Source organism: Oncorhynchus mykiss, chromosome 18 (genome assembly GCF_057628025.1).
Source record: "Oncorhynchus mykiss isolate SJ-2025 chromosome 18, ASM5762802v1, whole genome shotgun sequence".
Taxonomy (NCBI): domain Eukaryota; kingdom Metazoa; phylum Chordata; class Actinopteri; order Salmoniformes; family Salmonidae; genus Oncorhynchus; species Oncorhynchus mykiss.
The window spans coordinates 18,766,877-18,838,965 of record NC_143039.1 but is presented as its reverse complement, the minus strand read 5'-3'; the positions used below and the strand labels follow the sequence as shown (position 1 = coordinate 18,838,965).

At 45.0% G+C, this 72,089-nt stretch overlaps 2 protein-coding genes and 1 long non-coding RNA gene across 47 annotated transcripts in view; 2 read left to right on the top strand and 1 right to left on the bottom strand.

The window, feature by feature from the left end:
• Positions 1-7,840, top strand: part of LOC110495612 (melanophilin) — a 26,946-nt gene extending 19,106 nt beyond the window's left edge. For 2 of the 5 annotated variants that reach the window (XM_090207594.1, XM_090207595.1), the window contains exons 10-16: positions 1,761-1,847; positions 4,076-4,294; positions 5,763-5,939; positions 6,190-6,351; positions 6,601-6,654; positions 6,762-6,810; positions 6,906-7,840. In XM_090207594.1, the coding sequence (XP_090063720.1) occupies positions 1,761-1,847; positions 4,076-4,294; positions 5,763-5,939; positions 6,190-6,351; positions 6,601-6,654; positions 6,762-6,810; positions 6,906-6,952 (795 nt within the window). In that variant the 3' untranslated portion in view covers positions 6,953-7,840. Of the gene's footprint in view, positions 1-1,274; positions 1,392-1,760; positions 1,848-4,075; positions 4,295-5,762; positions 5,940-6,189; positions 6,352-6,600; positions 6,655-6,761; positions 6,811-6,905 lie in introns of those variants that run through there. The other 3 variants (XM_090207596.1, XM_090207597.1, XM_090207598.1) reach the window with 2 other exon arrangements.
• Positions 7,841-12,145: 4,305 nt separating this feature from the next.
• On the top strand, positions 12,146-65,651 carry LOC110517899 (leucine-rich repeat flightless-interacting protein 2). Of its 41 annotated transcripts, XM_090207567.1 has the most exons (20): positions 12,533-13,302; positions 34,102-34,188; positions 34,344-34,361; positions 34,694-34,741; positions 38,316-38,363; positions 40,187-40,237; positions 43,027-43,107; positions 44,632-44,676; positions 45,277-45,342; positions 47,919-47,996; positions 55,684-55,719; positions 55,835-55,960; positions 56,217-56,480; positions 56,753-56,845; positions 57,136-57,231; positions 57,397-57,535; positions 63,020-63,184; positions 63,341-63,420; positions 63,663-63,767; positions 63,948-65,651. In XM_090207567.1, the coding sequence occupies exons 1-20, from the start codon at positions 13,207-13,209 to the stop codon at positions 64,056-64,058; spliced, it is 1,833 nt and encodes a 610-aa protein (XP_090063693.1). In that variant the 5' UTR covers positions 12,533-13,206; the 3' UTR covers positions 64,059-65,651. The 41 variants fall into 41 exon arrangements, with proteins under 41 accessions (XP_090063698.1, XP_090063717.1, XP_090063709.1 ...); XM_090207568.1 differs by lacking the exon at positions 43,027-43,107; XM_090207569.1 differs by lacking the exon at positions 56,753-56,845.
• A 4,114-nt stretch (positions 65,652-69,765) lies between these two features.
• LOC110527285 (uncharacterized) lies at positions 69,766-70,167 on the bottom strand. Its single transcript, XR_005037371.2, has 2 exons — positions 70,059-70,167; positions 69,766-69,984 (listed from the first exon to the last, which is right to left on the bottom strand). It is a non-coding gene; the product is annotated as an uncharacterized LOC110527285 (long non-coding RNA).
• Between the last annotated feature and the right edge of the window lie 1,922 nt (positions 70,168-72,089).

Below are 72,089 nucleotides of genomic sequence, written 5' to 3'. Positions count from 1 at the left end.
GTTCTAAATTTTTTGAATGGGGCATGTTTATTTAAGATGGGGAGGAAGGAATTTTAAAGAATAACCAGGCATCCTCTACTGAAGGGATGAGGTCAATATCCTTCCAGGATACCCCGGCCAGGTCGATTAGAAAGGCATGCTTGCTGAAGTGTTTTAGGGAGCATTTGACAGTGATGAGTGAAGGTCGTTTGACCACTGACCCATTACGGATACAGGCAATGAGGCAGTGATCGCTGATATCCTGGTTGAAAAGAGCAGAGGTGTCTTTGGAGGGCAAGTTGGTTAGGATGATATCTATGAGGGTGCCCGTGTTTATGGCTTTGGGGTTGTACCTGGTAGGTTCATTGATCATTTGTGTGAGATTGATGGCAACAAGCTTAGATTGTAGGATGTGGAATAGGGAGTAATCAGCTGCTCTGCTCAGCCAATGATTAGAAGGTCTATTTTGATTGATTACTCCATGCAAGTCTGGTGTAATACAATATCCAACCTTGTGTCAGGTTTGCGTCTCGATTCATGCACAATGTACATTTTGTATTGGTCTCACCTCATTCCTCTCCTGTCATTTTGTATTGGTCTCACCTCATTCCTCTCCTGTCATTTTGTATTGGTCTCACCTCATTCCTCTCCTGTCATTTTGTATTGGTCTCACTTCACTTGGTCTCACCTCATTCCTCTCCTGTCATTTTGTATTGGTCTCACCTCATTCCTCTCCTGTCATTTTGTATTGGTCTCACCTCACTTGGTCTCACCTCACTCCTCTCCTGTAATTTTGTATTGGTCTCACCTCATTCCTCTCCTGTCATTTTGTATTGGTCTCACTTCACTTGGTCTCACCTCACTCCTCTCCTGTAATGTTGTATTGGTCTCACCTCACTCCTCTCCTGTAATTTTCACTTGGTCTCACCTCACTCCTCTCCTGTCATTTTGTATTGGTCTCACTTCACTTGGTCTCACCTCACTCCTCTCCTGTCATTTTGTATTGGTCTCACCTCACTTGGTCTCACCTCACTCCTCTCCTGTAATTTTGTATTGGTCTCACCTCACTTGGTCTCACCTCATTCCTCTCCTGTCATTTTGTATTGGTCTCACCTCATTCATCCCCTGTCATTTGTATTGGTCTCACCTCACTCCTCTCCTGTCATTTTGTATTGGTCTCACCTCACTCCTCTCCTGTCATTTGTATTGGTCTCACCTCACTCCTCTCCTGTCATTTCGTATTGGTCTCACCTCACTTGGTCTCACCTCACTCCTCTCCTGTCATTGTGATACAGGTCAATGCGCTAAACAAGCGTCACTTGGTCTCACTTCACTTGGTCTCACCTCACTCCTCTCCTGTAATTTTGTATTGGTCTCACCTCACTCCTCTCCTGTAATTTTGTATTGGTCTCACCTCATTCCTCTCCTGTCATTTTGTATTGGTCTCACTTCACTTGGTCTCACCTCACTCCTCTCCTGTCATTTTGTATTGGTCTCACCTCACTTGGTCTCACCTCACTCCTCTCCTGTAATTTTGTATTGGTCTCACCTCACTTGGTCTCACCTCATTCCTCTCCTGTCATTTTGTATTGGTCTCACCTCATTCATCCCCTGTCATTTGTATTGGTCTCACCTCACTCCTCTCCTGTCATTTTGTATTGGTCTCACCTCACTCCTCTCCTGTCATTTGTATTGGTCTCACCTCACTCCTCTCCTGTCATTTCGTATTGGTCTCACCTCACTTGGTCTCACCTCACTCCTCTCCTGTCATTGTGATACAGGTCAATGCGCTAAACAAGCGTATGTCAGCCATAGAGAGTCTCCTGAACCGGCTGGAGTCCAAGATGACTCTACCCCCCGACGATGAAGTAAGAAAGGGTTAAAAACCTTACTACTGCTCTCCTAACAGAGCTTCTTATTGGTCTCCTAACAGAGCTTCCTACTGCTCTCCTAACAGAGCATCCTACTGCTCTCCTAACATAGCTTCCTACTGCTCTCCTAACAGAGCTTCCTACTGCTCTCCTAACAGAGCTTCCTACTGCTCTCCTAACAGAGCTTCCTACTGCTCTCCTAACAGAGCTTCGTATTGCTCTCCTAACATAGCTTCTTATTGCTCTTCTAACAGAGCTCCTAACAGAGCTTCCTACTGCTCTCCTAACAGAGCTTCTTATTGCTCTCCTAACAGAGCATCCTACTGCTCTCCTAAAAGAGCTTCCTACTGCTCTCCTAACAGAGCTTCCTACTGCTCTCCTAACAGAGCTTCCTACTGCTCTCCTAACAGAGCTTCCTACTGCTCTCCTAACAGAGCTTCTTATTGCTCTCCTAACAGAGCTTCCTACTGCTCTCCTAACAGAGCTTCCTACTGCTCTCCTAACAGAGCTTCCTACTGCTCTCCTAACAGAGCTTCCTACTGCTCTCCTAACAGAGCTTCGTATTGCTCTCCTAACATAGCTTCTTATTGCTCTTCTAACAGAGCTTCTAACAGAGCTTCTTATTGCTCTTCTAACAGAGCTTCTTATTGCTCTCCTAACATAGCTTCTTATTGCTCTTCTAACAGAGCTCCTAACAGAGCTTATTATTGCTCTCCTAACAGAGCTTCTTATTGGTCTCCTAACAGAGCATCCTACTGCTCCCCTAACAGAGCTTCCTACTGCTCTCCTAACAGAGCATCCTACTGCTCCCCTAACAGAGCTTCCTACTGCTCTCCTAACAGAGCTTCCTACTGCTCTCCTAACAGAGCTTCCTATTGCTCTCCTAACAGAGCTTCTTATTGCTCTCCTAACAGAGCTTCTTATTGCTCTCCTAACATAGCTTCTTATTGCTCTCCTAACAGAGCTTCTTATTGCTCTCCTAACAGAGCTTCTTATTGCTCTCCTAACAGAGCTTCTTATTGCTCTCCTAACATAGCTTCTTATTGCTCTTCTAACAGAGCTCCTAACAGAGCTTATTATTGCTCTCCTAACAGAGCTTCTTATTGGTCTCCTAACAGAGCATCCTACTGCTCCCCTAACAGAGCTTCCTACTGCTCTCCTAACAGAGCATCCTACTGCTCCCCTAACAGAGCTTCCTACTGCTCTCCTAACAGAGCTTCCTACTGCTCTCCTAACAGAGCTTCTTATTGCTCTCCTAACAGAGCTTCTTATTGCTCTCCTAACAGAGCTTCTTATTGCTCTCCTAACAGAGCTTCTTATTGCTCTCCTAACAGAGCTTCTTATTGCTCTCCTAACAGAGCTTCTTATTGCTCTCCTAACAGAGCTTCTTATTGCTCTCCTAACAGAGCTTCCTACTGCTCTCCTAACAGAGCTTCTTATTGCTCTCCTAACAGAGCATCCTACTGCTCTCCTAACATAGCTTCTTATTGCTCTCCTAACAGAGCTTCTTATTGCTCTCCTAACAGAGCTTCTTATTGCTCTCCTAACATAGCTTCTTATTGCTCTCCTAACAGAGCTTCTTATTGCTCTCCTAACAGAGCTTCTTATTGCTCTCCTAACAGAGCTTCCTACTGCTCCCCTAACAGAGCTTCCTACTGCTCTCCTAACAGAGCATCCTACTGCTCTCCTAACAGAGAATCCTACTGCTCTCCTAACAGAGCATCCTACTGCTCTCCTAACAGAGCTTCCTACTGCTCTCCTAACAGAGCTTCCTACTGCTCTCCTAACAGAGCATCCTACTGCTCTCCTAACAGAGAATCCTACTGCTCTCCTAACAGAGCATCCTACTGCTCTCCTAACAGAGCATTATCTTTCTTGGAATAATCATATTAGAGAGAATCACAGCTGTTCATCAAAGGGTAACTTGTTAGCTAACTCTGGCCTTAACCTGTTGTTGCCCAACTTGAGTTGGGCTCGTTTCCATTACAACTCCTCCTTGTTGAATTTCTCCTTAAGACATAAGCAATTCAACTCCTAAACATTCAAGTCTTAAACTGACGAGAATCTAGATGGAACTGACCCCAACCCTGTTTCTGTCAACCTGGAATAAAGTCATGAAAACTGCCCAGAACAGAGTTCACTGGAGATGCACTGTTGAGGCTCGAGGTTCCACTAGCAGCAAAAAAGAAAAAAGTCTAGTAAGTCAATCCTGTTTCTATCCACAGGCGACGTCCCCGACCGCTGCACAGATAGAGGAGGAGAAGCTGAGGAGGAAGCTGAGCGAGCTGGCGGGGAACATCAGTGTTCCGTCCTCCGACGAGGAAGCAGGAGGGGGGAAGAAAACCCCTTTATTAAAGAGGGCCGCTGTGAAGAGTAACCTCCCAGTCCTCCCCCTAGAGCCCCTCAGTTCTTCCAGCGACGAGGGGCCCACCGAGGCTCAGCAGGTGAATTTTTGGGGGTCCTGTTACCCTGTTACATCTCAGACACACACCAAAAAGCTGTAGCGGAGGTGATAGGATCCAACCAATGATGTGTATAAACCCTGGATTGCTGATGCTATGTAATGGCCAATGAGATGTTTTGAAGCCACCTGCCTCCATATTGGTACTCTTCCATAGGAGAACTACATAGGAGAACTACATAGGAGAACTACATAGGAGAACTACATAGGAGAACTACATAGGAGAACCACATAGGAGAACCACATAGGAGAACCACATAGGAGAACCACATAGGAGAACCACATAGGAGAACCACATAGGAGAACCACATAGGAGAACTCTTCCATAGGAATGAATGGAATTCTACAGTATTTCAATAAAATGTTTCAAGAACAAAAGAACATGTATTTAGGTATTTATTTATTGTAGTGGGGACAGTATCATTAGTACAACAACAACAACACATATTTTAAGGAATATATTTTGTATTTTTATGTTCAGTTCACATAATATAAATGTGTTTTTGTTTTTTTGTATTTTTCTACCCCTTTTTCTCCCCAATTGGTGGTAAGTCTTGTCCCATCGTTGCACCTCCCCTACGGACTTGAGAGAGGTGAAGGTCGAGAGCCATGCGTCCTCCGAAACACGACCCTGCCAAGCTGCACTGCTTCTCTTGACACACTGCTCGCTTAACCCGCCACAATGAGTTACTAGATCGCAACGGGACAATGACGTCCCGGCCGGCCAAACCCTCCCCTAACCCGGACGACGCTGAGACAATTGTGCGCCACCTCATGGATCTCCCGGTCACGGCCGGCTGCAACACAGCCTGGGATTGATCCCGGGTCTGTAGTGATGCCTCCAGCATTGTGATGCAGTTCCTTAGACAGCTGCGACACTTGGGAGGCCCCACATAATGTCATTTAAACGTATGCATTAAAGTGTCTGTAATAGAATATACTTGTCAAAAACCAATGTAGACATTAATAAATGCAGGGGCAGTACCAAAATGTAGGCTTCAAAACAACACCCCCTGTCAGTCATCTAGGGTTTACATCATTGGCTCCAACCAGGGACCTCTCGCACGCAGAGTTAACATCTTAAAACAATCCCTAACACTCTTTCTAGCACTAATACTCACACTTGTCTTTTCTCACTCGCACTTCAGCACTTTGCTGATAGCTGCTTTACTGAGGAAAAGTTGGACTTACTATGACTGTGATATGTGGTTGCACCAACTGTCAGTCCCTCTGGATAAGAGTCTCTTGCTAAATGACGGCAATGTCAATGTAAATGTCTTCACCATTAGACCAAGACAAAATCCGTGTGGTCTCAGGGTGACATTTGGGCTAGCAAGTCTCAGGCAGGGCTACCTGATCACGAAAGTGTGATTCCAAATCACCTCCGCTACATATAGGAGACGTAGGTACTTTCCCAACGGCTAATTTCTGTTCCCTTACATGGCTTTCAGAGATCCACCGCGGCGGCCCTCTGTGACATCACCAAAGAGTTTCTCAGAACCATTAATGCCGCTGAAAGCGCGATGAACGAGTACTTCCCCTCAATAACGTCTAATGACAGCCCCATGATAACTGATGTGGCTGACGTAAGGAAAGCAGCTGAGTCTTACAGGGAACTTGAGGAAAATGTAAGATTCAAAATCACACTCCTCTTTTCCTCCCAAGCAATCCTAATCCAATCAAAATAGCTGTGTGTCAAGTGTAGGTCTGGAGCCTTTTGTTTAAAGCATGAAGAGACGTCTTGTGTTGTCTTAAAGCAGAGATTCGCTTTGTATTCCAAGCAGTCTAGTCTGGAAACTGTTAGCCTGCTAATGGTGTGTGGTTAGCAGCTCGTCTGTAAGGGTACATTTGTGGTGGTTGTCCTGTGCCCTGTTCCAGGTGTACATGACCTCAGGGAAGTCCTTTGATCTGGAGAAGAAGCTGAGGCATCTGGAGCAGAGTGCCAAGAACCGCTTCGGAGGGGCCACAGACTCGGAGCTGTCTGACCTGGAGGACGTGGTGGCTCTGACTGCACATCGGGTCCAGAGCACTGAGAGTGAGGTAGGTGACGAGGCTCTACTGCGGGTTCTACTGAGCAGGCTTTCTACTCAACAGGGATGTGCTGTATGGACTGAAAAGCACACTGTGAACTGTAGATTTCCAAGAACCATTGTGGCCTACAGAGACGCATGAAGAAATAACAATAAAACACAAGAGCTCGTTTAGTTGATTTATCTATTATTTTCAGATAACTTGTTTTCCTTCAGAAGGGGTATAATTTGTACTTTCTGTCTTTTCCTTCTCTCTTAGGTGTCTGATTTGGAGAACAAACTTGCTGCTCTAAGTGCCTCAGGGAAGAAAAAGGTGAGTATGTTGTGCAATTCAATAATTCTCTTCAGTCCCTCTTGGGCTTGCTTTGATGCTTATTGTTGTCGCATGCTGTTGTCTAAAACAACTATTCTATCTGACAGATATCAGGTTCACAGAACAGGAAAAGGTTTCCCCAAGACTTCCCCACAAGTAAGGCCCAAAGCATATTGTGATGCTCCTAATATGTTGTCTTTCAGTCCTGACCAACTGTGCTTATGACCATCTCCTCTTGTTTCCACCATCAGAACCCAGCAACGGCTCAGGATCCCTACGGAAATCCAATCACATGTAAAAGGACTGTACGACGAATAAGCCCAATGAAACTGTCTGTATTATCTTAGTTACTGAAATATACCTTCAACCTTATCTGTCACTGATCCACTGTGTATCTGATGTCAATCTCATATCCACATTGTTACAGTATGTTAATGGTATTTCCTCACCCACAATGCACAGCAGTTATGTGCTGTAAAAGCAGGCTACACCATTGCTATGTTCAATGCAAAAACAACCCTGGTTTACTGCCTGAAAGTCATACGCATTCTAAAGTATCCTCTCAGTCTCAATGTATCTGATGTCTAAACTCATGAAATGCTCTGATGTGATTGGTCAAAAGGGCAATTTGTGGGGAAAAAATATCAGAATTGGGCTTCCTGCTGCAAAACAGTCTAAGTTTCCTGATTTAAAAGATGAATCTGTGCCATATAGGCTACCAACATTCCAGCAGAGGCCAAATGTGACTTTCTGTGTTAAAATGGAGTTTGATTAGTGAACACTGGTAGTTTCTGTACACTATCATGACCTCGTCTAATAATGACCTTTTGGGTTGCATGGGATTCTGGGAAACAAGCAACACGACTTACTATCTTACATCACCAACTGTGTTACATTCCAATAACAGAGTGTCTGTTACATATTGTCTTAGTACATATCTTTCTGAAAAAGTGAAATGTTGTCTTGACACTGACCAGACAAATATGATATGAAATAACAAGTTATCAGGTCTGGATAATGATCTCTGTTTTCTCTCAATTCATATCAAAAAATATGTCTGAAACCGTTTTCAAGACAATTATAAATATTGCAGTAGGATGAATATATATATACTGTATCATTTGAAAAGCTGCAGTGCGTTGTGCTGTCACTGGGCTTCTGCATCTAATAAATTGTATCACATCAACTGTTGAGTGTTTGAGTGTTTCTATTCTGAGGGGATCTTAACATACACTACCGGTAAGAAGGCCCGCTCTGCCATGCCCATATTGGTATAGTGATTGCAGGCAGACACGTGCTGCCACCTAGTGACACAGCGTTTTCACATTCATACATGATTGCTTTTTAAACAAACAAAGATTTCGATTAGACTGTAATAACATATCAATGACACTAAAAACATAAATTAAACTGTAATACCATATCAATGCACTCCACACTGCCCTTTCCCACCTGGGCAATAGGAGAGAATGCTATTCATTGACTACAACTCAGCGTTCAACACCATAGTGCCCTCAAAGCTCATCACTAAGCTAAGGGCCCTTGGACTAAACACGCCCCCAGGTGGTAAGGGTAGGTAACAACACATCCGCCACGCTGATCCTCAACACGGGGTCCCCTCAGGGGTGCATGCTCAGTCCCCTCCTGTACTCCCTGTTCACTCATGACTGCACGGCCAGGCACGACTCCAACACCATCATTAAGTTTGCTGATGACACAACAGTGGTAGGCCTGATCAACGACAACGATGAGACAGCCTATAGGGAGGAGGTCAGAGACCTGGCAGTGTGGTACCAGGAAAACAACCTCTCCCTCAATGTGAGCAAGATAAAGGAGATGATTGTGGACTACAGGAAAAGAAGGACCGAGCACGCCCCCATTCTCATCGACGGGGCTGCAGTGGAGCAGGTTGAGAGCTTCAAGTTCCTTGGCGTCCACATCACCAACAAACTAACATGGTCCAAGCACACCAAGACAATCGTGAAGAGGACACGACAAAACCTATTCCCCCTCAGGAGACTGAAAAGATTTGGCATGGGTCCTACAGCTGCACCCTCGAGAGCATCCTGACTGGTTGCATCACTGCCTGGTATGGCAACTGCTCAGCCTCCGACCGCAAGGCACTACAGAGGGTAGTGCGTACGGCCCAGTACATCACTGGGACCAAGCTTCCTGCCATCCAGAACCTCCTCTCTATACCAGGCAATGTCAGAGGAAGGCCCTAAAAATGGTCAAAGACTCCAGCCACCCCAGTCATAGACTGTTCTCTCTGCTACCGCATGGCAAGCAGTACTGGAGCACAAAGTCTAGGTTCAAGAGGCTCCTAAGTAATTGCTACCCCAAAGCCATAAGACTCCTGAACAGCTAATCAAATGGCTACCCAGACTATTTACATTGCCCCCCCCCCCCTCCCCCAGAACGCTGCTGCTACTCTCTGTTATTATCTATGTATAGTCACCTTAATAACTCTACCGACATGTACATATTACCTCAATTACCTCGACACCGGTGCCCCGCACATTGACTCTGTACCGGTACCCCCTGTATATAGCTTCCACATTGACTCTGTACCGGTACCCCCTGTATATAGCCTCCACATTGACTGTGTACCGGTACCCCCTGTATTTAGCCTCCACATTGACTCTGTGCCGGTACCCCCTGTATATAGCCTCCACATTGACTGTGTACCGGTACCCCCTGTATATAGCCTCCACATTGACTCTGTACCGGTACCCCCTGTATATAGCCTCCACATTGACTCTGTACCGGTACCCCCTGTATATAGCCTCCACATTGACTCTGTACCGTAATACCCTGTATATAGCCTCCACGTTGACTCTGTGCCGTAATACCCTGTATATAGCCTCCACATTGACTCTGTACCGGTACCCCCTGTATATAGCCTCCACATTGACTCTGTACCGGTACCCCCTGTATAAAGCCTCCACATTGACTCTGTACCGGTACCCCCTGTATATAGCCTCCACATTGACTCTGTACCGGTACCCCCTGTATATAGCCTCCACATTGACTCTGTACCGGTACCCCCTGTATATAGCCTCCACATTGACTCTGTACCGGTACCCCCTGTATATAGCCTCCACATTGACTCTGTACCGGTACCACCTGTATATAGCCTCCACATTGACTGTGTACCGGTACCCCCTGTATATAGCCTCCACATTGACTGTGTACCGGTACCACCTGTATATAGCCTCCACATTGACTGTGTACCGGTACCACCTGTATATAGCCTCCACATTGACTGTGTACCGGTACCACCTGTATATAGCCTCCACATTGACTGTGTACCGGTACCACCTGTATATAGCCTCCACATTGACTCTGTACCGGTACCCCCTGTATACAGCCTCCACATTGACTCTGTACCGGTACCCCCTGTATATAGCCTCCACATTGACTGTGTGCCGGTACCCCCTGTATATAGCCTCCACATTGACTCTGTACCGGTACCCCCTGTATATAGCCTCCACATTGACTCTGTACCGGTACCCCCTGTATATAGCCTCCACATTGACTCTGTACCGGTACCCCCTGTATATAGCCTCCACATTGACTCTGTACCGGTACCCCCTGTATATAGCCTCCACATTGACTCTGTACCGATACCCCTTGTATATAGCCTCCACATTGACTCTGTACCGGTACCCCCTGTATATAGCCTCCACATTGACTCTGTGCCGGTACCCCCTGTATATAGCCTCCACATTGACTCTCTACCGGTACCACCTGTATATAGCCTCCCCATTGACTCTGTACCGGTACCCCCTGTATATAGCCTCCACATTGACTCTGTGCCGGTACCCCCTGTATATAGCCTCCACATTGACTCTGTACCGGTACCACCTGTATATAGCCTCCCCATTGACTGTGTGCCGGTACCCCCTGTATATAGCCTCCACATTGACTCTGTACTGGTACCCCCTGTATATAGCCTCCACATTGACTCTGTGCCGGTACCCCCTGTATATAGCCTCCACATTGACTCTGTACTGGTACCCCCTGTATATAGCCTCCCCATTGACTGTGTGCCGGTACCCCCTGTATATAGCCTCCACATTGACTGTGCACTGGTACCCCCTGTATATAGCCTCCACATTGACTGTGCACTGGTACCCCCTGTATATAGCCTCCACATTGACTCTGTACCGGTACCCCCTGTATATAGCCTCCACATTGACTGTGCACTGGTACCCCCTGTATATAGCCTCCACATTAACTGTGCACTGGTACCCCTGTATATAGCCTCCACATTGACTCTGTACTGGTACCCCCTGTATACAGCCCCACTATTGTTATTTCCTGCTGCTCTTTAATAATTTGTTATTTTTATCTCTTACCTTTTTTATAGGTATTTTCTTTAAAACTGCATTGTTGGTTAAGGGCTTGTAAGTAAGCATTTCACTGTAAGGTGTTGTATTTTCTTTAAAACTTCATTGTTGGTTAAGGGCTTGTAAGTAAGCACTTCCCTGTAAGGTACATTTCATTTGATTTGAATGACACTAGAAAACATCAATTCAACTGCAATAACATATGAATGACACTAAACAAACAATCGTTCAGGGCAAATCTGTTATCTGTCCCCACTACAGGTGTGGCAAGCCAGCAACATACCACCCTGCATCCCACTGCTGGCTTGCTTCTGAAGCTAAGCAGGGTTGGTCCTGGTCAGTTCCTGGATGGGAGACCAGATGGTGCTGGAAGTGGTGTTGGAGGGCCAGTAGGAGGCATTCTTTCTTCTGGTCCAAAAAAATATCCCAAATCCCCCCGCAGGAGACTGATTGGGGGTGCTGCCCTGTGTAGGGTGCTGTCTTTTGGATGGGACGTTAAACGGGTGTCCTGACTCTCTGAGGTCATTAAAGATCCCATGGCACTTATCGTGGGAGTGTTAACCCTGGTGTCCTGGTTAAATTCCCAAGCTGTCCCTCATACCATCACGGTCACTTAATCATCCCCAGCTTACAATTGGCTCATTCATCCCCCCCTCTCCCCTGTAACTATTCCCCAGGTCGTTTCTGTAAATGAGAACGTGTTCTCAGTCAATTTACCTGGTAATGAAAAGGTAGCCTAGTGGTTAGAGCATTAGGCCAGTAACTGAAAGGTTGCTAGATAAAAACCCTGAGCTGACCAGGTAAAATCTGTCGTGAACTGTTCCTAGGCTGTCATCGTAGTTAAATAAAATATAGGAAGTAATTTCCCCGCTATGTATTGGCACTGAGCTCTCAGGCCTTATCTTTCTCCACTAGAGGGAGTAATTTCCCACCAGTTCCTATGGATTGGCACTGAGCTCTCCGGCATAAACAGAAGGCGTTCATCTAGTTTACTGACTAGACATGAGGTCAGAGTTAACGTTACAGATTAAAATAGTCTGATATTATAATTTAGGCTTGAATCAGAAATGCATATAAACAAACTGTATGGCAATTCTCTGAATAGCTGTGTGTTCATCTTATTCGATGAACACACAGCTATTCAGAGAATTGCCATACAGTCCTATGCCACAATTTTGACATGGCAAGTGAGATTTATTTGGTTTAACTCAGTGCTGACCTTCCTTCTAAAATAACAGTAGGATAATAGCCTTTCTGTTCGCTTCGAGACTATTGGAGACGTCTAAAGACCGTGTCAACTGAACGGCCTGCTTCGTGCATTCCAGGGTAATTCCATTCGGGTCATTAGGCTACAGAATATTTGTTAAGGCATCACACCATTCTCAAGCTATACGATACATTCTGAACGAAAACACCACAAAGGATCTGCTTTGAATATTGTATGACCAGTAAAATTCGACTGTTTGGAGGACACCCATCCCGGCCATACTGCGGCCACTATCTATCTCCAGCAGGCTCGAGGCTCTGCCCCGGAACGTGTATTCATCCCGCTGTGGTTATCATCCGGGATTGCGCTGCAATAAAACTTTCGTCCATCTGCTTTGACATCTCGGCGACTCCCGCGTTCTCTGCTAAAGCAAAGAACGAGGACATTAATTCAATCGCTATTAGGTCTACCTACAGAACGATTATTTATCAGGCTCGCGTGGGTTCTTGTTTTGGTGTTCCATACCGAAACGTATCTAAATGATGACAATTGCCTAGGATTAGCTAGATGACAATTCGTTTTCCAATGTACCCAAAGAGGGAAGCCTGATGCTATGAGGGTGTTTTGACACATCAAAGTGACGCGTGTGATGTTAGTTGTTTATCAGCAACAGGATTCAAGGATATTCGTAATGCAGTTTGTTACGTTTGAAGGCGGTTACATTGAAACAATGTATCATAATGGCATCACGTCTCGTGCCTGGGAAGCGAATTGATGATGGATTGTTGTTACATTGTAGCTACCCGATTGTAAATAGTTGACTTCTTTTTTTGCGTGTTATTGGTGAGCTATTTTTCCATTACGTGGAGATGGTGATTATATTTTTCCAGCGTGCCCTTCATCGTCATCATTCGGCTCCTGTGTTCCATTTTTGAATTTCTTCGAAGCTGACACGTATGCTACAGTAAGGACTTTATCACAGAATACACAAACATGGGAACTCAGATTACTGGCACTGGAAGAAAAAGAATCCCCAACAGGGAGAGACTGACCGCAGAGGACGATGCCCTCAATCAAATCGCTCGAGAGGTAAGTTTTGGGATATGATTTTCCTTCTTATTTTGGGAGGCAATGCTCGTCATACTGCGCCAAACCTATTCCACGGAGTGCCTTCAATTTAAGCCTATTTTATACATATTATGCCAACATAAAGACACGAGCATGTCTATCATACTTCTAAAGTATAGCCTAGACCAGACGTTCCCAACCTGGGGTAGTAGGACCCCTGGGGGCCTATCCACAGGGGGTATTTAAGAAGACTCTTGAGACTATAACCTTACTGGTAAAATGCACACGAGGGGGTACTTCAGGGGTACTCCGGACAGAGCTAAATTTAGTTGGTGCTATAGTAACCGAAAAAGGTTGGGAACCACTAGCCTAGGCTACACTAGGACTATTCAAAAACCATGCATCAGTTGCTGCAGCCCCACACCCTCCTCAACTGACGAACACAGCGTGGTAATTATTATTCACTGGGGGTAATGGATGTGTATCGTGCTGCCTCTCCGATGCTGTATGCAAGGCATTCCCTGGACTAACAGACAAAGACGCATTATTTGTAAAAGGAACCACGGACATTGTTTGCTTGGCCTACATAAACTGGCATGTGGCTGGACAGTGGATCAAAGTGACACAATGAATGGGGGAATTGTTGAGGGGTAAATTGCTTGATAAAGACAACTGGGGATGACCTTCGTGGCAAGGACACGTTTACACGTTGAAATGGGTACCAACTGTAATGTTAGACTTCCTAGCTATTGATCCATGTCCTATTCATCTGTCATCTATCATCTATCACCTGTCATTTATCACCTATCACCTGTCATCTGTCACCTATCACATATCATCTATCACCTGTCATTTATCACCTATCACCTGTCATTTATCACCTATCACCTGTCATCTGTCACCTATCATCTATCACCTGTCATTTATCACCTATCACCTGTCATCTGTCACCTATCATCTATCACCTGTCATTTATCACCTATCACCTGTTACGGTGAGTGAATGAGGACCCAAAAGCGAACTAACTTAAACAGAGCTTCTTTAATAAACAAACATAGGTAGGCTCAGATAGACCGGCAGATTCCGACAGGACAGGACAAGGTTACAGCAAACATGACGATAGTCTGGCTCAGGCATGAAACACAACAAACAAGAATCCGACAAGGACAGGAACAAAAACAGAGAGAGATATAGGGACCTAATCAGAGGGAAAAAGGGAACAGGTGGGAAACGGGGTGAATGGGTAGTTAGGAGGAGACAAGGAACAGCTGGGGGAAAGCGGGGGAGAAAAGGTAACCTAACAAAGACCAGCAGAGGGAGACAGGGTGAAGGGAAAGGACAGAAACACACAACATGACAATACATGACAGTACCCCCCCACTCACCGAGCGCCTCCTGGCGCACTCGAGGAGGAAACCTGGCGGCAACGGAGGAAATCCTCGATCAGCGCACGGTCCAGCACGTCCCGAGAGGGAACCCAACTCCTCTCCTCAGGACCGTACCCCTCCCAATCAACGAGGTACTGGTGACCACGGCCCCGAGGACGCATGTCCAAAATCCTGCGGACCCTGTAGATGGGTGCGCCCTCGACAAGGATGGGGGGGGGGGGGGGGAAGACGAGCGGGGGCGCGAAGAACGGGCTTAATACAGGAGACATGGAAGACCGGGTGGACGCGACGAAGGTATCGCGGAAGAAGAAGTCGAACTGCGACAGGATTAATGACCCGAGAAATACGGAACGGACCAATGAACCGCGGGGTCAACTTGCGAGAAGCCGTCTTAAGGGGAAGGTTCTGAGTGGAGAGCCAAACTCTCTGACCGCGACAATATCTAGGACTCTTAGTTCTACGCTTATTAGCAGCCCTCACAGTCTGCGTCCTATAACGGCAAAGTGCAGACCTGACCCTCTTCCAGGTGCGCTCGCAACGTTGGACAAAAGCCTGAGCGGAGGGGACGCTGGACTCGGCGAACTGAGATGAGAACAGCGGAGGCTGGTACCCGAGGCTACTCTGAAAAGGAGATAGCCCGGTCGCAGACGAAGGAAGCGAGTTGTGGGCGTATTCTGCCCAGGGGAGCTGTTCTGACCAAGACGCAGGGTTGCGAAAAGAAAGACTGCGTAAGATGCGACCAATAGTCTGATTGGCCCGTTCTGCTTGACCGTTAGACTGGGGGTGAAAGCCGGAAGAGAGACTGACGGAAGCCCCAATCAAACGGCAAAACTCCCTCCAAAATTGAGACGTGAATTGCGGACCTCTGTCCGAAACGACGTCTGACGGAAGGCCATGAATTCTGAAAACATTCTCGATGATGATTTGTGCCGTCTCTTTAGCAGAAGGAAGCTTAGCAAGGGGAATGAAATGAGCCGCCTTAGAGAACCTATCGACAACCGTAAGAATAACAGTCTTCCCCGCTGACGAAGGCAGTCCGGTGACAAAATCTAAGGCGATGTGAGACCACGGTCGAGAGGGAATGGGAAGCGGCCTGAGACGGCCGGCAGGAGGGGAGTTACCGGACTTAGTCTGTGCGCAGACCGAACAAGCAGCCACGAAACGACGCGTGTCATGCTCCCGGGTGGGCCACCAAAAACGCTGGCGAATGGAAGCAAGCGTACCCCGAACGCCAGGGTGGCCGGCTAACTTGGCAGAGTGAGCCCACTGAAGAACGGCCAGACGAGTAGGAACGGGAACGAAAAGAAGGTTCCTAGGACAAGCGCGCGGCGACGGAGTGTGAGTGAGCGCTTGCTTTACCTGCCTCTCAATTCCCCAGACAGTCAACCCGACAACACGCCCCTCAGGGAGAATCCCCTCGGGGTCAGTGGAGGCTACTGAAGAACTGAAGAGACGAGATAAAGCATCAGGCTTGGTGTTCTTAGAGCCCGGACGATAAGAAATCACGAACTCGAAACGAGCGAAAAACAGCGCCCAACGCGCCTGACGCGCATTAAGTCGTTTGGCAGAACGGATGTACTCAAGGTTCCTATGGTCAGTCCAAACGACAAAAGGAACGGTCGCCCCCTCCAACCACTGTCGCCATTCGCCTAGGGCTAACCGGATGGCGAGCAGTTCGCGGTTTCCCACATCATAGTTACGTTCCGACGGGGACAGGCGATGAGAAAAATACGCGCATGGGTGGACCTTGTCGTCGGAGAGGGAGCGCTGAGAAAGGATGGCTCCCACGCCCACCTCTGACGCGTCAACCTCGACAACGAACTGTCTAGAGACGTCAGGTGTAACAAGGATAGGAGCGGATGTAAAACGATTCTTGAGGAGATCAAAAGCTCCCTGGGCGGAAACGGACCACTTAAAGCACGTCTTGACAGAAGTAAGGGCTGTGAGAGGAGCTGCCACCTGACCGAAATTACGGATGAAACGACGATAGAAGTTCGCGAAGCCGAGAAAGCGCTGCAGCTCGACGCGTGACTTAGGAGCGGGCCAATCAATGACAGCTTGGACCTTAGCGGGATCCATCTTAATGCCTTCAGCGGAAATAACAGAACCGAGAAATGTGACGGAGGAGGCATGAAAAGTGCACTTCTCAGCCTTCACAAAAAGACAATTCTCTAAAAGGCGCTGGAGGACACGTCGAACGTGCTGAAGATGAATCTGGAGTGACGGTGAAAAAATCAGGATATCGTCAAGGTAAACGAAAACAAAGATGTTCAGCATGTCTCTCAGGACATCATTGACTAATGCCTGAAAGACAGCTGGAGCGTTAGCGAGGCCGAAAGGAAGAACCCGGTATTCAAAGTGCCCTAACGGAGTGTTAAACGCCGTCTTCCACTCGTCCCCCTCCCTGATGCGCACGAGATGGTAAGCGTTACGAAGGTCCAACTTAGTGAAAAACCTGGCTCCCTGCAGGATCTCGAAGGCTGAAGACATAAGAGGAAGCGGATAACGATTCTTAACTGTTATGTCATTCAGCCCTCGATAATCTATGCAGGGGCGCAGAGACCCGTCCTTCTTCTTGACAAAAAAAAACCCCGCTCCGGCGGGAGAGGAGGAGGGGACTATGGTACCGGCGTCAAGAGCTACAGACAAATAATCCTCGAGAGCCTTACGTTCGGGAGCCGACAGAGAGTATAGTCTACCCCGGGGGGGAGTGGTTCCCGGAAGGAGATCAATACTACAATCATACGACCGGTGTGGAGGAAGAGAGGTGGCCCTGGACCGACTGAACACCGTGCGCAGATCGTGATATTCCTCCGGCACACCTGTCAAATCACCAGGCTCCTCCTGTGAAGAAGAGACAGAGGAAACAGGAGGGATAGCAGACATTAAACATTTCACATGACAAGAGACGTTCCAGGAGAGGATAGAATTACTAGACCAATTAATGGAAGGATTATGACAAACTAGCCAGGGATGGCCCAAAACAACAGGTGTAAAAGGTGAACGAAAAATCAAAAAAGAAATGGTTTCGCTATGATTACCAGAAACAGTGAGGGTTAAAGGTAGCGTCTCACGCTGAATCCTGGGGAGAGGACTACCATCCAGGGCGAACAAGGCCGTGGACTCCCTTAACTGTCTGAGAGGAATGTCATGTTCCCGAGCCCAGGTCTCGTCCATAAAACAGCCCTCCGCCCCAGAGTCTATTAAGGCACTGCAGGAAGCTGACGAACCGGTCCAGCGTAGATGGACCGACAAGGTAGTGCAGGATCTTGAAGGAGAGACAGGAGTAGTAGCGCTCACCAGTAGCCCTCCGCTTACTGATGAGCTCTGGCTTTTACTGGACATGAAGTGACAAAATGACCAGCAGAACCGCAATAGAGACAGAGGCGGTTGGTGATTCTCCGTTCCCTCTCCTTAGTCGAGATGCGGATACCTCCCAGCTGCATAGGCTCAGCTCCCGAGCCGGCAGAGGAAGATGGTAGTGATGCGGAGAGGGGGGCAACGGAGAACGCAAGCTCCTTTCCACGAGCTCGGTGACGAAGATCAACCCGTCGCTCAATGCGAATAGCGAGTTCAATCAAGGAATCCACGCTGGAAGGAACCTCCCGGGAGAGAATCTCATCCTTTACCTCTGCGCGGAGACCCTCCAGAAGACGAGCGAGCAAAGCCGGCTCGTTCCAGCCACTGGAGGCAGCAAGAGTGCGAAACTCAATAGAGTAGTCTGTTATGGATCGATTGCCTTGACATAGGGAAGACAGGGCCCTGGAAGCCTCCTCCCCAAAAACAGATCGATCAAAAACCCGTATCATCTCCTCCTTAAAGTCCTGATACTGGTTAGTACACTCAGCCCTTGCCTCCCAGATTGCCGTGCCCCACTCACGAGCCCGTCCAGTAAGGAGAGATATGACGTAGGCGACACGAGCAGTGCTCCTGGCGTAAGTGTTGGGCTGGAGAGAAAACACAATATCACACTGGGTGAGGAACGAGCGGCATTCAGTGGGCTCCCCAGAGTAACACGGCGGGTTATTGATTCTGGGCTCCGGAGATTCGAAAGCCCTGGAAGTGGCCGGTGGATCGAGGCGGAGATGGTGAACCTGTTCTGTGAGGTTGGAGACTTGGGTGGCCAGGGTCTCAACGGCATGTCGAGCAGCAGACAATTCCTGCTCGTGTCTGCCTAGCATCGCTCCCTGGATCTCGACGGCTGAGTGGAGAGGATCCGAAGTCGCTGGGTCCATTCTTGGTCGGATTCTTCTGTTACGGTGAGTGAATGAGGACCCAAAAGCGAACTAACTTAAACAGAGCTTCTTTAATAAACAAACATAGGTAGGCTCAGATAGACCGGCAGATTCCGACAGGACAGGACAAGGTTACAGCAAACATGACGATAGTCTGGCTCAGGCATGAAACACAACAAACAAGAATCCGACAAGGACAGGAACAAAAACAGAGAGAGATATAGGGACCTAATCAGAGGGAAAAAGGGAACAGGTGGGAAACGGGGTGAATGGGTAGTTAGGAGGAGACAAGGAACAGCTGGGGGAAAGCGGGGGAGAAAAGGTAACCTAACAAAGACCAGCAGAGGGAGACAGGGTGAAGGGAAAGGACAGAAACACACAACATGACAATACATGACATCACCTGTCATCTGTCACCTATCATATGTCATATATCACCTATCATATATCATCTATCACATATCATCTATCACATATCATCTATCATCTATCATATATCATCTATCATCTATCACCTATCATATATCATCTATCACATATCATCTATCATATATCATCTATCACATATCATCTATCATATATCATCTATCATCTATCACCTGTCATCTGTCACCTATCATATGTCATATATCACCTATCATCTATCACCTGTCATTTATCATCTATCACCTGTCATTTATCACCTATCACCTGTCATCTGTCACCTATCATATGTCATATATCACCTATCATATATCATTCTATCATATATCATCTATCATCTATCACCTATCATCTATCCATCAATTATCCATCATCTATCACCTATTGATCTATCATCTATCACCTATTCATCTATCATCTATCCATGACGCTTATTAAAGAAGCAGGAAAGAGCGAGTGAGAGAGAGAAAAAGATAGATGTAGGTCATACTGCAATGAGAGGTGCATCTCAATATGAGAGGGAGTCTGAACTGGCTTCCTTCCCTGGTCTCCTCCTCTCTTTACAACAATTTGAGGTCACACGATAGGTGAAAACAAATCAGTGCAGACAGAAGATAAAGTAAACCACATCATATCCAGCAGATGCTTTTAAACACTTTTCATGTGGCAATCTCAGCAGGAATTGAACCCACAACCCTAGCATTGTAAGCGTCACGCCACACTTACTGAGCCACAGAGGACCACATGTGATGTGAGATTATGTTTTTTTGGGTGTAGGAAACACAATCAGAAGTTGATGGGGATACAATCATAGGGAGATTGACAGACAGTTTGTCATCATACTATATTGAAGTCTGGCACCAGGTAGCCTAGTAGTTAGAACTTTGGGCCAAAAGGTTACTGGATCAAATCCCTGAGCTGACAAGGTAAAAATCTGTTGTCCCCCCCCTGAATAAGGTAGTTAACCCACTGTTCCCTGTTAGGCTGTCATTGTAAATAAGAATTTGTTCTTGCCTAGTTAAAATAAAAAAGTCCAGGACTCTAGTGAGACTCTGGCTAGTATTTGTAAGGACAGGCTTCTGACCAACTTTAGACTGAAGTCTGTTGACCAGTGACCACAACATCTTGAAAATATTGACTTGCTGCGCCCGGTGCCCATTGCCCGGTGCCCATTGCCCGGTGCCCATTGCCCATTGCCCGGTGCCCGGTGCCCATTGCCCGGTGCCCATTGCCCGGTGCCCATTGCCCGGTGCCCATTGCCCATTGCCCGGTGCCCATTGCCCGGTGCCCATTGCCCGGTGCCCATTGCCCATTGTCCGGTGCCCATTGCCCGGTGCCCATTGCCCGGTGCCCATTGCCCGGTGCCCATTGCAAATGGCCTCCAAACTGTCACTAGAGCCCAGCTCTTCCATCTTCATCTGGTTGATTTTATCAACATGTAATCCCGGTCCTTGACGATGTTAAAACAACTCACCAGTGTAATGCTGTGCTGTAGGTTTTCTGACCAGCCATGACTGTAAACTGAAGGAAAAGCCTCACTATGTGGACCATAATATTCCCCCTGAAAGGTTCTAAATGTCCTCACTAGATATCAAAGGGCTTGTTATGCTCTCCTGCTCCCCTGCCATTCTTCTAAATAAAGAAGTATACAGGGTAATATGTCAATGTGCAGTAAGAATCATGTGTTGGTACAAAAACACAGAAAGGTTCTATTAGTCAGAACCACTAGTCAGATCCTTGAACACATAAACGTCCCTAATTGTCATGGGTGTGGTGGGAGCTAAGCAACCAGGAAGGCAGTATTTTGTTTAGTGCTGACATCAGAGGAGGGCTTAGTCACCATATGAGTGACAACATGATGTGAAGGCACATCAGAAGACACTCCCACCCACATGCTAATGAGAATACGGTCTGAAATGGGATGTTGTCATCCTGGAATATAATAACACACTGTGTGCCTCATAACAGTGTTGACAAAGCTATACAGCTGTTCTTAAGCAGAATATGGGGTTGTTTTGAACACACACACACACAGACACACAGACACACAGACACACACACACACACACACACACACACACACACACACACACACACACACACACACACACACACAGAGGAATTTTCAAATGCAACTACTACTTCCTCCAGTCTTCCTCCAGTCCTGTCTCTCTCCCATCTCTACACACTATAATCTATGGCACTGATAAGACTCCATAATACTCCAGTCCTGTCTCTCTCCCATCTCTACACACTATAATCTATGGCACTGATAAGACTCCATAATACTCCAGTCCTGTCTCTCTCCCATCTCTACACACTATAATCTATGGCACTGATAAGACTCCATAATACTCCAGTCCTGTCTCTCTCCCATCTCTACACACTATAATCTATGGCACTGATAAGACTCCATAATACTCCAGTCCTGTCTCTCTCCCATCTCTACACACTATAATCTATGGCACTGATAAGACTCCATAATACTCCAGTCCTGTCTCTCTCCCATCTCTACACACTATAATCTATGGCACTGATAAGAATCCATAATACTCCATCCAGTCTGTTGGAAATGGTTCTCAATGAGACATCAAGTGTCTCTCAAACCAAACCAAGTGCAGTGAGGCCTGAAGCCCCCAGTCATGTGATAACAAACCGTTGAGAGCTGCAGATGACAGACAGACATCATTAATCCAGGGCCCAGAGCACGATGTTGTCATCAACTCATTCTGCTGTCATGCCAGTGATATTCAGCAGGTACCTGCTAGTCATATCATTAGTGCCAGGGTGTTGTTTGACAGTGATATAAACAGGTACCTGCTAGTCATATCATTAGTGCCAGAGTGTTGTTTGACAGTGATATAAACAGGTACCTGCTAGTCATATCATTAGTGCCAGGGTGTTGTTTGACAGTGATATAAACAAGGTACCTGCTAGTCATATCATTAGTGCCAGGGTGCTGTTTGACAGTGATATAAACAGGTACCTGCTAGTCATATCATTAGTGCCAGAGTGTTGTTTGACTGTGATATAAACAGGTACCTGCTAGTCATATCATTAGTGCCAGGGTGTTGTTTGACAAATAACAGACAGGCCAGATTCAGAATCCTTAGTCAATGGTGTTAGGGGGTGTGTCCCTGTGGAATTAGGAGGAATTAACAGATAGACAGCTCCAGTATTAAAAGGAGGGGGGGGGGGGGGGGCAGTACAGGGGTCCATGGTGGGCTTGGGTCGGGGGTATGTGAGGGGGAAGAGATGGGCTTTTGGCTGACTTTCATGTTCTAGCTGGTGAAGTCTGACCTACTGGGCAAGCTGACAGCTGTTCCCTTGGGTGCACATTTATGTGTGTATTGGTGTATGTACATGTTCATGTGTGTGTGTCCACTTTTGTGTGTGCGGGTGTGTTTGTGTATATGTGTGCATGTGATCTGTGCACGTGTGTGTTTGTGTGTAAAAGCACTCAGCAGCCACTCTGCACCAGGGGATTGGACTGTGTCTATGCCAGTGACCTGCATCTCTTAAGCCTCTCAGCATCATCCACATCCTGCTTTAATCGCAGGTTGACATTTATTGTCACGAGTCTTGTCCTGAAGGCAGAACTGAGCGATTTCCCCTTAGATAGACCAGCTGGAAAGTCAAAATTGGCTATATTGTAAAAATGACTGAAAACAAAAATGTGCTTTTTGATCTTAATTTAAGGTTAGGGTTAGGCATTAGGGTTAGCAGTCTGGTTAAGGTTAGGGATAGGCATTAGGTTTAGCAGTCTGGTTAAGGTTAGGGTTAGGCATTAGGGTTAGCAGTCTGTTTAAGGTTAGGGTTAAGGTTAGGGTTAGGCATTAGGGTTAGCAGTCTGGTTAAGGTTAGGGATAAGGTTAGGGTTAGGCATTAGGGTTAGCAGTCTGGTTAAGGTTAGGGATAAGGTTAGGGTTAGGCATTAGGGTTAGCAGTCTGGTTAAGGTTAGGGTTAAGGTTAGGGTTAGGTATTAGGGTTAGCAGTCTGGTTAAGGTTAGGGATAAGGTTAGGGTTAGGCATTAGGGTTAGCAGTCTGGTTAAGGTTAGAGATAAGGTTAGGGTTAGGCATTAGGGTTAGCAGTCTGGTTAAGGTTAGGGATAAGGTTAGGTTTAAAATCCTCCTCCTATGACTTTGTGGCTGTGCCAGCTAGCACTCTGCAGAGCTGCCTCCAGAACAAGATTCATGAAGAAAAACGTGAACCTGCACTTTAATCACTGCTGGAGTAGTGTCATGGCAACAGTAACCAGCTTTTACTGTATTCTGGCTAAATCATTAATCATGTCTCAAAACAATATTTGACCCATTTAATCTAAAAGGGATTCCCAACGAGTGAGGTTGGGTGAGGTGGCAGGCGATTAGTGAAGTGTGATGAACAGGCGATTGGTCTAGACTTCCAGCTAGCTACCTTTGACCTCCCATCAGCGATGATGATTCAATACATCTACTGAGTCAGAGGCCTAACCTTCCTTCCTTGAAGTGCTGTAGTCACTGTTGTCTGAAATGATCGGACAGGTGAATGTAAAGGTTTGACTGCATAGCTTACAGCGACACAGGCATGCCAGATATCTGAAACATGGAGTCATTGCTACATGTACCGGCTCTCTTAACTTGTCCTCACTGACTGTGTTGACATTAGGGGATGTGACTGTACTGCCACCCTTCTCCCTCCCCTCACTTCCATCAGCATGTTGGGCATCACGGCAGAGCAATTTTGTCCATTAAGTGTCTTTATAATATGGTCTAAAGAGCCTAACACACACACACACACACACACACACACACACACACACACACACACACACACACACACACACACACACACACACACACACACACACACACACACACACACACACACACACACACTGCTGCTCTTCAAAGTGCATAAATCTCTGCATGAGGCTCCTCCTAAGAAGATTACCACAGTAAAATGCTGCTATGTATATATCAGGGCTCTGGCCTGTACGGGGATGTATCAGACAGACAGACACCATGTGTTCTCTGCATGGACATTAGTCTCAAACACCCCAGAAAACTCCAAGCTAAGTGCTCAACCCCCACTACTGCTTCAACACAGCATGAGACTAGAATGTACTGTTATAGTATTATGGGGTTGTCACAACACACCTGAATGGGAAACTCTACTCTGCCCCCCAACAAGGCCTCATGAGCACAGCATGAGACTAGAATGTACTGTTATAGTATTATGGGGTTGTCACAACACACCTGAATGGGAAACTCTACGCTGCCCCCCAACAAGGCCTCATGAGCACAGCATGAGACTAGAATGTACTATAAAGTACAGTGCATTACGCTTTTACTAAACTATTTAGGTTAAAGTGATCAACCGTTTATAATGATCACATTTTCCTGCACTTATGTGTTCACGATGGGGCGAAGCCTAACTTTCATTGAGGTCAATGGCAGAACAGAGGATTTCGTCCTAACGGGAAGTTAGGATTTGCCCCTATGAGAGGAGTGCACTGAATAACTTCCAAGAGACTTTATTTTCCAGTAAGTGTTGAGGTGGCCCTTCCCTCTGCTCTCACTCAGAGAGCCTGGCTATGAATAGATCCGTAGGGATGCATCATGCCTGTGAAGGTCTTGACACTGGTGAAGGAAAACATCTGGAGTTACAAAGCTGTTCTGCTTTTAAGCCTCCATGAGGTCTGTTCTGGATGGGAGCTGCTGCTGTCCAGGCCGACTAGTGTAAAGCTTCCAGGCCTCTAATAGTACTGACCAGTGCTGCTGCTGTCCAGGCCGACTAGTGTAAAGCTTCCAGGTCTCTAATAGTACTGACCAGTGCTGCTGCTGTCCAGGCCGACTAGTGTAAAGCTTCCAGGTCTCTAATAGTACTGACCAGTGCTGCTGCTGTCCAGGCCGACTAGTGTAAAGCTTCCAGGTCTCTAATAGTACTGACCAGTGCTGCTGCTGTCCAGGCCGACTAGTGTAAAGCTTCCAGGTCTCTAATAGTACTGACCAGTGCTGCTGCTGTCCAGGCCGACTAGTGTAAAGCTTCCAGGTCTCTAATAGTACTGACCAGTGCTGCTGCTGTCCAGGCCGACTAGTGTAAAGCTTCCAGGTCTCTAATAGTACTGACCAGTGCTGCTGCTGTCCAGGCCGACTAGTGTAAAGCTTCCAGGCCTCTAATAGTACTGACCAGTGCTGCTGCTGTCCAACCCGACTAGTGCAAAGCTTCCAGGCCTCTAATAGTACTGACCAGTGCTGCTGCTGTCCAGGCCAACTAGTGCAAAGCTTCCAGGCCTCTAATAGTACTGACCAGTGCTGCTGCTGTCCAGGCCGACTAGTGCAAAGCTTCCAGGCCTCTAATAGTACTGACCAGTGTTGCTGCTGTCCAAGCCGACTAGTGTAAAACTTCCAGGTCTCTAATAGTACTGACCACTGCTGCTGCTGTCCAGGCCGACTAGTGCAAGCTTCCAGGCCTCTAATAGTACTGACCAGTGCTGCTGCTGTCCAGGCAGACTAGTGTAAAGCTTCCAGGCCTCTAATAGTACTGACCAGTGCTGCTGCTGTCCAACACGACTAGTGCAAAGCTTCAAGGCCTCTAATAGTACTGACCAGTGCTGCTGCTGTCCAACCCGACTAGTGCAAAGCTTCCAGGCCTCTAATAGTACTGACCAGTGCTGCTGCTGTCCAGGCCGACTAGTGTAAAGCTTCCAGGCCTCTAATAGTACTGACCAGTGCTGCTGCTGTCCAGGCCGACTAGTGTAAAGCTTCCAGGCCTCTAATAGTACTGACCAGTGCTGCTGCTGTCCAGGCCGACTAGTGCAAAGCTTCCAGGCCTCTAATAGTACTGACCAGTGCTGCTGCTGTCCAAGCCGACTAGTGTAAAGCTTCCAGGCCTCTAATAGTACTGACCAGTGCTGCTGCTGTCCAGGCCGACTAGTGCAAAGCTTCCAGGCCTCTAATAGTACTGACCAGTGTTGCTGCTGTCCAAGCCGACTAGTGTAAAACTTCCAGGTCTCTAATAGTACTGACCAGTGCTGCTGCTGTCCAGGCCGACTAGTGTAAAGCTTCCAGGTCTCTAATAGTACTGACCAGTGCTGCTGCTGTCCAAGCCGACTAGTACAAGCTTCCAGGCCTCTAATAGTACTGACCAGTGCTGCTGCTGTCCAGGCCGACTAGTGTAAAGCTTCCAGGTCTCTAATAGTACTGACCAGTGCTGCTGCTGTCCAAGCCGACTAGTGCAAGCTTCCAGGCCTCTAATAGTACTGACCAGTGCTGCTGCTGTCCAGGCCGACTAGTGTAAAGCTTCCAGGTCTCTAATAGTACTGACCAGTGCTGCTGCTGTCCAGGCCGACTAGTGTAAAGCTTCCAGGTCTCTAATAGTACTGACCAGTGCTGCTGCTGTCCAGGCCGACTAGTGTAAAGCTTCCAGGCCTCTAATAGTACTGACCAGTGCTGCTGCTGTCCAGGCTGACTAGTGTAAAGCTTCCAGGCCTCTAATAGTACTGACCAGTGCTGCTGCTGTCCAACCCGACTAGTGCAAAGCTTCCAGGCCTCTAATAGTACTGACCAGTGCTGCTGCTGTCCAGGCCGACTAGTGTAAAGCTTCCAGGTCTCTAATAGTACTGACCAGTGCTGCTGCTGTCCAACCCGACTAGTGCACAGCTTCCAGGTCTCTAATAGTACTGACCAGTGCTGCTGCTGTCCAGGCCGACTAGTGTAAAGCTTCCAGGCCTCTAATAGTACTGACCAGTGCTGCTGCTGTCCAGGCCGACTAGTGCAAAGCTTCCAGGCCTCTAATAGTACTGACCAGTGCTGCTGCTGTCCAGGCCGACTAGTGTAAAGCTTCCAGGCCTCTAATAGTACTGACCAGTGCTGCTGCTGTCCAACCTGACTAGTGCACAGCTTCCAGGTCTCTAATAGTACTGACCAGTGCTGCTGCTGTCCAGGCCGACTAGTGTAAAGCTTCCAGGCCTCTAATAGTACTGACCAGTGCTGCTGCTGTCCAGGCCGACTAGTGTAAAGCTTCCAGGTCTCTAATAGTACTGACCAGTGCTGCTGCTGTCCAGGCCGACTAGTGCAAAACTTCCAGGCCTCTAATAGTACTGACCAGTGCTGCTGCTGTCCAACCCGACTAGTGCAAAGCTTCCAGGCCTCTAATAGTACTGACCAGTGCTGCTGCTGTCCAACCCGACTAGTGCAAAGCTTCCAGGCCTCTAATAGTACTGACCAGTGCTGCTGCTGTCCAGGCCGACTAGTGCAAAGCTTCCAGGCCTCTAATAGTACTGACCAGTGCTGCTGCTGTCCAGGCCGACTAGTGCACAGCTTCCAGGTCTCTAATAGTACTGACCAGTGCTGCTGCTGTCCAGGCCGACTAGTGTAAAACTTCCAGGTCTCTAATAGTACTGACCAGTGTTGCTGCTGTCCAAGCCGACTAGTGTAAAACTTCCAGGTCTCTAATAGTACTGACCAGTGCTGCTGCTGTCCAAGCCGACTAGTACAAGCTTCCAGGCCTCTAATAGTACTGACCAGTGCTGCTGCTGTCCAGGCCGACTAGTGTAAAGCTTCCAGGTCTCTAATAGTACTGACCAGTGCTGCTGCTGTCCAGGCCGACTAGTGTAAAGCTTCCAGGTCTCTAATAGTACTGACCAGTGCTGCTGCTGTCCAAGCCGACTAGTACAAGCTTCCAGGCCTCTAATAGTACTGACCAGTGCTGCTGCTGTCCAGGCCGACTAGTGTAAAGCTTCCAGGCCTCTAATAGTACTGACCAGTGCTGCTGCTGTCCAGGCCGACTAGTGCAAAGCTTCCAGGCCTCTAATAGTACTGACCAGTGCTGCTGCTGTCCAACCCGACTAGTGCAAAGCTTCCAGGCCTCTAATAGTACTGACCAGTGCTGCTGCTGTCCAGGCCGACTAGTGTAAAGCTTCCAGGCCTCTAATAGTACTGACCAGTGCTGCTGCTGTCCAGGCCGACTAGTGTAAAGCTTCCAGGTCTCTAATAGTACTGACCAGTGCTGCTGCTGTCCAGGCCGACTAGTGTAAAGCTTCCAGGTCTCTAATAGTACTGACCAGTGCTGCTGCTGTCCAGGCCGACTAGTGTAAAGCTTCCAGGCCTCTAATAGTACTGACCAGTGGCTAGTTTTATCAGAGCAGTCTTTAAGAACTGGACTCGCGAGTGACTCAGTGGTCTAACGCACTGCATCTCAGTGCAAGAGGTGTCACTACAGTCCCTGGTTCAAATCCAGGCTGTATCACATCCGGCTGTGATTGGGAGTCCCATAGGGCGGCGCACCATTGGCCCAGTGTCGTCTGGGGTAGGCCGTCATTGTACATAAGAATTTGTTCTTAACTGACTTGCCTAGTTAAATAAAGGTTCAATGAAACCAGGGGAGTGTTTTGTCTAGAAAGGGATGGATGCAGCCAGTTGAAAAAATCCTGGATTATATTTCTGGTATTTCTGTCCTGTATATAGGCCCACAATATGCGATCCAACGTTACTTTTTTGTGTGACCAGAGATATACAGTTATGGCTTGAAGCATAGACACCATTTTCACAGGTTCACCTTTCATTACTTTTTCCCCAATGAAATTGTATAAATTCTGTTAATTTAGTCATTCACTTTATTGTCACATGTCCCTAAACTTGAATTTGATTTAGTGGCGATATTTCCAAAGATCCACTTAGTTTCACAACCCTAGTGGTTAAAATGACACTATGGAGGGTAGTGTATACAGCCCAGTACATCACTGGGGCCAAGCTTCCTGCCTTCCAGGACCTCTATACCAGGCGGTGTCAAAGGATGGCCCTAAAAATAGCCAAAGACTCCAGCCACCCTATAGTCATAGACTGTTCTCTCTGCTACCGCATAACAAGCGGCACCAGAGCACCAAGTCTAGGTCCAAGAGGCTTCTAAACAGCTTCTTCCCCCAAGCCATAAGACTGCTGAACAGTAAGAAAATGGGCTACCCCAACTATTTACATTGACCCCCACCTCCCCCCTTTCTTTATGCTGCTGCTACTCTCTGTTTATTATCGATGCATAGTCACTTTACCCCTACCTACATGTACATATTACCTCAATTACCTCTACTAACTTGTACCCCCGCACATTGACTCCGGTACCGGTACCCCCTGTATATTGCTTTTAATGAAAATGACAGATCTATAACTCACATTCCTCTGTGGATTTGGTTGTCACCCAACAAGTGACATATCACAGCTTTAAGGCAGGATGTGAATGAGTGTCTGCAATGATCCACAATGATTAATCTGATATGGTCTACACTTGTCTAGGCAGCCCCAGACCACCCTCCTCATCGGTCTCTGTTGACAGGCAGCCCCAGACCTCCACCCTCCTCATCAGTCTCTGTTGACAGGCAGCCCCAGACCACCCTCCTCATTGGTCTCTGTTGACAGGCAGCCCCAGAACACCCTCCTCATTGGTTTCTGTTGACAGGCAGCCCCAGACCTCCACCCTCCTCATTGGTCTCTGTTGACAGGCAGCCCCAGACCTCCACCCTCCTCATCGGTCTCTGTTGACAGGCAGCCCCAGACCACCCTCCTCATTGGTCTCTGTTGACAGGCAGCCCCAGACCTCCACCCTCCTCATTGGTCTCTGTTGACAGGCAGCCCCAGACCACCCTCCTCATTGGTCTCTGTTGATAGGCAGCCCCAGAACACCCTCCTCATCGGTCTCTGTTGACAGGCAGCCCCAGAACACCCTCCTCATCGGTCTCTGTTAACAGGCAGCCCCAGACCTCCACCCTCCTCATCGGTCTCTGTTGACAGGCAGACCAGGCAAGCTGTAAGGCAGGTTGGGCTAGGCAGGCTGCCTTATGATTTCTTCACAGTGAAGGCCCATGAACCGGACTGAGTCTCACCAGGCTTACCTGCCTAATCTACCCTGACATAATCCTGTATCCTAAATCTCCTGAATAGTGCTGCAGTCTTTTGACCCAATGAGGCCACCGTACTGTACCAATGACGCTCAATGTGAGACTATGAGCCGGAGACTCACAGCGTGGAATGCTGCTTGTTACTAATGAATAACCCATGTGTCTCAGTCTCAAGGCAGCATCCAAGCTATTTCACTTCTCTCCAACAGCCAAGCCAGATTGAATCCTTGCCTCAGTCTCTCAGTTCTCTCTCTGCAGGTCCTTGACTGCTTGAGGCAATAGGCACACAGCAGTGCAGTCACATGTGGTTGTAATTAGTTAGTAATAGCTCTTTGCTTCACATTTTAGTGAAGATAAATACCTTTAGTGGTTATTGCATTTTCCTTCGTTTCTTGAGTTTGGTTTGTTTACTGGCTCGGCTGGCATTCTTATCCAGGTTCTATTTTCTGTTTTGTTTTGTATCGTTACCGTGACGGCGTTGAATGCTTGGCACCACTAGCTCTCTTGGAGTGAGAACATTAAGATTGCTCCTGAGTGGCACTGCGGTCTAAGACACTGCATCTCAGTGCAACAGGTGTCACTGCAGTCCCTGGTTCAAATCCAGGCTGCATCACATCCAGCTGTGATTGGGAGTCCCATAGGGCGGTGCACAATGGGGTCGGCCGTCATTGTAAATAAGAATTTGTTCTTAACTGACTTGCCTAGTTAAATAAAGGTTGATAATTCAGTTACATTTCATCCTGTTCAATTCATGTTAAAGGTCCAATGCAGCCATTTATATCTCAATATTAAATCATTTCTGGGTAACAATTAAGTACCTTCCTGTCATTGTTTTCAATCAAAATGGTCAAAAAATAAATAAAAAAGAAGCTTTTTTTAGCTGTTATTGGCAGGGAGGTTTGGAACCCTCTTTCTTATTGGTCTATTAACTAATTTACTGCCCGAGGCAGGCCAAAACTCCATCCCACCACAACGGGCTGTGATTTCAGGAGGTCTTTTCAAACAGCTCTTACACTAAAAGGGCATTATCATAATGTTCACAATTTCACAGTATTATTCCAATAGATATAAAACACAGGAAATGAATAATGTTTTTGATGGCACTGGGCCTTTAACAGCCTGTGTTCATTTACAAATAGTTGTGCAGTATTGCTGTTCAAACGGTTTCCTGTGTGCTGACTGCTATCTCCGTCCTCTCAACGAGCTGTGAAACAAACACAATGGGGAAACAGGCCTGACTGGATCAAGGCCTTTCCAGGCTAACATAAAGCACCAGCCTCAACTAGCAGACTGGTATTCCATTTACCTTTGTCTGTGTTGTAGTTAGGCAGAAGTGAGCCCTTCAGTAGCCTGATGATCTCTATAGTTACACCCTCTTCCATTGGCTCTGACTAAATCTTCCCAGGCTTGTGTGAACAAAATGATCACTTGGCCTCCCATCACAATTCACAACGGTAATTGAAAGTGAACAGACCAGATGAACTGGAAAGACATTCACCCTTCCGGGTGGCCAAAAATAACTAATTGAAAGCCACGCCCTCAATAAGGCATGCCTCTGAATCTCCTCTACAATATTATTGAACAGTATTTGCATATTTGCCAGCAGTCTTTGCACAACAGTAACAAATAACATTGGAACTGTTCATTGAGGTTTGTTTTGTGGACCAAATAGATGTACTAGTCATCAATACATTCAAATATTTAGTGGCATGTAGTGGCATTTTTTTTTTTTTAAGTTACAAATTACCATGACTGGGATGTGTTGCTGTGCAAATGACATGTAGGCCCATCTTTCAGTTAAACAATGTAATGACTTTTGCAATGGTGTATAGTGTACAAATTCTAGGGCCTGCTATGCAGATACCTAGAAGGCCAATGCAACACTTGATAGTGAGAGTTTGCAGGCCCCCCATAGCCAAGGGCCCCAGTGCACACACATTGCCAGCACTGCCTTGCCCTATGCCACTGCCCTCCTCTCTTCACAGTACTTATACACATTCAGATTGAGAGTATGACAGTGGAGGATGAACTGGAATGGTGCCATTGAATCCTCAAGGATCTTATGGATTTGATCTAGTCTGCAAATAGACAACGAAACAAGCATTACAGATGACATGGACATCAACAAGGGGAATCTGGGTATTTGAATATGTTTTACAGGGAATCAGATGTGCTTGGTTGTAGGCTGGGCTGTTGCTATGGGGAAGCAGTGTTGTTATGGTCAGAGTGAGGGTGGGTGTGTCCTCACCAGTGCCCAGACAGAAATGCTGGCTCATCCACAGCCTCTCTCAGTAATAAAACGACATAGGGAACACTCCCCTCTTGTGGCTGCTGCTAGTCCTGCGTTTTTCAGAATCACTTTAATTCTTGTGATTGAAGATTGTGGGAGAAGCTGTAAACGGGATGCATATGTTTCCTAAAGGCCACTTCAGTGGTGAACTAGAAAGTGAAAGCCGTTCTCATATGGTTTGGTTGTGGAATAGAGAGACAATCTTAAAGTAGTGGGTTTCTGTCCTGAATGGATTTTCTGTCTGCAGTTTCTCAGTTGAAGGTAAGACAGCCAGTGATCTGTTTAGTATTTTATTTTGGGGCCCTGATCTCAGCTTTCACTGAACGACTCGGGACCTTATTCATTTTTGGCGATGCAATCATGACCTCTGATAGCTGGTCTGGAAGCTCTGTGTCACCAGACCAGTAATCAGCTGATGCCATTAAAACGGGTGTGTGTGTGTGTGTGTGTGTGTGTGTGTGTGTGTGTGTGTGTGTGTGTGTGTGTGTGTGTGTGTGTGTGAGTGAGTGTGAGTGTGTGAGTGAGTGAGTGAGTGAGTTGAGTGAGTTGAGTGAGTGAGTGAGTGAGTGAGTGAGTGAGAGTGAGTGGAGTAGTGTGTGAAATGACTGAAGCAAAGCTAGAAATGACTGAAGCGAAACTAGAAACGACTGAAGCAGAACTAGAATAGACTGATCATTGGTATCAAATCATTTTTGTTCTTTGTTTAGAATAATATAATAACAATAATATTGGGCGGCAGGTAGCCTAATGGTTATAGTCTTGGGCAGGTGACCGAGAGGTTACTGAATCTAATTCCCAAGCTGACGAGGTAAAAATCTGTCGTTCTACCCCTGAACAAGGCAGTTAACCCACTGTTCCCCGGTAGGCTGTCATTGTAAATAAGAATTTGTTGTTAACTGACTTGCTTAGTTAAATAAATGTTTTTTTTTTTTTTTTTACAAAAATAATACCATACAGCGTATTAGAATAAGTGGATTACCTACATTACATACAGCAATCAGCTGTGTGTGTGTGTGTGTGTGTGTGTGTGTGTGTGTGTGTGTGTGTGTGTGTGTGTGTGTTAAGCATGGCTATTGGTCACCATGGTATTCTCTTAAACAATGAAATGAGTGACGAGATCACAGCAGCATTGATAACCAAATGCTAAAGGTTATTGAGGACGGGCAGACCTAAAAGCACTCTGATCTAATTTAACTTCAAAGGCTTGTTTCAAGCTATATTAGCCAGCTAGCTGCATAGTAAACACTAACAGAAAGACAGGAACCACAGCCTCAACACCAAGCTCCCAGTCCCTCACTCTTAACTGCTATGGTAACGCTTCCCTCTCATTTGGAACTTAATAATGAACTATTATTTCATTAACTGGTTCCATGTCAATTACTACTTATTTGATGGCAGCACGGCTCAATGTGTCATCTTTACCTAATGGGCTCACTGAGTTTTATGTTGAACTTTCTGCTCAGCTTGCTCACGCTAACGCTAGCAGTAATGGCAGTCATTGCAGAGATAATGATTAGAGACCATGGAATATTGTATGGTCTGCTTTGATTTGACTGTTATACACCCTGTTGAATGTTTATTGTCTTTCTCTGTCGGTGTCTTCTTCAGGCTGAGGCGAGACTGGCAGCGAAGCGGGCGGCCAGAGCAGAGGCACGGGAGATACGCATGAAGGAACTGGAGAGACAGCAGAAAGAGGTGACACACACACACCTCTGCACGGTGGTAATATACTTGACCAAAAACCTGTTCGTCTTCCATACTAACAACATGTCCTAACCTACTGTCTTTCTATTGTCCTGCCTTCTCTTCTCCGTGGTGTCCTGCTCCTTCTGTCCACCATGTTGTTTTAGATGTATCAAAGCCAGAAGGTAGGCCTCCATTTTGTTTTAGGTTTATCAAAGCCAGAAGGTAGGCCTCCTTGCTTCAAATGTTCTCTCTTTCCTGTTCACGTTACACTCCTATTGGCATCTGAATGCTAACTGTCGTTGTCAGATCAAAGATCAATGAATGTATCTTTCAAATCCCTTGACCTAAATCAAATCACTCGCTGTGTGTATCTTTTGTCAAACATGTACGGTTATTTGGGTTCAGCACTGTTAAAAAACAAGTCGCTTTTACCTCTCTCCATTTCCTTGTCTCTCCTTTCTAATGTCTTCCTTCCTCTGGTTTCCTCTTCCTGCCCTCTCCTCTCCGCCCCCAGAAATACTATGGTCTGGACAACAAATGGGGCCACATTGAGCAGTGGATGGTAGGACGTGTACTGCAGTATAAGATCCCTGCTCGTTTCTGTTAGACTGCTGTGATTGCATGATGACTCTGATAATATAATACATACTGTCTGTTGAAACAGCTCACTGCACACTGATAATATAATATATACTGTCTGTTGAAACAGCTTACTGCACACTGATAATATAATATATACTGTCTGTTGAAACAGCTCACTGCACACTGATAATATAATACAGCTCACTGCACACTGATAATATAATATATACTGTCTGTTGAAACAGCTTACTGCACACTGATAATATAATATATACTGTCTGTTGAAACAGCTTACTGCACACTGATAATATAATATATACTGTCTGTTGAAACAGCTCACTGCACACTGATAATATAATACAGCTCACTGCACACTGGTAATATAATATATACTGTCTGTTGAAACAGCTCACTGCACACTGATAATATAATATATACTGTCTGTTGAAACAGCTCACTGCACACTGATAATATAATATATACTGTCTGTTGAAACAGCTTACTGCACACTGATAATATAATATATACTGTCTGTTGAAACAGCTCACTGCACACTGATAATATAATACAGCTCACTGCACACTGGTAATATAATATATACTGTCTGTTGAAACAGCTCACTGCACACTGATAATATAATATATACTGTCTGTTGAAACAGCTCACTGCACACTGATAATATAATACATACTGTCTGTTGAAACAGCTTACTGCACACTGATAATATAATACAGCTCACTGCACACTGGTAATATAATATATACTGTCTGTTGAAACAGCTCACTGCACACTGATAATATAATATATACTGTCTGTTGAAACAGCTTACTGCACACTGATAATATAATATATACTGTCTGTTGAAACAGCTCACTGCACACTGATAATATAATATATACTGTCTGTTGAAACAGCTCACTGCACACTGATAATATAATACAGCTCACTGCACACTGATAATATAATATATACTGTCTGTTGAAACAGCTTACTGCACACTGATAATATAATATATACTGTCTGTTGAAACAGCTCACTGCACACTGATAATATAATATATACTGTCTGTTGAAACAGCTCACTGCACACTGATAATATAATATATACTGTCTGTTGAAACAGCTCACTGCACACTGATAATATAATACAGCTCACTGCACACTGATAATATAATATATACTGTCTGTTGAAACAGCTTACTGCACACTGATAATATAATATATACTGTCTGTTGAAACAGCTCACTGCACACTGATAATATAATATATACTGTCTGTTGAAACAGCTTACTGCACACTGGTAATATAATATATACCATCTGTTGAAACAGCTCACTGCACACTGATAATATAATACAGCTCACTGCACACTGATAATATAATATATACTGTCTGTTGAAACAGCTCACTGCACACTGATAATATAATATATACTGTCTGTTGAAACAGCTCACTGCACACTGATAATATAATATATACTGTCTGTTGAAACAGCTCACTGCACACTGATAATATAATATATACTGTCTGTTGAAACAGCTCACTGCACACTGATAATATAATACAGCTCACTGCACACTGATAATATAATACAGCTCACTGCACACTGGTAATATAATATATACTTTCTGTTGAAACAGCTTACTGCACACTGATAATATAATATATACTGTCTGTTGAAACAGCTCACTGCACACTGATAATATAATACAGCTCACTGCACACTGGTAATATAATATATACTTTCTGTTGAAACAGCTTACTGCACACTGATAATATAATATATACTGTCTGTTGAAACAGCTCACTGCACACTGATAATATAATATATACTGTCTGTTGAAACAGCTCACTGCACACTGATAATATAATACAGCTCACTGCACACTGGTAATATAATATATACTGTCTGTTGAAACAGCTTACTGCACACTGATAATATAATATATACTGTCTGTTGAAACAGCTCACTGCACACTGATAATATAATATATACTGTCTGTTGAAACAGCTCACTGCACACTGATAATATAACATATACTGTCTGTTGAAACAGCTCACTGCAAACTGATAATATAATATATACTGTCTGTTGAAACAGCTCACTGCACACTGATAATATAATATATACTGTCTGTTGAAACAGCTCACTGCACACTGATAATATAATACAGCTCACTGCACACTGATAATATAATATATACTGTCTGTTGAAACAGCTCACTGCACACTGATAATATAATACAGCTCACTGCACACTGATAATATAATACAGCTCACTGCACACTGATAATATAATATATACTGTCTGTTGAAACAGCTCACTGCACACTGATAATATAATATATACTGTCTGTTGAAACAGCTTACTGCACACTGATAATATAATATATACTGTCTGTTGAAACAGCTCACTGCACACTGATAATATAATATATACTGTCTGTTGAAACAGCTCACTGCACACTGGTAATATAATATATACTGTCTGTTGAAACAGTGCACTGCACACTGATAATATAATATATACTGTCTGTTGAAACAGCTCACTGCACACTGATAATATAATATATACTGTCTGTTGAAACAGCTCACTGCACACTGATAATATAATATATACTGTCTGTTGAAACAGCTCACTGCACACTGATAATATAATATATACTGTCTGTTGAAACAGCTTACTGCACACTGATAATATAATATATACTGTCTGTTGAAACAGCTCATTGCAAACCCTAGGTAGTAGTAGTGTTTGCACTGTGTACAGTGCATTGCCTGCATCGCCTGCATCGAGGAAGTGTTTAGTAAATGTGAGGCATGCACAGTGTTGAACACAACACCGCCTGTGTTGTGCAATATATGTGTTTAGTATTCTCTATTTCAATGTCCCATCCTGTTGATAATATCACAGTTGTCCTGGATACAGCTGGACCTAATAGCTTGGCATGTGTATGTACTCTCAGACAACACAAGGGAAGCATGTGTGCTTTTAAAGGTCTGTCGTGAACCAGGCCAGACAGGGACAGAGCTGATCCTCATTTCACTAGATCCTGTACCGCTACGGGGGTCTCCCATGCCATCTGACAGGGGTTAAACCCTTTTCACGGTACTGGGATCGCCATGACAACCCACCGGGAGGATTAAACCCTCACCCCACCCCCACCTCTCTCTGGGCTTGTCTAACCAGTGGCTGTCTGCCTGCATCAGAGTAGAGAGGCCAGGGAATGCATAAGCAGTGTACTGTAAATAAACGCATGCAGTGTCTTGTCATATCCAGACATGGGTTTGATTCCATTTCAATTTCAGTCAATTGGAGATGTTCTATATCCAGGTCGACTGACAGGAATGGAAATGGAAATAACCCCAGCCCAGCCCCAGTGGTCCCAAAACCAATCCAGTTTTACCCTGTGCAGAATGTGTTTTTGTTTGGTCTTTGTCTATAAAATCCACATCTGGTGGCAGAACCAGAACCACTTCCTTCTTGACCTTTCCTCCTGACCTCTAACCTTTAACCGGGTACTTTCTTTTCCTCTTTCCTTCCGGGCCTTCCAGGAGGAGAGTGAGAGGTACTCCTCCCGTCCTTCACGGAGACACACGTCGGTCTGTATCCTCACCCTGTCTTCTCCTCTCTATCGTTATACAGCCTGACTCCCCCTGTCTTCTCCTCTCTACCGTTATACAGCCTGACTCCCCCTGTCTTCTCCTCTCTACCGTTATACGGCCTGACTCCCCGTCTTCTCCTCTCTACCGTTATACAGCCTGACTCCCCGTCTTCTCCTCTCTACCGTTATACGGCCTGACTCCCACTGTCTTCTCCTCTCTACCGTTATACAGCCTGACTCCCCCTGTCTTCTCCTCTCTACCGTTATACAGCCTGACTCCCCGTCTTCTCCTCTCTACCGTTATACGGCCTGACTCCCCGTCTTCTCCTCTCTACCGTTATACGGCCTGACTCCCACTGTCTTCTCCTCTCTACCGTTATACGGCCTGACTCCCACTGTCTTCTCCTCTCTACCGTTATACAGCCTGACTCCCCCTGTCTTCTCCTCTCTACCGTTATACAGCCTGACTCCCCGTCTTCTCCTCTCTACCGTTATACGGCCTGACTCCCACTGTCTTCTCCTCTGTACCGTTATACAGCCTGACTCCCCCTGTCTTCTCCTCTCTACCGTTACACAGCCTGACTCCCCCTGTCTTCTCCTCTCTACCGTTATACAGCCTGACTCCCCCTGTCTTCTCCTCTCTACCGTTATACAGCCTGACTCCCCCTGTCTTCTCCTCACTACCGTTATACGGCCTGACTCCCCGTCTTCTCCTCTCTACCGTTATACAGCCTGACTCCCCCTGTCTTCTCCTCTCTACCGTTATACGGCCTGACTCCCCGTCTTCTCCTCTCTACCGTTATACAGCCTGACTCCCCGTCTTCTCCTCTCTACCGTTATACGGCCTGACTCCCCCTGTCTTCTCCTCTCTACCGTTATACAGCCTGACTCCCCCTGTCTTCTCCTCTCTACCGCTATACAGCCTGACTCCCCGTCTTCTCCTCTCTACCGTTATACGGCCTGACTCCCCCCGTCTTCTCCTCTCTACCGTTATACGGCATTACTCCCCCTGTCTTCTCCTCTCTACCGTTATACAGCCTGACTCCCCCTGTCTTCTCCTCTCTACCGTTATACAGCCTGACTCCCCTGTCTTCTCCTCTCTACCGTTATACAGCCTGACTCCCCCTGTCTTCTCCTCTCTACCGTTATACAGCCTGACTCCCCGTCTTCTCCTCTCTACCGTTATACGGCCTGACTCCCCGTCTTCTCCTCTCTACCGTTATATGGCCTGACTCCCTGTCTTCTCCTCTCTACCGTTATACGGCCTGACTCCCCTGTCTTCTCCTCTCTACCGTTATACAGCCTGACTCCCCCTGTCTTCTCCTCTCTACCATTATACAGCCTGACTCCCCCTGTCTTCTCCTCTCTACCGTTATACAGCCTGACTCCCCGTCTTCTCCTCACTACCGTTATACAGCCTGCCTGACTCCCCCTCTCTTCTCCTCTCTACCGTTATACAGCCTAACTCCCCGTCTTCTCCTCTCTACCGTTATACGGCCTGACTCCCCGTCTTCTCCTCTCTACCGTTATACGGCCTGTCAGACAAACATGTGCTTTCTTTTCTATATGTTATTGTGTATATAACTAATGATTCTGGAACGCTCTGAGGTAGAGGCTGCCTCTATACACAGCTCTAGGATCAGCTCACCCTCTCCAAATCCAAACCAGAACTGGGTTAGGATTCAAATGGGATCTTTTGGTCCTTAGGTCAGTGTCTAGGGGCAGCTTCAATCCACTGCTACAGCTGAACAACCCACACTGATACACAATGATGTGTTATTGATTGAATGTTGTGTGTTTATGTGTCCCTTTCCCTCCCAGATCTCAGACGATGAGGAACGGATGTCGGTGGGGAGTCGAGGAAGCCTTAGGGTTAGTATATACCATAGAGATCCTATTAAATAACTAGTTCTATGATATCTACTTCCTGCTTGTCTAACATCTCATAGTATAAGGCCTACTGTATATAGGACAGACTAAGAGCTCCATTCAATCTGTATCGCTGCAGTAAAGGCAATGTTCCCACGTTAGCGAAGACTGTATTCACCGTAAGCACTGCATATGTCAGCTCAACACATTTCCATCACGCAATCTGTAACGCTTCAGCTATCCAGGCTGAATGGAGCCCTGACTTAACACACAGCTCATTGAACTCCCACTGTTCATATATGACATCAAGAATGTCAGCAATGAGACGGTACGGGTTGTAAAAGTCTCTTCCTCCATGTGTCGTGACGTCTCAGAGATACTACACATGACTGAGGTAACATTCCGGTACATGTATCCGGTATCAGAGTTGGAATGGGGCCTTGGTTTAACCGTTGCAAAAGTCTGGGCGATGTTCTCTACCTTTTTAAAGGAACTCCTCCATGCCCCGTCCCAACATGGTGATGTTCTCTACCTTTTTAAAGGAACTCCTCCATGCCCAGTCCCAACATGGTGATGTTCTCTACCTTTTTAAAGGAACTCCTCCATGCCCCGTCCCAACATGGTGATGTTCTCTACCTTTTTAAAGGAACTCCTCCATGCCCCGTACCAACATGGTGATGTTCTCTACCTTTTTAAAGGAACTCCTCCATGCCTCGTCCCAACATGGTGATGTTCTCTACCTTTTTAAAGGAACTCCTCCATGCCCCGTCCCAACATGGTGATGTTCTCTACCTTTTTAAAGGAACTCCTCCATGCCTCGTCCCAACATGGTGATGTTCTCTACCTTTTTAAAGGAACTCCTCCATGCCCCGTCCCAACATGGTGATGTTCTCTACCTTTTTAAAGGAACTCCTCCATGCCTCGTCCCAACATGGTGATGTTCTCTACCTTTTTAAAGGAACTCCTCCATGCCCCGTCCCAACATGGTGATGTTCTCTACCTTTTTAAAGGAACTCCTCCATGCCCCGTCCCAACATGGTGATGTTCTCTACCTTTTTAAAGGAACTCCTCCATGCCCAGTCCCAACATGGTGATGTTCTCTACCTTTTTAAAGGAACTCCTCCATGTCCAGTCCCAACATGGTGATGTTCTCTACCTTTTTAAAGGAACTCCTCCATGCCCTGTCCCAACATGGTGATGTTCTCTACCTTTTTAAAGGAACTCCTCCATGCCCCGTCCCAACATGGTGATGTTCTCTACCTTTTTAAAGGAACTCCTCCATGCCTCGTCCCAACATGGTGATGTTCTCTACCTTTTTAAAGGAACTCCTCCATGCCCCGTCCCAACATGGTGATGTTCTCTACCTTTTTAAAGGAACTCCTCCATGCCCCGTCCCAACATGGTGATGTTCTCTACCTTTTTAAAGGAACTCCTCCATGCCCCGTCCCAACATGGTGATGTTCTCTACCTTTTTAAAGGAACTCCTCCATGCCTCGTCCCAACATGGCGATGTTCTCTACCTTTTTAAAGGAACTCCTCCATGCCTCGTCCCAACATGGTGATGTTCTCTACCTTTTTAAAGGAACTCCTCCATGCCTCGTCCCAACATGGCGATGTTCTCTACCTTTTTAAAGGAACTCCTCCATGCCCTGTCCCAACATGGTGATGTTCTCTACCTTTTTAAAGGAACTCCTCCATGCCTCGTCCCAACATGGTGATGTTCTTTACCTTTTTAAAGGAACTCCTCCATGCCCCGTCCCAACATGGTGATGTTCTCTACCTTTTTAAAGGAACTCCTCCATGCCCCGTCCCAACATGGTGATGTTCTCTACCTTTTTAAAGGAACTCCTCCATGCCCCGTCCCAACATGGTGATGTTCTCTACCTTTTTAAAGGAACTCCTCCATGCCCCGTCCCAACATGGTGATGTTCTCTACCTTTTTAAAGGAACTCCTCCATGCCCCGTCCCAACATGGTGATGTTCTCTACCTTTTTAAAGGAACTCCTCCATGCCCCGTCCCAACATGGTGATGTTCTCTACCTTTTTAAAGGAACTCCTCCATGCCCCGTCCCAACATGGTGATGTTCTCTACCTTTTTAAAGGAACTCCTCCATGCCTCGTCCCAACATGGTGATGTTCTCTACCTTTTTAAAGGAACTCCTCCATGTCCCCTCCCAACATGGCGATGGGGCCTGATGTGAGACCACCACCTGTCGTGTGAAAAACACCTCTATTTAAATCTGAGGTGATGATGATGGAATCACTGACGGTGAAGGTGTTCTATTCAAAAGGGGTTTTGAAGACACACAAGGTTCACACACTGAGAGATGTGGCATTATCAAACAAACAAGACGACATGGTTTTAAGCTAGGCTAGTGGGACTAAGTTAACACTGGTACACAGACAGTTGTTATGGTAATGATACTGTAGTCTTTTGGCCGGGAAGGCATGCGTGGTTGAAATGGCTCACAACCCAACTAGTTATCAGCACACCCCAGACAGTGAACGTGGTTTAACAGGACGGTCTGGTTGTCGGCTGCATTGTCACCGCACTTCCCTTGTCATAATAACTGACACTAATGAATGTCTGAAATGCCTCTAGACATAACAACATGCCTTTTTGTTTTGGTCCCTTGTCAAAGGAGTTGACAAGGGACCAAACACATTTTTATCTCTCTCTGTTTCTCTATTCTTATTTTGTTTCTCTCTCTTTCACTCTCCCCTCATCTTTGTGTCTCTCTCTCTCTCTCTCTCTCTCTCTCTCTCTCTCTCTCTGTGGTGTGGCATTGTAGATAAACTTCTCATCTGATCTGTACTGCAGCTCCAACAGTCTCCCCTCACTCAGACATCAAAATTCCACTCAAAATGGCCGGGTCTGTCCCCACTCATTTATTCCTCTCTCCTTCACGTCTCATCCCTCTTTCCATTTCCCAATGCTGCTCCACCTTTTCCCCTCCGTCCTTCCCTACCCACTCAACCTCTCCCTCCTTCCCTACCCACTCAACCTCTCCTTCCCTCCTTCCCTACCCACTCACCCTCTCCTTCCCTACCCACTCAACCTCTCCTTCCCTCCTTCCATACCCACTCAACCTCTCCCTCCTTCCCTATCCACTCAACCTCTCCTTCCCTACCCACTCAACTTCTCCCTCCTTCCCTACCCCCTCACCCTCTCCTTTCTTCCCTACCCACTCAACCTCTCCCTCCTTCCCTATCCACTCACCCTCTCCTTCCCTACCCACTCAACTTCTCCCTCCTTCCCTACCCACTCACCCTCTCCTTCCTTACCCACTCAACCTATCCCTCCTTCCCTTCCCTACCCACTCAACCTCTCCTTCCCTCCTTCCCTACCCACTCAACCTCTCCCTTCTTCCCTATCCACTCACCCTCTCCTTCCCTACCCACTCAACTTCTCCCTCCTTCCCTACCCACTCACCGTCTCCTTCCCTACCCACTCAACCTCCCCCTCTTTCCCTACCCACTCAACCTCTCCCTCCTTCCCTATCCACTCACCCTCTCCTTCCCTACCCACTCAACCTCTCCCTCCTTCCCTATCCACTCACCCCCTCCTTCCCTACCCACTCAACCTCTCCCTCCTTCCCTATCCACTCACCCTCTCCTTCCCTACCCACTCAACTTCTCCCTCCTTCCCTACCCACTCACCCTCTCCTTCCTTCCCTACCCACTCAACCTCTCCCTCCTTCCCTATCCACTCACCCTTTCCTTCCCTACCCACTCAACCTCTCCCTCCTTCCCTATCCACTCACCCTTTCCTTCCCTACCCACTCAACTTCTCCCTCCTTCCCTACCCACTCACCCTCTCCTTCCTTACCCACTCACCCTCTCCCTCCCTCCTTCCCTACCCACTCAAACTCTCCTTTCTTCCCTACCCACTCAACTTCTCCCTCCTTCCCTACCCACTCACCCTCTCCTTCCCTTCTTCCCTACCCACTCAAACTCTCCTTTCTTCCCTACCCACTCAACTTCTCCCTCCTTCCCTACCCACTCACCCTCTCCTTCCCTTCTTCCCTACCCACTCAAACTCTCCTTTCTTCCCTACCCACTCAACTTCTCCCTCCTTCCCTACCCACTCACCCTCTCCTTCCCTCCTTCCCTACCCACTCAAACTCTCCTTTCTTCACTACCCACTCAACTTCTCCCTCCTTCCCTATCCACTCACCCTCTCCTTCCCTTCCCTACCCACTCAACCTCACCCTCCTATTGGTTTCTTAGAATGACAGAACATGAGATTCTCAAAACAGAGAGCTTTTTCCAGTTGTACATACTAGATAGAATCACTGTTCTAGATAGATACTAGATACATACTAGATAGAATCACTGTAGAATCACTATCACTTACAGTGCAATGTTGGATTGTTTCCCTCTCTGTCCATCTTCAGCCCTCCATGCTCTTTATTGATGGCCCACGCACCCAGAGTCACAGGGTTGGTTCCTCTTTCCTATGACCTCTGACCCTTCACCGCTTGTTTAGACAGTAGATAAATAGATAGATAGATCTGTGATGTGTCACTACTAGTGTCATTATAAGGCATGTGAGAATGGTTTGGCAGAGGGGCTAGATGTTGTCAAGACCCACATACAGTCCTGGCCCTAAAAGTTACATTTCCAAAACACTTTGATGTGTTAAGGAGAACGTGAGACAGTAAGCTGAGTTGCAGAAGCCCAGTGGTATCTTCAAGGTGGCATGCTGTAAGACATTCTGGGATGTACAGCTGATCCTTCTGCTCCTTTTCCTGCATGATTACTGAGATGGATGTGTCTGTATACGTTCCTGAGGTGAAGTCTGATGCAGCGTGTGTGTGTGTGTGTGTGTGTGAGGTGAAGTCTGATGCAGTGTGTGTGTGTGTATGTGTGTGTGTGTGTGTGTGTGTGTGTGTGTGTGTGTGTGTGTGTGTGTGTGTGTGTGTGTGTGTGTGTGTGTGTGTGTGTGTGTGTGTGATTGTGAGTTGAAGTCTGAGCCAGAGTGTGTATGTGTGCGTGAGGTGAAGTCTGATGCCGTGTGTGTGTCTCTCTCCTATCTACAGGGCTCTGTGTGTGACGAGGCTGTGCAGAGTAGCACACGGCGCTTTAGTGGCTCCATCTCTCGCGGTGTAAGAAGCCCTGACGCCCCCTCTCTCACCCTGAGAGAGGTTGCTTGGCATGCCCCCTGTGGCAACATGGGATTGCATAGTTCAGCGGTGGTCAACCCTCCTCCTGGAGAGATACGAGCTACTGGGTATGCAGGCTTTTATTCCAGCCCTGCTCTAACACGATTCAGCTAATCAACACCCAGGTGAGCAGCTGATTAGTAGAATCAGTTGTATTGGAGCAGGTCTGGAGCAAAAGCCTGCACATCCAATAGGTTTCTGGGAAGACAGTCGGCCACCCCTGGCCATAGTCTGTCTGCATGACAGTGTTGTCAGTCTCTACTTCTATCAGGGTCAGTGGTGTCTTCTGTTTTTGTATCAGACTCACCAAACAAGGAACCCTTATATAATTTGTTTATATTCCACTCATTCCCACCCTGTCTTGTGTGTTGGTGACTTTTGGAAACACAGTGCAAAGTCCTAGTGAGATTGTGTGGGGTTTTCAAGTATGTCTAGAATTGTGGTTGTTGTGACGGTTTTCAAATCCAAAGGGAGGCTTGAATAGACAGCATGCATGGAATGTATCACTGTGTTACCCTGATGAGGGGGCCTTGCTTGGCCTGCCCCATGTGCCAACGTGGAATTGCATTGTGGGGTCCACCCACCCTCCTCTTGAAGCGATACTAGCGGCAGGCTGTGTGTGCAGGCTTTTATTCCAGCCCTGCTCGAACACACCTGATTCTCTCCAGTGGGAGGGTTGGCCACCCCAGGAGAAGTCTGCATGACTGGCCCCTCCCAGGAGAAGTCTGCATGACAGTGTCGTCACCCCACTACTTCTTTCTATTGAGGTTTCTTGTGTCTTTCCCACATGTGGATTTCAGACTTCCAGAAGAAGGAATCCATGTTTTCAGTTAGCTGTATTCCACCAATAACCATCCTGAATTATCTTACAGTGCGTCTTGTGTGTCGATGACCTTTACAAACACTGTGCCAAGTCACAGTTTAATTGTGACTTTGTTGCGTGGGGTTTGCAGTATGTCTAGAATGGTGGAGTCTAGAGTGGAGCGTACACGTGGAATTGTATGTGTCTGGGTTTTGATGTGTGGGAGGGTTGTCTTTGGTCTAACAGGGCCTGGTTGACTTGTCTATCAATGTATTCCCTTGTCTCTTCAGCTCTGTCTGTCCCCGCTTCAGCTCTGTCCCTGCTTCAGCTCTGTCTGTCCCTGCTTCAGCTCTGTCCCTGTTTCAGCTCTGTCCCTGTTTCAGCTCTGTCTGTCCCTGTTTCAGCTCTGTCTGTCCCTGCTTCTGCTCTGTCTGTCCCTGTTTCAGCTCTGTCTGTCCCTGCTTCTGCTCTGTCTGTCCCTGTTTCAGCTCTGTCTGTCCCTGCTTCTGCTCTGTCTGTCCCTGTTTCAGCTCTGTCTCCCTGCTTCAGCTCTGTCTGTCCCTGTTTCAGCTCTGTCCCTGTTTCAGCTCTGTCTGTCCCTGCTTCAGCTCTGTCTGTCCCTGCTTCAGCTCTGTCCCTGCTTCAGCTCTGTCTGTCCCTGCTTCAGCTCTGTCCCTGCTTCAGCTCTGTCTGTCCCTGTTTCAGCTCTGTCTGTCCCTGCTTCTGCTCTGTCTCTCCCTGTTTCAGCTCTGTCTCTCCCTGCTTCAGCTCTGTCTGTCCCTGTTTCAGCTCTGTCCCTGTTTCAGCTGTCTGTCCCTGCTTCAGCTCTGTCTCTCCCTGCTTCAGCTCTGTCTGTCCCTGATTCAGCTCTGTCTGTCCCTGCTTCAGCTCTGTCTGTCCCTGTTTCAGCTCTGTCTGTCCCTGCTTCAGCTCTGTCTGTCCCTGTTTCAGCTCTGTCTGTCCCTGTTTCAGCTCTGTCTGTCCCTGCTTCAGCTCTGTCCCTGCTTCAGCTCTGTCTGTCCCTGCTTCTGCTCTGTCTCTCCCTGTTTCAGCTCTGTCTCTCCCTGCTTCAGCTCTGTCTCTCCCTGCTTCAGCTCTGTCTGTCCCTGTTTCAGCTCTGTCCCTGTTTCAGCTCTGTCTGTCCCTGCTTCAGCTCTGTCTCTCCCTGCTTCAGCTCTGTCTGTCCCTGCTTCAGCTCTGTCTGTCCCTGCTTCAGCTCTGTCTGTCCCTGCTTCAGCTCTGTCTGTCCCTGCTTCTGCTCTGTCTGTCCCTGTTTCAGCTCTGTCTGTCCCTGTTTCAGCTCTGTCTCTCCCTGCTTCAGCTCTGTCTGTCCCTGTTTCAGCTCTGTCCCTGTTTCAGCTCTGTCTGTCCCTGCTTCAGCTCTGTCTGTCCCTGTTTCAGCTCTGTCTGTCCCTGTTTCAGCTCTGTCTCTCCCTGTTTCAGCTCTGTCTCTCCCTGCTTCAGCTCTGTCTGTCCCTGTTTCAGCTCTGTCCCTGTTTCAGCTCTGTCTGTCCCTGCTTCAGCTCTGTCTGTCCCTGTTTCAGCTCTGTCTGTCCCTGCTTCAGCTCTGTCTGTCCCTGCTTCAGCTCTGTCTCTCCCTGCTTCAGCTCTGTCTCTCCCTGCTTGCTGACTGACAAACTCTGTGACTAACATCTCTCTCTCTCTCTTTTTCATTTCCTTCTCTTTTCCTATTTTATCCATCTTCTTTTTGTGCCAGCCTTCAGACTACAGTGGTTTTCTGGGCTCCAACTCTCGGGCCTCGTCCAGGGCCAGCTCTGCCCGTGCCAGCCCAGTGGTGAGCTCTCTTCATTGGTCACTCCCTCTAACCCGCAGCCTTCTTTAGGCCTAGTCCTTACATCCTTTTCTCCGTTCTCTATTCTGTTAAATGCCCACTTATTATCATCCCAATGAAGAGTGCATTGTCCAGAGAACTGAACTCTATGGTCCTGTCCTGTGTGTCCTCTGCACCAAGGTAATGCTCATAGACAGCTGACAGTGCTCAGGTCCCTTATGCCCCCTGGTGGACATTACAAAGACTGCAGCTTTGGTACAAGCAAAGAATATATGGTCCCGACCTGGCCAATGTGAGGTGGGCCTCTGTGTGGACGCATTGATGTGTGGGTGACACTGACAACTAACATGCAGCCTGGACTGGAGTGGATATGATATGACTAACTCTGTAGTGTCCAGTGATATGATTAACTGTAGTGTCCAGTGATATGACTAACTCTGTAGTGTCCAGTGGATATGATATGACTAACTCTGTAGTGTCCAGTGGATATGATATGACTAACTCTGTAGTGTCCAGTGATATGACTAACTCTGTAGAGTCCAGTGGATATGATATGACTAACTCTGTAGTGTCCAGTGATATGACTAACTCTGTAGAGTCCAGTGGATATGATATGACTAACTCTGTAGTGTCCAGTGGATATGATATGAGTAACTCTGTAGTGTCCAGTGGATATGATATGAGTAACTCTGTAGTGTCCAGTGGATATGATATGACTAACTCTGTAGTGTCCAGTGGATATGATATGACTAACTCTGTAGAGTCCAGTGGATATAATATGAGTAAGTCTGTAGTGTCCAGTGGATATGATATGAGTAACTCTGTAGTGTCCAGTGGATATGATATGACTAACTCTGTAGAGTCCAGTGGATATAATATGAGTAACTCTGTAGTGTCCAGTAGATATAATGAGTAAGTCTGTAGTGTCCAGTGGATATGATAAGATTAACTCTGTAGTGTCCAGTGGATATAATATGAGTAACTCTGTAGTGTCCAGTGGATATAATATGAGTAACTCTGTAGTGTTCAGTAGATATAATGAGTAAGTCTGTAGTGTCCAGTGGATATGATATGAGTAAGTCTGTAGTGTTCAGTAGATATGATAAGATTAACTCTGTAGTGTCCAGTGGATATAATATGAGTAACTCTGTAGTGTTCAGTGGATATAATATGAGTAACTCTGTAGTGTCCAGTGGATATGAGTAACTCTGTAGAGTCCAGTGGATATAATATGAGTAACTCTGTAGTGTCCAGTGGATATAATATGAGTAACTCTGTAGTGTCCAGTGGATATGAGTAAGTCTGTAGTGTCCAGTGGATATGATATGAGTAAGTCTGTAGTGTCCAGTGGATATAATATGACTAACTCTGTAGAGTCCAGTAGATATAATATGAGTAAGTCTGTAGTGTCCAGTAGATATAATATGAGTAACTCTGTAGTGTCCAGTGGATATAATATGAGTAAGTCTGTAGTGTCCAGTGGATAAAACTAACTCTGTAGTGTCCAGTGGATATGATATGACTAACTCTGTAGAGTCCAGTGGATATGATATGAGTAACTCTGTAGAGTCCAGTGGATATGATATGAGTAACTCTGTAGTGTCCAGTGGATATGATATGAGTAACTCTGTAGAGTCCAGTGGATATGATATGAGTAACTCTGTAGTGTCCAGTGGATATGATATGAGTAACTCTGTAGAGTCCAGTGGATATGATATGAGTAACTCTGTAGTGTCCAGTGGATATAATATGAGTAAGTCTGTAGTGTCCAGTGGATATGATAAGATTAACTCTGTAGTGTCCAGTGGATATGATATGAGTAACTCTGTAGTGTCCAGTGGATATAATATGAGTAAGTCTGTAGTGTCCAGTGGATATGAGTAACTCTGTATTGTCCAGTGGATATAATATGAGTAAGTCTGTAGTGTCCAGTGGATATAATATGAGTAACTCTGTAGTGTCCAGTGGATATAATATGAGTAACTCTGTAGTGTCCAGTGGATATGATATGAGTAACTCTGTAGTGTCCAGTGGATATAATATGAGTAAGTCTGTAGTGTCCAGTGGATATAATATGAGTAAGTCTGTAGTGTCCAGTGGATATGATATGAGTAAGTCTGTAGTGTCCAGTGGATATAATATGAGTAAGTCTGTAGTGTCCAGTAGATATAATATGAGTAAGTCTGTAGTGTCCAGTGGATATGATATGAGTAACTCTGTAGTGTCCAGTGGATATGATATGAGTAACTCTGTAGTGTCCAGTGGATATAATATGAGTACGTCTGTAGTGTCCAGTGGATATGATATGAGTAACTCTGTAGTGTCCAGTGGATATAATATGAGTAAGTCTGTAGTGTCCAGTGGATATGATATGAGTAACTCTGTAGTGTTCAGTAGATATAATGAGTAAGTCTGTAGTGTCCAGTGGATATGATATGAGTAAGTCTGTAGTGTTCAGTAGATATGATAAGATTAACTCTGTAGTGTCCAGTGGATATAATATGAGTAACTCTGTAGTGTTCAGTAGATATAATGAGTAAGTCTGTAGTGTCCAGTGGATATGATAAGATTAACTCTGTAGTGTCCAGTGGATATAATATGAGTAACTCTGTAGTGTCCAGTGGATATAATATGAGTAACTCTGTAGTGTTCAGTAGATATAATGAGTAAGTCTGTAGTGTCCAGTGGATATGATATGAGTAAGTCTGTAGTGTTCAGTAGATATAATGAGTAACTCTGTAGTGTCCAGTAGATATAATATGAGTAACTCTGTAGTGTCCAGTGGATATAATATGAGTAACTCTGTAGTGTCCAGTGGATATGAGTAACTCTGTAGAGTCCAGTGGATATAATATGAGTAACTCTGTAGTGTCCAGTGGATATAATATGAGTAACTCTGTAGTGTCCAGTGGATATGAGTAAGTCTGTAGTGTCCAGTGGATATGATATGAGTAAGTCTGTAGTGTCCAGTGGATATAATATGACTAACTCTGTAGAGTCCAGTAGATATAATATGAGTAAGTCTGTAGTGTCCAGTAGATATAATATGAGTAACTCTGTAGTGTCCAGTGGATATAATATGAGTAAGTCTGTAGTGTCCAGTGGATAAAACTAACTCTGTAGTGTCCAGTGGATATGATATGACTAACTCTGTAGAGTCCAGTGGATATGATATGAGTAACTCTGTAGAGTCCAGTGGATATGATATGAGTAACTCTGTAGTGTCCAGTGGATATGATATGAGTAACTCTGTAGAGTCCAGTGGATATGATATGAGTAACTCTGTAGTGTCCAGTGGATATGATATGAGTAACTCTGTAGAGTCCAGTGGATATGATATGAGTAACTCTGTAGTGTCCAGTGGATATAATATGAGTAAGTCTGTAGTGTCCAGTGGATATGATAAGATTAACTCTGTAGTGTCCAGTGGATATGATATGAGTAACTCTGTAGTGTCCAGTGGATATAATATGAGTAAGTCTGTAGTGTCCAGTGGATATGAGTAACTCTGTATTGTCCAGTGGATATAATATGAGTAAGTCTGTAGTGTCCAGTGGATATAATATGAGTAACTCTGTAGTGTCCAGTGGATATAATATGAGTAACTCTGTAGTGTCCAGTGGATATGATATGAGTAACTCTGTAGTGTCCAGTGGATATAATATGAGTAAGTCTGTAGTGTCCAGTGGATATAATATGAGTAAGTCTGTAGTGTCCAGTGGATATGATATGAGTAAGTCTGTAGTGTCCAGTGGATATAATATGAGTAAGTCTGTAGTGTCCAGTAGATATAATATGAGTAAGTCTGTAGTGTCCAGTGGATATGATATGAGTAACTCTGTAGTGTCCAGTGGATATGATATGAGTAACTCTGTAGTGTCCAGTGGATATAATATGAGTACGTCTGTAGTGTCCAGTGGATATGATATGAGTAACTCTGTAGTGTCCAGTGGATATAATATGAGTAAGTCTGTAGTGTCCAGTGGATATGATATGAGTAACTCTGTAGTGTCCAGTGGATATGATATGAGTAACTCTGTAGTGTCCAGTGGATATGATATGAGTAACTCTGTAGTGTCCAGTGGATATGATATGAGTAAGTCTGTAGTGTCCAGTGGATATAATATGAGTAACTCTGTAGTGTCCAGTAGATATGATATGACTAACTCTGTAGTGTCCAGTGGATATAATATGAGTAAGTCTGTAGTGTCCAGTGGATATAATATGAGTAAGTCTGTAGTGTCCAGTGGATATAATATGAGTAAGTCTGTAGTGTCCAGTGGATATAATATGAGTAAGTCTGTAGTGTCCAGTAGATATAATATGACTAACTCTGTAGTGTCCAGTGGATATGATATGAGTAACTCTGTAGTGTCCAGTGGATATAATATGAGTACGTCTGTAGTGTCCAGTGGATATGATATGAGTAACTCTGTAGTGTCCAGTGGATATAATATGAGTAAGTCTGTAGTGTCCAGTGGATATGATATGAGTAACTCTGTAGTGTCCAGTGGATATGATATGAGTAACTCTGTAGTGTCCAGTGGATATGATATGAGTAACTCTGTAGTGTCCAGTGGATATGATATGAGTAACTCTGTAGTGTCCAGTGGATATGATATGAGTAACTCTGTAGTGTCCAGTGGATATAATATGAGTAACTCTGTAGTGTCCAGTGGATATAATATGAGTAACTCTGTAGTGTCCAGTGGATATGATATGAGTAACTCTGTAGTGTCCAGTGGATATAATATGAGTAAGTCTGTAGTGTCCAGTGGATATGATATGAGTAACTCTGTAGTGTCCAGTGGATATGATATGAGTAACTCTGTAGTGTTCAGTAGATATAATGAGTAAGTCTGTAGTGTCCAGTGGATATGATATGAGTAACTCTGTAGTGTCCAGTGGATATGATATGAGTAACTCTGTAGTGTTCAGTAGATATAATGAGTAAGTATGTAGTGTCCAGTGGATATGATATGTGTAACTCTGTAGTGTCCAGTGGATATAATATGAGTAAGTCTGTAGTGTCCAGTGGATATAATATGATTAACTCTGTAGTGTCCAGTGGATATAATATGAGTAAGTCTGTAGTGTCCAGTGGATATAATATGAGTAAGTCTGTAGTGTCCAGTGGATATAATATGAGTAAGTCTGTAGTGTCCAGTGGATATAATATGAGTAAGTCTGTAGTGTCCAGTGGATATAATATGAGTAAGTCTGTAGTGTCCAGTGGATATAATATGAGGAAGTCTGTAGTGTCCAGTGGATATAATATGAGTAAGTCTGTAGTGTCCAGTGGATATAATATGAGTAAGTCTGTAGTGTCCAGTGGATATAATATGAGTAAGTCTGTAGTGTCCAGTGGATATAATATGAGTAAGTCTGTAGTGTCCAGTAGATATAATATGAGTAAGTCTGTAGTGTCCAGTGGATATAATATGAGTAAGTCTGTAGTGTCCAGTGGATATAATATGAGTAAGTCTGTAGTGTCCAGTAGATATAATATGAGTAACTCTGTAGTGTCCAGTGGATATAATATGAGTAAGTCTGTAGTGTCCAGTAGATATAATATGAGTAAGTCTGTAGTGTCCAGTGGATATAATATGAGTAAGTCTGTAGTGTCCAGTAGATATAATATGAGTAAGTCTGTAGTGTCCAGTGGATATGAGTAACTCTGTAGTGTCCAGTGGATATAATATGAGTAAGTCTGTAGTGTCCAGTGGATATGAGTAACTCTGTAGTGTCCAGTGGATATAATATGAGTAAGTCTGTAGTGTCCAGTAGATATAATATGAGTAACTCTGTAGTGTCCAGTGGATATGATATGAGTAAGTCTGTAGTGTCCATTAGATATAATATGAGTAACTCTGTAGTGTCCAGTGGATATGATATGAGTAAGTCTGTAGTGTCCAGTAGATATAATATGAGTAACTCTGTAGTGTCCAGTGGATATAATATGAGTAAGTCTGCAGTGTCCAGTGGATATAATATGAGTAAGTCTGTAGTGTCCAGTGGATATAATATGAGTAAGTCTGTAGTGTCCAGTGGATATAATATGAGTAAGTCTGTAGTGTCCAGTAGATATAATATGAGTAAGTCTGTAGTGTCCAGTGGATATAATATGAGTAAGTCTGTAGTGTCCAGTGGATATAATATGAGTAAGTCTGTAGTGTCCAGTAGATATAATATGAGTAACTCTGTAGTGTCCAGTGGATATAATATGAGTAAGTCTGTAGTGTCCAGTAGATATAATATGAGTAAGTCTGTAGTGTCCAGTGGATATAATATGAGTAAGTCTGTAGTGTCCAGTAGATATAATATGAGTAAGTCTGTAGTGTCCAGTGGATATGAGTAACTCTGTAGTGTCCAGTGGATATAATATGAGTAAGTCTGTAGTGTCCAGTGGATATGAGTAACTCTGTAGTGTCCAGTGGATATAATATGAGTAAGTCTGTAGTGTCCAGTAGATATAATATGAGTAACTCTGTAGTGTCCAGTGGATATGATATGAGTAAGTCTGTAGTGTCCATTAGATATAATATGAGTAACTCTGTAGTGTCCAGTGGATATGATATGAGTAAGTCTGTAGTGTCCAGTAGATATAATATGAGTAACTCTGTAGTGTCCAGTGGATATAATATGAGTAAGTCTGCAGTGTCCAGTGGATATAATATGAGTAAGTCTGTAGTGTCCAGTGGATATAATATGAGTAAGTCTGTAGTGTCCAGTGGATATAATATGAGTAAGTCTGTAGTGTCCAGTAGATATAATATGAGTAAGTCTGTAGTGTCCAGTGGTTCCGTGGCTCAGAATCAGATGGTGATCCAGAGAGGGTTAAGCATGACTCTATGATGCTTGTTGTGATGCAGTGTGTGGATATACAGAGACGGTGTCACGCCCTGGCCTTAGTATTTTCTTTATTATTTTGGTCAGGCCAGAGTGTGACATGGGTATTTATGTGGTGTGTTTTGTCTATGGGTTTGTTGTAGGTAATGGGATTGTGGTTTAGTGAAGTAGTCTAGGTAAGTTTATGGCACTCTCCCTGGGTCGACCGCCCACCTGTCTATTTCCTCCCAAGTCGTATAGTCCTGACTTCGCTGTTCCTGCTGCCGCCACTGTCACCACGCTGCTTGGTCCTGTTCTGGTGGGTGATTCTGTTACGGTTTTCTTCTGTTGAAAGAGAGGAGGACCAAAATGCAGCGTTGTTATCTTTATACATCTTTAATAAAAGATGAAAAATGAACAATATACAAAACAAGAAACCGAAACAGCCCTATCTGGTGGAACAAACACAGAGACAGGAACAATCACCCACGAAACACTCAAAGAATATGGTTGCCTAGAGTGGTTCTCAAGCAGAGGCAGGTGTTTATCATTGTCTCTGATTGGGAACCATATTTAGGCAGCCATAGACTTACCTAGACTACTTCACTAAACCACAATCCCATAACCTACAAAAAAAACCTAGACAAACCACACCACATAAATACCCATGTCACACCCTGGCCTGACCAAAATAATAAAGAAAAACACAAAATACTAAGACCAGGGCGTGACAGACGGATACAGTATGGGCATGGCCTGGATTTACGGTGTGTCAATCAACTACATTTGTGACATTGTAAATATGTGTATCTCCTCTCCTTATCCTCTCCTAAGAGTAACCAAGTTGTTTTACCCTCTACAGGTGGAGGAGAGATCAGACAGGGACTTCCTGGAAAAGGTACGGGGTCACACACCTGATCTGAAACTCTAGCTTTTAATCTATTAAAGATGAAGTAGGGAATATGACTGTTGTGGAACAGCCTTCAAGACGGCCCTGTCCTGTTTCCTCCCAGGGTTCCAGGACTGCCTCTACCCTCTCAGCAGCCACTCTAGCATCGCTGGGAGGTCCCTCCTCTCGCAGAGGCAGCTGTGACACCTCTATCTCAGTAGAGACAGAGGCCTCCATTCGAGAGATAAAGGTAGGACCATAGAGAGACTTCTGTGAGTAGGACCATACAGTATATCTGGGAAAGAGATCTAACGTCTAACGTCCATGTTTTTACAATTCATTTGTTGACTCCAGAAACACTTCTGATAATTACAGTAACTATTCCACGGTTGAAGACGAACAACATCTGCGTAGTTGTTTTTGAGATATTAACTGCTTAACTGTTTTGTTTTGTTTCTCCCCTGACCTCTCACCCCTCCACTGTCCTCCATTTTGTTTCTCAACAGGACTCCCTGGTGGAGTCTGAGGAGAAGTACCGTAAGGCCATGGTGTCCAACGCCCAGCTACACAACGAGAAGTCCAACCTCATGTACCAGGTGGACACGCTGAAGGACTCGCTCATTGAGCTGGAGGAGCAGCTGTACGAGTCTAAACGAGAGTATAACGACAAGGCCAAGGAGTTTGAGAGGGAGAGGCACGCCCACAGTGTTCTGCAGCGCCAGTTTAACGAGATGAGAGAGACGCTGAAACAGAGTGAAGAACTGTTAACCGTGAGTACTCAGGTCATCGCAAAGACTTCCTGCTAACAACAATACGGTAACAAAAACAGTACTTCCACTCAGAACATCACACTAACATAGATCTAACTTAGGTCTCTTGCTAAACTTGCTGTAGTCTCTTTTCCTGCTGCAAACTCTCTGCATGCTGATTGTCCCTCCCTTCTCCTCTGTCCCTTCTCCTCTGTCCCTTCTCTGTCCCTTCTCCTCTGTCCCTTCTCCTCTGTCCCTTCTTCTCCTCCATCTTGCTTTCGTCCCGTGGCCAGGAGGTGGGCCAGCTCCGTCTCAAACGGGACAGCTGTGTTAGGGAGATCTCCGACCTGCAGGAGACCCTCGGATGGAAGGAGAAAAAGATTGGGGTACGCTCGCGGAATAGGGGGTGAACCCCAAACCGCTAGCCGGATCATTGTTCCAGGACGTTCTACAGAAAACGCTTCCATTCCTCTGTCAGCTACTCAAGTTTAACGCTCCAAACTAACCAAGACATTTTCACTGTATCTCTTTTTTCCCCTCAATGCTTCTCTCTTCCTTTACTGTGTTTATCCTTCCCTTCTTTACCCACTCTTCCTCCTCCTCCTCCCACTCCTCCTCCTCCTCTTCCTCCTCCTCCTCCTCCTCCCCCTGCTGCTGCTGCTTGGGTATGGCTCAGGCCTTAGAGAGGCAGAGGGAATTCTCAGACGCCGGCGTGCGGGATGAGCGGGATAAGCTCAGGGATCAGGTGGTCCACCTCAAAGACACTCTGAAGGTACAGCACCTTGAGGTACTGCTGAGGGAAGGTTTCCTCATCATGACTTCCAAGAGGGCCTCCGTGCACATGTCAGCAAACACTAGAACAATAGGAAGTTCTAATGGGAAAAATACTTTCTGAAAGATTATTCAGCTTTATTTGACTCGTTCTCTCCCAAATCAGAAACATGGGATAGTGCTGTCACCTGATGTAACCACCAATGGGGATGCAGGACAGATGATTGACGGGCCTCGCAGTGCAGACTCTACCTCCCGATTGGCTCAGGAGTCCCAGCCATCTCATGGTGGGGAGAGCATGCTTGGTAAGAAAATAACCCACCGTTGCAGTTGCTCATATCTGATCTCTGCTTATTTACCACCATCCTACTCGAATCATGTTGAATGATATTGTGGTCATGTGTTTTATTTCACTTGTCTTCTGTCATTCGGATGAATCACCGTTAGAAATGTCAGGGTTATGTTTGTGTTGCATGATGGGATACAAAACGATAATGGTTGACTTTCTTTTTCTTTTTTTCTGACGTCATTGTTTTGTACTATTGTCCTCCGTGGGAGTATCATCATAATGTTAATTCATCCTGTTGAGTCGCTGATTCTGCATTCTAATTCAGCCGGGATCAAGGCCTTGATTCTATTCTCTACAAATGTCTCCAAATGAATTCCCCTCCAGCGATCATTGAATTTCCGTGCTTGCACTGTCAGACGTTGAAGAATGACCTGTGTCTGGCCCTCCAATCTATTCCCTGTGATCTTCCAGGCGAAGCACCAGAGATGCAGTTGGACCATGGCGAGGTGAGGACACCAGGGGGAGGCAGACTTCTACATGAGGCTGACAACTACTCACATGACCAGGAGAGGGCACTACTGGAGATAGAATCTTCGGACAAGTTGAACCAAGACAAGTTGAGTGACAGCCTGCAGCAACAAACAGACACTGAAGCAGAGCAGTCCAAGTACTGTGACCAAGAGACCCAGGTGGATGTTGCTGTACCTGAAGAAGCCATTTTGGTGCATTTTGGTGACAAAGAGACTCAGATTGAATATGAAGTAGAGAAACCCCAATACTGTGACACACAAACTCTGGTGGAACCTGCTGAACTTGAAGGAGCCATTTTGGTTCAAAAGGAATATACAGATGGTGGCAGTGACAATGGAGAGGGGTTGAATCAAAGAGGATTTGAACCAGAATCCCAGGAACAGGCAGAGAATGAGGAAAACAGTGGAGAAAGTAACCAGGAAGCTGTACCAGTAAGCGGTGGCACTGACGGACAATGTGAGGAAATCACAAACCTTGAGAAAGGACGGGAAAACAAAGAGCTTCTCACAGCTGTGTCTACTGAAGAACAGGACATCTCTGGTCCAACTCTCTGCGATGAGACAGAGGCGACTCTTAGTCAAATCCAAAGTGAATCTCAAAGTGACCTGCAAGGAGAGAACACCCAGGAGTATGATCCTGGGACTAAAGGTCAAGTCATTCCAGAAAACTCAAGGATCACGGAATCTGAGATGATTAAGACGATTCTGAGGATTTCTGTATGTCTAGGGGAGGCAAAGACCAGCCCAAATCAGATCTCTCAGGGATCATTAAAGAAAACAGAAACAATAGGGATGGAGATGAAGAATAATCCAGGGCATCCTGCAGAGCATCAGGCAGAGACTGGCCAAGTAACATCTACTGGAACATCTGCTATCTCATCTACAGTCTCTATTGAACTGTTTATCTCTGAATGTCCTGACGAGGTTGGAATCAAGACAGATCCACTCATAATAAACACTTTAAGTGAATTTGAGAAAGATACACAGAATTCTCTTCAGCAACATAAGAATGATCATTTCAGTACAGAAAGCTCTGTGGAAACTGTGCCAAAGATCACAGACTCTGACGGACAGAAATTATCTGAGAGGGTTGAAGAGCTGGAGTCGAGTTCAGTGGAGAGCAAGCCAGATCAGATTTGGCAGGAATCTGTATGTGGCATGAAGGAAGATGAACCAAATACTAAAGAGCTTCAGGCAAAGGAGCCCCCATCCACTATCTCTGACAAAACGGTTACACCTATGATAACAGAGGAGGGGAAGACTAGACTAGACCAACAGGTGATCCCTGATTTACCAGAGAGGCTAGAGACCAGCTTAGAAAATACCTTACCAGGAGTTCAAGGTGATCAGAAGATGGATGTAGCAGAATCAAGGGAGAAACAAGGATGTACCTGTAAATGTACATGTAAACAATCCCAGAGTGATCAAGTACTGACGGAGAACTCCCTGGATGTAGCTCTAACTCAGAGGAGCAGCGACTCTAGTGGAGAGGTTATCTCAGACAGGACAGAGGAGGTAGAGCCCAGCCCAGACAGGATCCAATCAGAACCACCCAGTCGTGTAGAGAGAGAAGAATGGTGCATCATTGAGGAGAACATCTATGAGGAGAATCTCCAGCAGGAAGCCATTCAGGAGGAGCAACAGACAGAACAGGGGGAGGCTTCAACAAGTTCACCAGCAGGGGGAGACAATGAGTTAAACGATGGGGCCTCCGCTGGACATATAGACAGTTGTGAAGAAGCCGTTCTACTTGTGAAAGAGGAGGAAACCTATCTACCTGTAGAAGAAGAGCACATCAGCTCCTCACCCAGACCCTCGGCACTTGGCCAAGAGATACAGCCATTACCCGAGGCGGTGGAGGAGGGGAGAGAGCGCCCCCCAGTGGAAGAAGCCAAGAAACAGGAGAGCGGTGTAAGAAAGGGACAAAGGGGCAATAGGAAGGGCAAGGGCAAAGATCCTTGCAAAGTAAACTAGTTGATGATCACTCTAGTCTCAAAGTGTTATTTGATGTGTAATAGACTACTGACTGGGGTTGCAGCCAGTCTCTGTGGGTTTCTTTGTTTTACTCAAAGGAATTACATGTTTTATTTAATGACTTATTTAGTGCCTTGAATAAATGGACCATGTTGAAGAGCGATTGGTTTTGTTTTATTTTGCACTATTGCATACTGATTTCTGGCTTCCATAAAACCTCACCAAGCTTCCATTCATGCACAGCGGGTAGGATTATATTACACAACAACAATTCTGTATTGTTCATCTGTCAGGTTTTTACATGCAACATACTAGATAACAATTACATGATTAAATAGGTAATAAGTGGGAGAATATATCAATCCCATGACATGTTATCTCCACTCATTTGTATGTGTCAGCTGTTTAAAACTCTTTTCATCCATACTCACAGTCCCTCCAACACACTGTACAGTATTTCAGCGGTAAGCGACTGTGTCCATATTCTCAGGTTTTCAATGAACTGCAGATTGTGATCATTTGGGTGAAATGTTTTATTATTGCAATGAAGTATATAGTGTCTATTTATACAGTCCCAGTCAAAAGTTTGGACACACCTACTCATTCCAGGGGTTTTCTTTCTACTATTTTCTACATTTTTAAATAATAGTGAAGACATCACAACTATGAAATAACACGTGTATGAATCGTGTCGTAAAAAAGTGTTCAACAAATCAACATATTGTTTATATTTGAGATTCTTCAAAGTAGCCACTCTTTGAATTGATGACGGCTTTGCACACTCTTGGCATTCTCTCAACCAGCTTCATGAGGTTGTCACCTGGAATGCATTTAAATGAACTTTCCTTCTTAATGCGTTTGAGTTAATCAGTTGTGTTTTGACAAGGTAGGGGTGGTGTACAGAAGATAGTCCTATTTGGTTAAAGACCAAATCGATATTATGGCAAGAACAGTTCAAATAAGCAAAGAGAAATGACAGTCCATCATTACTTTAGGACATGAAGGTCAGTCAATCCATAACATTTCAAGAAGGTTTTACATTTACTCAAGTGCAGTCACAAAAACCATCAAGCTCTATGATGAAACTGGCTCTCATGAGGACCACCACAGGAAAGGCAGACGCAGAGGATTTTTTTTATTTGACCTTTCTTTAACTAACTATGAACAAATTCTTATTTTCAACGACAGCCTAGGAATAGTGGGTTAACTGCCTTGTTCAGGGGCAGAATGACAGATTTTTACCTTGTCAGCTCAGGGATTTGATCTTGCAACCTTTTGGTTACAAGTCCAACACTCTAACCACTAGGCTATCTGCCACCCCAAGAGTAAGCTCATTAGAGTTACCAGACTCAGAAATTGCAGCCCAAATAGATTCTTCACAGATTTCAAGTAACAGACACACCTCAACATCAAATGTTCAGAGGAGACTGCGTGAATCAGGCCTTCATGGTTGAATTGCTGCAAAGAAACCACTACTAAAGGACACCAATAATAAGAAGAGACCTGCCAAGAAAAAAGAGCAATGGACATTAGACCAGTGGAAATCTGTCCTTTTGTCTGATGAGTCCAAATTTGTGATTTTTTTTTGTTGTTGTTCCAACAGCAGTGTCTTTGTGAGACACAGAGTAGGTGAATGGATGATCTCCGTATGTGTGGTTCCCACCATGAAGCATGGAAGAGGGGGTGTGATGGTGCTTTGCTGGTGACACTGTCAGTGAATTATTTATAATTAAAGGCACACTTAACCAGCATGGCTACCACAGCATTCTGCAGCGATATGCCGTCCCATCTGGCTTGCGCTTAGTGGGACTATCATTTGTTTTTCAAAAGGACAATGACCTAATACACACATCCAGGCTGTGTAAGGGCTATTTTACAAAGGAGAGTGATGGAGTGTGCATCAGATGACCTAGCCTCCACCATCACCCGACCTCAACTCAATTGAAATGGTTTGGGATGAGTTGGACCGCAGTGAAGGAAAAGCAGCAACAAGTGCCCAGCATATGTGGGAACTCCTTCAAGGCTGCTGGAAAAGCATTCCTCATGAAGCTGGTTGAGAGAATGCCAAGAGTGTGCAAAGCTCTCATCAAGGCAAAGGGTGGCTACTTTGAAGAATCTAAAATCTATTTTGATTTGTTTAACACTTTTTTGGTCACTACATGATTCCATATGTGTTATTTCATAGTTTTTATGTCTTCACTATTATTCTACAGTGTAGAAAATAGTAAAAATAAAGAAAACCCCCTGAATGAGTAGGTGTGTCCAAACGTTTGACTAGTACTGTGTATATATATATAAAAAACATCTGAGTAATTAAGTACAATGTGTTGTATGTATTAAAAAAATAATACAGATTAGAAACTAGAAAAACAAGGCTGTTAATTGAACTGTGTGGTAAATGTTGACGTACAAAACTACTCTATTACTGATCTCGACTACTCAAACTACTCTATTACTGATCTCGACTACTCAAACTACCCTATTACTGATCTCGACTACTCAAACTACCCTATTACTGATCTCGACTACTCAAACTACCCTATTACTGATCTCGACTACTCAAACTACCCTATTACTGATCTCGACTACTCAAACTACTCTATTACTGATCTCAACTACTCAAACTACCCTATTACTGATCTCGACTACTCAAACTACTCTATTACTGATCTCGACTACTCAAACTACTCTATTACTGATCTCGACTACTCAAACTACTCTATTACTGATCTCGACTACTCAAACTACCCTATTACTGATCTCGACTACTCAAACTACCCTATTACTGATCTCGACTACTCAAACTACTCTATTACTGATCTCGACTACTCAAACTACTCTATTACTGATCTCGACTACTCAAACTACCCTATTACTGATCTCGACTACTCAAACTACTCTATTACTGATCTCGACTACTCAAACTACCCTTTTACTAACCAACTATTAGAATTTCATGCTGTTGATTCAAAGTCAGCTGTCTGTTTGTATTGCAGAAGTCAGACTGAGGAAAATAGTTGATGAGAGGGAGAGTTTAGCTGATCAGGTGAAGAGGCTGAAGTCTCAGCTGGAGGGGAAACAGAGGAACGGGACAGAGGGTTTGAGTCCTGAGGAGGACAGACTTGAGAACGGCATGGACCCCCACATCCTCGACTTACAGAGTGAGTCACATTTCACCTTTACTAAGACAGATCTAGCCCTTTACCTGGCTGTCTCCCTAGTGTACTTTGTCAAGTGTGTAAGTGGAGTATACATTATGCAAACCTATACAACAATATTTGACTCACATCCTTCTATCTTTATTTCTTCTTCTACAGGGGATGCCAACCGGCAAATCAGTGACCTCAAGTTTAAACTGGTGAAATCAGAACAGGAAGTCACAGCCCTGGAACAGAATGTAAGTACCGTTTTAGTTCCTAGACAGAGGAAGACATGTATGACTATATCCATGAAACACCTGACCAATCACGTGAGATAATAAGTAGTATCTTGTACAGTCTGGGTTGGAGACTTTTGACCATTTTCTCCACTAGGAGCTCCATGGAATATTAAGTAAGTAATGTGTTCAGTCTAGTATGAGGCACATCACATTTCAACCATCAATCCATTTATTCACCCCTTCATTTCTCTCTTGGCCAGATCATCCGGTTGGAGGGTCAGGTGACTCGTTACAAGTCGGCCTCTGAGAGCGCAGAGAAAGTAGAGGACGAGCTCAAAGTGGAGAAACGCAAGCTACAGAGAGAGGTAGGCTACTATAATGTCAGGTTTACAAAAACAGAATCACAGAACCCACAAGTCATTGGGTCATATCTAGTATGTCAAGCCCACATGTTTTGGTATCAAGTCTACACCAGGTATACGTTGTTGCCTTCAGGTTGCTTCTCCCGTCTCAAACTCTAAACCTTTTCTCTCCGTTCTCTCTAGCTGAGGTCTGCCCTGGACAGGATTGATGAGCTGGAGGCCAGTAACAGCCACCTGGCCAAGCGCCTGGAGAAGATGAAGGCTAATCGGAGCGCCCTATTGGCCCAGCAGTGATGTACTTATTGGTTGTCATGGCAATTTGCATCCATGACCTCCCTATGACCTTTGATCTATCAGGCACTCTATTAAAACACACCCATAAAATTCAAACCAAGCGAGGACTTGCTGGAGCAAAAGCTTCAATGAAACATGTCCACACATATTGTAATCACAGATTCATTCAGTGTTGTGCCCATCTGTACAGTATATCCAGTGATTCACCAAGAGACACAGAGGGAACGTGTTACTGACCCTGAGAACACTCCTCACTGACTGTGACCGAGGCTGGACTTCTCAACTAACTGGTGAAGGGGGAATATTCTGCACAAACGAACAGCAAAGAGGACCTATCTCCTCCTATAGCTCTTAAGATGACCTATCCTCCTATAGCTCTTACGTCGCCCTGTGCCATGATTACCCCTAAAGCATTTCTTCCCAATCATTCATCTCTCTCTGTTCTCTGTAACACATGGCACTATCTCTCTGTGCTACTTGGGGTCCATGTCTGCTCCAGTAAGTTTATCCATCCACGGAGAGGAAGAAAGACTCAAAAGGAGTGTGTTTCATGTATATTATTTTATTGTCAATATATTTTGAAGTGAAAATGTAATCTGCTCCCTCCTGTCCCCCAAGCCAAACTCTGATGTTAATGTGTAAGGTGATGTTTATTTTTACGTGTGCATGTCTCCATAGGTATATGTCAAGTACATCAGATGGGTGGAAATACACGTGGCACAACATTAATTAAGCAATAAGGCCCGAGGAGGTGTGGTATATGGCCAACATACCACGGCTAAGAGCTATTTGTTGGCCATATATCACAAACCCCCGAGGTGCCTTATTGTTATTATTAACGGGTTACCAATGTAATTAGAGCAGTAAAAATACATGTTTTGTCATAACCGTGATATACAACGGCTGTCAGCCAATCAGCTTTCAGGGCTCGAACCAACCAGTTATAATCAGGATTGTCCTATACATCTCATTGTTTGTGCCACGTGATGAACAGTATAATGGTACTTGAGGAAAAATATCACCAGGTCTTAACGTCTGAAATACTATGTCCTTCCTTGAGCAATTTAAACAACTCATTGGGGAAGGACAACTCGAACAATCAGTTGAATAATGTACTTCTACTGCAACAGTTTTGGAACCATTCAAATCGGCTGTCGCAGTAACACTTGCTGTAAATGTTCGACAATCTGACAAACCAGATCTCATGCAGATAAAACAAAACATCAGTTATATTCTGACATAACGGGAATGGTTCCCTTATTATCCTGTTCCTCAATCTCAAGCATGTCATGCCTTATTGAGGGGGGGTATAGCATTGTTGTTCACTTGTGCTTTGGACATAACGTTTCCCTTCCTAACCCCTATACATTAGTTAAGCTCGGACATCTACTTTTTGGGGAAGTTCCAGCTGTTTACATGCTTTAAAACTATTATTTGTCCATGAATGAAGCTAATTGTAAACATTGTGCAATATTGAAAATGTCTTTGGGAAGGTGAGGCTGTATGGTCCTTGCTTTCCTTGAGAAATGTAAATGATGTTTGAGGTAGCATTGACAAGCACCACATTAAACTAATGCAAACTCTCTGCTAAAACGTTATTTGTCCATATGTGAATAGTTTGGTAAAAGATGCCAAACGCATTCATGATTTATGACAACCAGCAGAGGGAAGAAGCCTGATGCCGTGTCACATTAAGGGATGTAGAAGAGAAACACGGTCCGTGTTAAGCAGAATTTCCTTCACTTTGGACATTCAGAACCTGACAGGGGAAAGTGTTTACACTGCCGTGCCAGGTCTTTCTCCGTTGTGGTGCTGAGCATGACTTTGGCAGGAACTGAGGAACTGAGTACCGGTGTTATAATACTGATGGTTTGCCCAGACTGATAGTTTCTAAAGTGGTGCCTAGAACGGTTCAGCTCCAACGAGTGGCAGCGTCGGGGACCACAGTTATTGAAAACTACCATTTTCTTATCCGAACCGTATTCTCAACTGCTGCGTTAATTCTGTTGGGTTAATTCAGGTAGGTCCGTCAGTTTCGTTTTCCTCCATGAAGAAAATACTCGGCGGGACTCGTATTTGTTTTGTTTTCCTCCATTTAAGAGAATACTCGGCGGGACTCATATTTGTTTTGTTTTCCTCCATTTAAGAAAATACTCGGCGGGACTCGTATTTGTTTTGTTTTCCTCCATTTAAGAAAACACTCGGCGGGACTCGTATTTGTTTTGTTTTCCTCCATTTAAGAAAACACTCGGCGGGACTCGTATTTGTTTTGTTTTCCTCCATTTAAGAAAACACTCGGCGGGACTCGTATTTGTTTTGTTTTCCTCCATTTAAGAAAATACTCGGCGGGACTCGTATTTGTTTTGTTTTCCTCCATTTAAGAAAACACTCGGCGGGACTCGTATTTGTTTTGTTTTCCTCCATTTAAGAAAACACTCGGCGGGACTCGTATTTGTTTTGTTTTCCTCCATTTAAGAAAATACTCGGCGGGACTCGTATTTGTTTTGTTTTCCTCCATTTAAGAAAACACTCGGCGGGACTCGTATTTGTTTTGTTTTCCTCCATTTAAGAAAACACTCGACGGGACTTGTATTTGTTTTGTTTTCCTCCATTTAAGAGAATACTCGGCGGGACTCGTATTTGTTTTGTTTTCCTCCATTTAAGAAAATACTCGGCGGGACTCGTATTTGTTTTGTTTTCCTCCATTTAAGAAAATACTCGGCGGGACTCGTATTTGTTTTGTTTTCCTCCATTTAAGAAAACACTCGGCGGGACTCGTATTTGTTTTGTTTTCCTCCATTTAAGAAAACACTCGGCGGGACTCGTATTTGTTTTGTTTTCCTCCATTTAAGAAAACACTCGGCGGGACTCGTATTTGTTTTGTTTTCCTCCATTTAAGAAAACACTCGGCGGGACTCGTATTTGTTTTGTTTTCCTCCATTTAAGAAAACACTCGGCGGGACTCGTATTTGTTTTGTTTTCCTCCATTTAAGAAAATACTCGGCGGGACTCGTATTTGTTTTGTTTTCCTCCATTTAAGAAAATATTAGGCGGGACTCGTATTTGTTTTGTTTTCCTCCATTTAAGAAAACACTCGGCGGGACTCGTATTTGTTTTGTTTTCCTCCATTTAAGAAAACACTCGACGGGACTCGTATTTGTTTTGTTTTCCTCCATTTAAGAGAATACTCGGCGGGACTAGTATTTGTTTTGTTTTCCTCCATTTAAGAAAACACTCGACGGGACTCGTATTTGTTTTGTTTTCCTACATTTAAGAAAACACTCGGCGGGACTCGTATTTGTTTTGTTTTCCTCCATTTAAGAGAATACTCGGCGGGACTCGTATTTGTTTTGTTTTCCTCCATTTAAGAAAACACTCGGCGGGACTCGTATTTGTTTTGTTTTCCTCCATTTAAGAAAATACTCGGCGGGACTCGTATTTGTTTTGTTTTCCTACATTTAAGAGAATACTCGGCGGGACTCGTATTTGTTTTGTTTTCCTCCATTTAAGAAAATACTCGGCGGGACTCGTATTTGTTTTATTTTCCTCCATTTAAGAAAACACTCGGCGGGACTCGTATTTGTTTTGTTTTCCTCCATTTAAGAAAACACTCGGCGGGACTCGTATTTGTTTTGTTTTCCTCCATTTAAGAAAACACTCGGCGGGACTCGTATTTGTTTTGTTTTCCTCCATTTAAGAAAACACTCGGCGGGACTCGTATTTGTTTTGTTTTCCTCCATTTAAGAAAACACTCGGCGGGACTCGTATTTGTTTTGTTTTCCTCCATTTAAGAAAACACTCGGCGGGACTCGTATTTGTTTTGTTTTCCTCCATTTAAGAAAATATTAGGCGGGACTCGTATTTGTTTTGTTTTCCTCCATTTAAGAAAACACTCGGCGGGACTCGTATTTGTTTTGTTTTCCTCCATTTAAGAAAACACTCGACGGGACTCGTATTTGTTTTGTTTTCCTCCATTTAAGAGAATACTCGGCGGGACTAGTATTTGTTTTGTTTTCCTCCATTTAAGAAAACACTCGACGGGACTCGTATTTGTTTTGTTTTCCTACATTTAAGAAAACACTCGGCGGGACTCGTATTTGTTTTGTTTTCCTCCATTTAAGAGAATACTCGGCGGGACTCGTATTTGTTTTGTTTTCCTCCATTTAAGAAAACACTCGGCGGGACTCGTATTTGTTTTGTTTTCCTCCATTTAAGAAAATACTCGGCGGGACTCGTATTTGTTTTGTTTTCCTACATTTAAGAGAATACTCGGCGGGACTCGTATTTGTTTTGTTTTCCTCCATTTAAGAAAATACTCGGCGGGACTCGTATTTGTTTTATTTTCCTCCATTTAAGAAAACACTCGGCGGGACTCGTATTTGTTTTGTTTTCCTCCATTTAAGAAAACACTCGGCGGGACTCGTATTTGTTTTGTTTTCCTCCATTTAAGAAAACACTCGGCGGGACTCGTATTTGTTTTGTTTTCCTCCATTTAAGAAAACACTCGGCGGGACTCGTATTTGTTTTGTTTTCCTCCATTTAAGAAAACACTCGGCGGGACTCGTATTTGTTTTGTTTTCCTCCATTTAAGAAAACACTCGGCGGGACTCGTATTTGTTTTGTTTTCCTACATTTAAGAAAACACTCGGCGGGACTCGTATTTGTTTTGTTTTTCCATTGACATGTTTTCGCTTGTCAGCCATCCAGTTAAAATATGTAACTTTCAAAATACAGAACTCATCCATGTATGATGCATTTTGCATCATGATACAAAACGTAGAATACAGGGAAGATGTATGTAATTTGAAGTTAAACATCTTGAATACTTGATGGCTGACAAGCAGCTGGAAAGGCAGTACAGGCTGTATGAAGAGTCAGCTGTATTGGAGATGAATGTAATTACCTTCTCAGCAGCAACATGTGGCCACATCTAAGATACTCTGCAACAGTGTTCATTTTGATAAAAAGCTGAGGAAAAGGCCAGATATGTAACCGTTGAGGCGATACGGTGCACAAACACTGGCGTAGAAAAGGCATACATTTTGGATTCTGGTGGGGTACGACAGTTGAACTAAGCCAGAGGCATTTATAGGCCCGAGATATATTCTCCAAGAATAAATGGGGTACACAACTTAAAATAAAGGATTCTAGCGTTAAGAGTTCCGGTTCTCAGATTTTGCCATCAATAAAAATCTGCATCAAAATTCTGTGCATGATAAAAACAATAAAAATGATAGTTCATATTACAATTGATAAAGCAGGAAGGCTAAAGACAGTCACTAAAAATTAATAAGAGCTGGAGAAAATAGTCTGTTAAATATGGAAAAAAGGAAATCAGTGACTATAATTCTGTTAATTTACTTGTGGCATTCGTCAAGGATGAAACGTGTTTAAGCAGTTCAACCAAAATTAGACTGCACAGAAAATTCTAAACTCATAAGGCCATAGAATCACTAATTAGTTTGAACGAAGAGCTAGGGCAGCGAGGGTTGGACTTTTACTGTGGTCAAGATGTTTAAGGTGGAACGCCTGAACACTACAGCACAAACATTCAACTGTACATATTGCAGTGTTATTGGGTCCATAAAGCCAAACTCTAGTACCTACTACCTAGCCAGCCAACTCATAAAAACTCAGTGAAATAGCATGACAGGCTCAAAAATATTATAGCACATGGTAAGACATTTAACATAAATCATAGGAAGGTGTCTGAATGGATTTATTTTTTTATACATCATGAATAAACAGTTGACACTTTCTACTATTGCATGGGAGACACATTTTGAAAACATTCAGCCTTCTGAACCAGAAGCTATAGTTGCCAGTTAACTCTTCACAGACCCAGGCCAGTTGGATCACTGATGCAACTCACGGAAGGGCTAGCCATCATGTTGAGGATGCTTCCCTCATATATGGTGTAGTTACTCTGTAGGAGGAGCAGAGGAACAGAATAAACAGTAGGTGTGGATGTTGCAGCATTGTCATTGAGTGGATGCTTACATGTTCGTTGCTGATAAACCCAATCTGAGGGACCTTCTTCATTGTGGCCTCATGCTCAGCAATGGACGCCTGGTCCCAAGCTTTAGTCTTCAACATCTCCACAATACCTCTGTGGGGCACAGACATGATGTTTACATTGTCTGGACTATCCACTGAACCAACCAGACAGTTCCAGTCTATAAACAGATTATTATTATTATTCTTCACCTGGTAGACTAGTTGAGAACAAGTTGTCATTTACAACTGCGACCTGGCCAAGATAAAGCATAGCAGTTCGACACATACAACAGATGGAATAAACAAAAACATAGTCAATAATACAGTAGAAAAAATCAAACAAAAAGTGCAAATGAGGTAAGATAAGGGAGGTAAGGCAATAAATAGGCCATGGTGGAGAAGTAATTACAATATAGCAATTAAACACTGGAATGGTAGATGTGCAGAAGATGAATGTGAAAGTAGAGATACTGGGGTGCAAAGATAAATACAGTATGGGGATGAGGTAGTTGGATGGGCTGTTTACAGATGGCCTATGTACAGGTGCAGTGATCTGTGAGCTGCTCTGACAGCTGGTGCTTAAAGCTAGTGAGGGAGATATGGGTCTCCAGCTTCAGTGATTTTTGCAGTTTGTTCGAGTCATTGGCAGCAGACAACTGGAAGGAAAGACAACCAAAGGAGGAATAGGCTTTGAGGGTGACCAGTGAATTATACCTGTTGGAGCGCGTGCTACGAGTGGGTGCTGCTATGGTGACCAGTGAGCTGAGATGAGGCGGGGCTTTACCTAGCAGAGACTTGTAGATGACCTGGAGCCAGTGGGTTTGGCGATGAGTATGAAGTGAGGGCCAGCCAACAAGAGCGTACAGGTCGCAGTGGTGGGTAGTATATGGTGCTTTGGTGACAAAACAGATGGCACTGATAGACTGCATCCAATTTGTTGAGTAGAGTGTTTGAGGCTATTTTGTAAATGACGTCGCCAAAGTCGAGGATAGGTAGGATGGACAGTTTTACAAGGGTATGTTTAGCAGCATGAGTGAAGGAAGCTTTGTTGCGAAATAGGAAGCCAATTATAGATTTAATTTTGGATTGAGATGCTTAATATGAGCCTGGAAGGAGAGTTTAGTCTAGCCAGACACCTTGGTATTTGTAGTTATCCACATATTCTGCGTCGGAGCCGCCAGAGCAGTAATGCTGGACGGGCGGGCAGTGATCGGTTGAAGAGCATGCATTTAGTGGGTGAAACTGACAGTGTGAAGGCTCTTACTGGTAGTCGGTCTTCTCCATCATGGCCGTGTATGCATGCATGTTTGGCTGGCTCCAGCAGTGGTCAACACTGATGGCTGGGTAGTAGATGATAAAGGCCAGACACATCTCATCAGTGGTGGCCAGCCCCAACTGCGTGATTCCTTTGCGAGTGGCTGTGTTATAGGTGCACTCCACCACAATCTCATCACCCTGCAGAGAGGAGATACTGCTTTTAGAAAGATCTAATGACTACTATGATAACACCACAGTTGACCTGATCAAGAAGCCCATGAAATACAGGAAGTACATGGATGCTTACTGATTTGATGGTCTTAATGGTCTCCAGGTTGATGAACCCCTGCATCACAAAGTTCTCATCCACAGCCAGGAAGTCAATCTGCGTTCCATTCCTGCAGAGGGTCAAATCAAGCACACTTTACACCAACAGGTGGTCACGTTGCAGTGGTGCACATTCTCGCTGCAAAGAGCCCTGTAGCAGATGATATGAGGTCCCTGAACCAAGCAGTGAGTGTGACAACCATGAACACAAGTGATGGCTCTAGAGTGCCCTCAGAAAGTAGTCGCACCCCTTAACTTTACGCAGAACGGATTCAAAAAGATGTGTCATTTTTTGTCAACGAGTAACACCATACACCTGACAAATCAAATGCATCTCTTGATTAGATAAGTATTCAACCCCCACAAGTCAACACATATGAGTCACCTTTGGCATCAATTACAGCTGAGTCTTTCTGGGTAAGTCTAAGATTCCACACCTGGATTGTGCAA

Bases quoted from the DNA above. Each gene is read 5' to 3' on its own strand.
- LOC110517899 (XM_090207550.1), top strand. From the start codon at position 13,207: ATGGGAACTCAGATTACTGGCACTGGAAGAAAAAGAATCCCCAACAGG. The intron at 43,108-44,631 runs GTCTGTCCCCAC...GTCCATCTTCAG, and splicing joins ATTCCACTCAAAATGGCCGG to CCCTCCATGCTCTTTATTGA. The intron at 56,846-57,135 runs GTACGCTCGCGG...GGTATGGCTCAG, and splicing joins GGAAGGAGAAAAAGATTGGG to GCCTTAGAGAGGCAGAGGGA.